A 72,089-nucleotide genomic window follows, 5' to 3' on the forward strand; every position below is an offset into this window, starting at 1 on the left:
TATAAAGGCAATCTTGCATCACCCAAAAATATTTTATTTTCAACCTTTTTGATTTTAATAAGGACTAGTAAACAGGGTGATTACTATTTATGGGAACTTGCTATTTTTAGTAAATTTGTCATATGAGCTTGGAATGTTCTCATTTTCTATAGGAAGGTTTATTTTAGAGATATAAGCCTACCATAAAAATCTCATTGATCTAGCTTAAGTATCAGAGAGGTTATTGCAGATTTTTGTTGGAAAAATTTGTAGAAAAATCTTCAGGCTGACCGTTGGAGGCCTTAGAGTGCCCAGATAAGGTCCAAAAACTTGACAGAAGGGCACTAGTGCTATTTCAAGCTTTTAGATCAGAAGTTGGCATTTTCGAAAAGTGGTTATGATAGCCAATTAGAGCAACTATTTGTGAGTTATGACCTGTGGAAGTTGGGCTATCAAAATTTCTAAAATAATTTGTCAAAGATGTATTTGGCCTACTCTATGTGTATTGTTAGGGTTTGTCAGCCATAGGTATTAAGTTTGAGCATCTAGAACCTTCCCAAGCATCATAAAACTGCCTATTTAAGAAAGGCCCAAACATTGTCTAGCACAACTCTAGATGATAGTTTGTAGCACTGTCTTGTAGATTACTGTAATGAAGGCACCCATTTGGGTTAGTTTATTGTAATTGAGAATTCTATAATTTCGCATTTGCAATGATAATAAGAAGTCCATATTTTGTTTCTCACATTTCCTGTTGTTTCTTTGTTTTTGTTATGAGTTTATGGTATTAAGAGGAGTTCCCTACATTAAGTGGTATTAGAGCTAGAGTTCTTGAGCACATGGATAGATTGTTGACTATGAGGCAGTTCACACCAGGACCATGGTTTGGATGTGTAGAAAGATCATCGATTGTGAGGCAGTTTGTATTAGGGTTTTAGTTGAAGTGCAAAAATGCCTCCACAAAGAGAGTGTGGCGGAAGAGCTACAAGTGTTACACCTTAGGGTTTTTGAGCCCTCCAAAGACAAAATTAAGCATTCAAAGAACAAATACAGAGAGGAATGAATCTTCCCATAAGAGATGAAAGTGAGGATGGGGATGAAGTAGAAGAAAATGTTGAAGTAGAGGCAATTCTAAACCTAGAGGAAAAGAGGCCTTTTAGGGCCATCTCCAAGATTGGAAAAAGACCTAAGTTTGAGGTTCCTGCATTTTCATGAAATCTTAACGTAGAACAGTTAATTGATTGGATCAATGAGCTAGAGGAGTACTTTGAGTATGAAGATATTGAGAATTCGAATAGGGTCAAGTTTGCGAAGGCAAAACTGAAGGGACATGCAAAGATCTAGTGGCAAAAGGTTCAATTGGAAAGAAATAGAAAGGGAAAGGAAAAAATCACTAGATGGGATTAGATGATACTAAAATGAAGTGAGAATTCATTCCTATGGATTATGAGCTTGATCTGTTGAAGAAGATGCAAGGAATGAAGTAAGAAAGAAAATCGGTTCAAGAGTATACTAAGGAGTTCTACCGAGTTCTCATTGTTGAAAATATGATTAAAAAGGTCATTGTTGAAGATCAAAAAGGGATATTGTTGCAAAGAAGGAAGATTTTTTTTAAAAGGATGTTTTCAATCATTGTTTTGTCATTGATGTCAAACCTGCTATTTGTAGGGATGATATTTGCTTAGAAGATCCAAGTACTATCACTTAGTTGATTGATGAAGAGGATTTGATCAACAAGATGTAACAAGATAACCTAAGGGAAAGGTTGAGTTATGATGTTGTAATGAAGTGCAAGGATTAGTTAAGTCAATGGTTAAATGATGTATTGATAACATACTTAAAGATACAGAGGTTGGTCACACTTAGAAACATTGGAGGAAGAAGTTGTAACAAGGTTGACTATAAAGCTTAAACCAAGATCATTAGTTGAAGCTGAGAAAAATCTTAGTAGGAGTTGAGTAACAGTAAATTCCACTGTGTGCCGAGTGATCTTCAAGTGTCGAGTGAAGTTTAGGTGCCAAGCATCAAGAAAAACACAATTGTACCGGGCACTAGTATTTCAATAGTGTCGAGCTGCTACATTATTTCAAATGACGAAGATTCACCAAATCTGAGCCAACATAGTGGTTACTTTGAATTTTGTGAACAAGTTGGAAGATAAGGATGATGAGTTGGTGGCACATAGTTCTATGTAAACCATTTTTGAGAAAATTCAAGAGGATTATTTAAGAAGTTTCTAGAGGAAACAAAATATGGGTTAGATGTAATGAACCCTATCTAATCCATGCGAATTGAAATTAAAGAATGGTAGAATCAAGTAGGAAAATGAACTCCAAGACTTCTATTTAAAGAGTCATAAACAAAGAAGTAGAGAGCTACTAATACTGTTGCTGCCAAAGTGCCAAATCTATGAAGTGGTTAGAAAGGTATCAAGAAGGAGACATCTAGGAGAAGGAAGAGCACAAAGGCTCTACTTCTATAAGTGGTCGTGAAGAGATGATTGCACTGGTACATTAAGCAAGGTGACTCAAGAAGTCTAAGCTTAAAAGGAGGGAAAGATATCAATAGTTGTAGAGATTGAAGGCTAGGCAAGGGTATGAGCTGAGAAGTGATCTAAGATCTGCAAGTTAAGTTGCATGTTATAGTCAGGTCAAAGATTTTCTAATACTCTCTAACAATTGTATTAGATATGAAAATCCTATGGACTTAGGTTCGCCTAACAGCCATTTGTAAATCCTTTAACAGGGTGGCATTCCAAGTGAATGTTCTAAAGTCCTTTAACCAGGCTCACTTCTAATAGGGTGGTTAAATCCTCTAACAAGGTCAAATTTAACAGTGTGTTGTAAACCATTAATAGGGTAGGCCTTTCATAGGGCATCACTTCAGAAGAGTGAGAATGGAGTAGCATGTTACTAGTGGTTTTTCCCAAATTAGGTTTCCACATAAATCGTTGTGTTATGTGTTGATCTCTTATATGTTATGCTTGCATGTTGATTTACAGTAACTTGCTAATTGGAAAAGTTAAAGCTTGGATGAATGAATGGTTGAATGGGCTCACTATACTCTATTCACTCCCCCCTCTTAGTTATTCTAAAGCAATTCTAACAATTGGTATCAGAGCCATCTGCTGATTTAGTTTCAAGGTACTAGAAGCAGGAAGATCAAGATGTCCAAGAGAGAAATTCCCAAGCTTAACAAAAACAACTTTTCTACATGGAAAAGTCTGATGAAATTGAACCTTGGATCAATAAGTGACTATGCACAAACCTCAATTAGAACAGAACATGTAAATCCAATAGGACCTCTTACTGTAGATGATTTGAACAAAAAGAAGAAGCACAACCAAGAAATGCTAGAGAATGCCTCTGCACTCAATTATGTAGAATATGATGACATCAAAGATTGTGACACTACATTCAAGATGTGGAAAGCCTTATCAAATATCTATGGAGACAAGAATGTTCAGAGAGCTAAGAGAGAAAGTCTAAGAGGAAAGTTTGATGACATGAAAATGGAGGAAGGTGAAAATGTTGCTCAATATGTTACAAGAATGAAAGAAGTGGTAAGTACAATAAGAAGTCTAGGTGATCAATTAGAAGAAGAAACTATCATCAAAAAATACTTAAGAACTCTACTCCCTATCTATGCTATTAGAGTTTCAGCCATCCAAGAGCTAAGGTGTGTACAAGGAAACACACTAACCTTTAAAGGAATAGTGGGAAGACTTACTACATTTGAGCTATCCAATTTTGACAACTACAGACTTGAGAACCTTGAATCTACTTTCAAGGCTAAGATGAAAATAAAAGACACCAAGGAGGAGACATCAAGAAAAAAGAGAAAAAAAGGAAAACATGCATCTAGTGATAGCAGTGCAGATGAGGAAGATGTGGAACAATTAGAAGCACTACTGGCTAGGAGATTTCATGGAGGCAAAGACAAATTCAAAGGTAAAATCCCTATCATATGTTTCAATCGCAATGAAGTATGTCATATTGCTGCAAGATGTACACAAAAGAAGAACTACAAAGAAGGAAGTAAGTACAGGAGCAAAAGAGAAGATGATAGCAAAGACATCAAGGAAAAAGGAAAGAGATGCTACATTGTTGAAGAAGATTCTAATGAGAATGATGATGAAGTAGTCTATGTGGCCATGAAAGATGAATCAGATGAAGATGAAGCAACAACATTGGTTACCTGTGTGAATAAGAATGACAAGTGTATCATAGACATTGGATGCTCACATCACATGACAGGAGATAAAAGTAAGTTCATTACCTTTATTCAATATGATGGAAATAGTATTAGATTTGGTAATGATGCCCCATGTCAAATCAAAGGAAAAGGTTCTATTAAACTCACAAAGAAAATTTCATGTGATAATGCATACTATGTTGAAGGATTGAACTACAACCTGTTGAGTGTATCACAGTTAGGTAATGTAGGTTGCAAAGTTGAATTTGGAAACAAAATTGCCAAGATCTATGACACTAATGAAAATCTAATAGGAAAATGTGAAAAAACTAAGATTAATCTATTTTACCTAGATATTGAAGATGCAACATGCCTTGTTGTTAGATTTGATGATGTGTGGTTGTGGCATAAAAGGTTGTGTCATGTTAACTTTGATAATTTGATTAGCATCAACAAGAAAAAGAAGGTCAAAGGGTTGCCCAAGTTGAAGAAACCTGAAAACACAATGTGCAAACAATGTCAACTAGGGAAGGTGACTAAGTCCAGTTTCAAAACCAAATCATACACTTCCAAGGAAGTACTAGAGTTAGTCCACATAGACTTATGTGGTCCAATAGAAGTGCAAAGCTACCTAGGAGACAGATACATAATGCTATTTGTAGATGATTATTCCAAGATGATGACTACTATGTTTTTAAAGAAAAAATATGATGCATTTCAAATGTTTAAGTGGTATTTGGCTAGAGTTGAGAAGGAAATATCAAAGAACTTGAAATGCCTAAGATCAGATGGAGGAGGTGAGTTCACATCAAAAAAGTTTGAAATATTCTATAATGACAAAGGCATCAAAAGGAAAACATTAGCACCAAGAACTCCACCATAGAATGGTATTATTGAAAGAAGGAATAGGTTAGTGATTGACTATGCTAGAACCTTGATGATGGAGAAAAACATTGCACTAAAATACTAGAGAGAAGTTGTAAGTACTGTAGTCTACACACTGAATAGATTTCAAGTCAAGAAAGGCACAAATGCAACACCTTTTGAATTGTTGTATGGTCACTCACCTAATGTTAAATATTTCAAAGTATTTGGTTATAAATGCTACATTCTTAAAGATATCAGAAATAGAAAGTTTGATGCAAAAAGTGATGAAGGCATATTCTTTGGATACTCCACTAGAAGAAAAGCATATAAGTGTTTGAACACTAACACTAACAAAATTGTGGATAGTGCAAATGTAAATTTTGATGAGCATTTAGAAGTCCAAGTTGATGAGTCCAAGAAACTAGAGGATTATAGATCCTTTGTATACTTCTATGAAGGAATGATTGTTGATGACAATGCTGCAAAGAAAGTTAGGAATTAGTAAAAATTTTTAGTATCTATTGAGTCTCAGCTTGTGAATGCCGAGTTACATTTAGAAGCTGAGCTGCCGAATGTAGAAAATGCATATTTTGATTCTAAAAACAATATACATGAAAGGAATGATGGAATACCAGATGAAGAAGAACAAAATGATTTTGAAGCTAAAGGATCAAACATGGAAATAAGGATAGAACCAAGATTAGCCAAGTATGTGAGAAGATATCACCCTATAGATCAAATCATTGGTGACAGGATGCTAGACTAATGACAAGGAATAGACTGAGGAATGAATGATGTCTATTAAGTAAGGTTGAACCTAAAATAGTGAAAGATGTACTACAAGATGATGACTAGTATAAAGCCATGGAAGATGAGGTAGATCAGATTGAGAAGAACAAAACATGGACACTAGTTTCCAGACTAGCTAATAAGAATGTGATTGGTACAAAGTGGTTGTTTAGAAACAAACTATATGAGAATGGTGAGATAACAAGAAACAAAGCCAAACTAGTTTGCAAAGGCTACGCACAAAAAGAAGGACTGGATTATGGAGAAACATTTGCCTCTGTTGCAAGAATGGAAGGATTAAGAATATTACTTGCATATGCTGCATACAAAGGTTTCAAAGTGTACCAAATGGATGTGAAGTCTACTTTTCTAAATGGTATACTAGAAGAGGAAGTCCACATAGAACAACTAGAGGGATTTGTAAATGAGAAGAACAAGGACATGGTCTACAAACTGCACAAAGTACTTTATGAATTGAAGCAAGCACCTAGAGCATGGTATTACAAACTACACAAATATTTTGTGAAGATAGGATTTGAGAGAATAGATGACAATAACAACCTGTACATCAAAGTTGAAAAAGGTAAAGACATTTTGATATTAGAAATCTTTGTTGATGATATAATATTTGGAGGAAAAAATGTTCTTTGCAAAGATTTTATTGATAAAATGAAATATGAAATTGAGATGTAAATGTTTGAAGAAATCAAATTCTTTGTTGAATTACAAGAACATCAATTTAAGCATAGCATATTTGTGACCCAATCCAAATACATCAAAGAGATACTCAAAACATTTGGATCAGAAGAGTCAAAACTAGTTAGCACACCAATGGCAACTAGACATAAGCTATCTAAGAATGATGAATAAGATAAAGTGAATAAGATATTATATAGGTCAATGATTGGAAAGTTGCAATATGTTGTACATAGTAGACTAGATATTGCATTAGCTGTTGGAATAGTGGCAAGATTTTTTTTAGATCTAAGAGAAAATCACCTAATGGTAGTAAAGAGAATACTAAGGTACCTGAAAGCAATTGATGACTTTGGTTTGTACAACAAAAGTAGTGAAAAATTTGAACTAAGAGCCTACACTGATGCAGATTGGGGAGGTAACATTGATGATAGAAAAAGCACTAGTGTAGGAGCACTTTTCTTTGGAAAAAAGTTGATTACATGGACTAGCAAAAAGCAAAGCTGCACCTCATAGTCCACTGCTGAAGCTGAATATGTTGCAGTTGCTATAAATTGCACCAATATTGTATGGATCAAACATTTGTTACAAGGTATAAAAAAATAGGTAATTGAGCCTATGATACTTTATTATGATAATACAAATGCTATCAACATATCAAAGAATCCTGTAATGCATGCTAAAACCAAGCACATTGCAATCAAGTATCACTATGTAAGAGAGTTGGTGGAAGACAAACAAGTGACGATGAAATATGTTAGCTCAAAGAAAAAAATTTCTGACATCTTCACAAAAGCACTACCTAAAAATGCTTTTGAATATCTTAGAGGTAAGTTAGGGGTGATACCATTAGCTAAGGTGGCTTGAGGCAAAAGCAAGACTGCCTTGCATCAAATGAGTTGATTGTTGAAGATCTTACACATTGATGCAGAGGATGTTTACTTTACGATTCATGCCTAAAGTAGTAGATGTGCTAAAGTTTAGAATTAGTCACAAGTAAGGTGATAGAGGGAGAAATTGAATGAACCTGCATAAGCTACATTTGGATACTAAGATGCTAATGTGTCTTTAGCATTGTTGTCAAAGAGGGAGAAATTGTGAGAAGCTGATCAATAGGAGAGGTTGATTAGAATAGTAGAAGATGAGAAATACAGAGGGAGAAAGACAAAGAATAAGGATATAGCAGCAAAGAGGGAGAAGCAAAAATGAAGCAATAAGAATAGAAGAGAAAGATGTGAAGACACAATTACTTTTTGGAATTTGACTTACTTAGCCTGTGGTTAAATAGTTTACTCTGATGGTTGATCAATTTGATTTGCCATCAATGCCAAAGAGGGAGATTGTTCGAAATTTGATTGAAAAGCTCATTGTTGAAGATCAAAGACGGAGATTGTTTCAAAGAAGGAAGATTGTTGTTAAAAGAATGTTTTCAATCATTGTTTTGTCATTGATGTCAAACCTTCTATTTGTAGGGATGATATTTGCTTAGAAGATCCAAGTACTATCACTTAGTTGATTGATGAAGATGATTTGATCAAAAAGATGTAACAAGAGAACCTAAGGGAAAGGTTGAGTTATGATGTTGCAATGAAGTGCAAGGATTAGTTAAGTCAATGGTTAAATGATGTATTGATAACATACTCAAAGATACATAGGTTGGTCATACTTAGAAACATTGGAGGAAGAAGTTGTAACAATGTTGACTGTAAAGCTTAAACCAAGATCATTAGTTGAAGCCGAGAAATTTTTTAGTAGGAGCCAAGTAATAGTAAATTCTAGTGTGTGTCGAGTGATCTTTAGGTGCCGAGTGAAGTTCAGGTGCTGAGCATCAAGAAAAACATAGTTGATGCCGAGTAACACAGTATGTGCCGGGCATCAGTATTTCAATAGCGTTGAGCTGTTGCATTATTTCAAATGACGAAGATTCACCAAATCTGAGCTGACCTAGTGGTTACCTTGAATTTTGTGAACAAGTTGGAAGATAAGGATGATGAGCTAGTTGCACATAGTTCTATGTAAACCATTTTTGAGTGAATTCAAGAGGATTATTCAAGAAGTTTCTAGAGGAAACAAAATATGGGTTAGATGCAATGAATCCTATCTAATCTATGCAAATTGAAATTAAAGAATGGTAGAATAAAGCAGGAAAAGGAACTCCAAGACTTATATTTAAGGAGTCATAGACCAAGAAGTAGAGAGTTGCTAATACTATTGCTGCCAAAGTGCCAAATCTACGAATTGGTTAGAAAGGTATCAAGGAGGAGACATCTAGGAGAAGGAAGAGCACAGAGGCTCTGCTTCTATAAGTGGTCATGAAGAGATGATTGCACTGGTACATTGAGTAGGGAAACTCAAGAAGACTAAGCTTTAAAAGAAGCCAAGCTATCAAGAGTTGTAGAGATTGAAGGCCAGGCAAAGGTATGAGCTGAGAAGTGATTTGAGATCTGCAAGTTAAGTCACATGTTGTAGTCAGGTCAAATATTTTTTAATACTCTCTAGCAATTGTATTAGATATGAAAATCCTATGGACTTAGGCTTGCCTAACAGCCATTTGTAAATCCTTTAACAGGGTGGCATTCCAAGTGAATGTTCTAAAGTCCTTTAACCGGGCTCACTTCTAATAGGGTGGTCAAATCCTCTAACAAGGTCACATTTAACAGTGTGTTGTAAACCTTTAATAGAGTAGGCCTTTCACAGGGCATCACTTTAGAAGAGTGAGAATGGAGTAGCATGTTCTTGGTGGTTTTTCCCAAATTGGGTTTCCTCATAAATCACTGTGTTATGTGTTGATCTCTTATGTGTTATACTTGCATGTTTATTTACAGTAACTTGTTGATTAGAAAAGTTAAAGCTTGGATGAATGAATGGTTGAATGGGCTCACTATACTTAGTGAAAATTTTGAATAGGACATTTGGACCCTGAATAAATGATTCACCCCCCCTCTTAGTTATTCTAAAGCAATTATACCACTCATTAGAACCGACCATGCAAAAGTTGATAAGGAGAAAGTCGCCCATTATCTTAATGAGTTAAGGCCCAAAATTTAGGATGAGCTAAGTCTGGTTTGAATGAATAGTACTGAGGAGATATACCAATTTTCCCTAAGAGTTGAGGAGAAACTGAGTAAGAAGTTTAACAATAAGAATAGTGGAAGAGGTCGTGGTGGAAGATTTGCAGCCGATCTTATGGAGGCTACAATGATGATCAGAAGAACAAGGATGAGGTTGGAAGTAGAAACTAGAACCAAAGGGGAAATGATTCCAATAATTTCCATGATTAGAACAATAGAGATTAGAGAGGAGGAGGCAGAGGACAAGGATCTAGAAGAGGAGGCTTCCATGAAAAATGTTTTCACTATGGGGAAGAAGGGTATAGAGCATTTGAATGTACCCAGTGCCAAGGAAGGATAGATCGAAGAACAAAAGGTCAAGCGAGAGTTGTACATGTTGATAAAGATGCTAGATCCTCACTTTTTGAAGAGGCTAAAAGAGGAGAAGTCCTAGTTAATAGAAGAGTCCTGCTGAGTGGTGAGAATTAACCTAATCAAAGAAGGATTTTGTTTCAAACAAGTTGCAGATATGAAGATAAGTTTTGTGATGTGATCATTGATGGTGCTAGTAATAACAATCTAGTTTTAGAAATGATGGTCACTAAGTTGAAGCTGAAGAGATAGAAACACCTACATCCAAACCGTATTGCTTGGGTGCAAGATGACCACAAGGTTACGGTCAATGAGTAGTGTTTAATGAAGTTTAAGATTGGGAGCTACTAGGATTAGGTACTTTATGATATCATACCTATGGACACATGTCATATGTTGTTGCGTAGGCCGTGACAGTTTGATAGGCATGCTATACATGATAGGTGAGAAAATACCTACACTGTAACTAAGGATAGAGTGAAACATAAGTTTAAGCCATTGAAGGATAAAGAAGAAAAGGTATGTAGTGCTACCAAAATATGTTTTGTTGATGGAAAAGAGTTTCTTAAAGGTATGAAACATGAGCATATGTGTTTTTATATAATTCCTAAAGATAGTAAAGAAGAAGTAGAGGAGGTACTTGCAAAAGTTATAGGTATGTTGGAAGAGTTTTCTAATATTGTGTCAAATAGTGTACTTGATGGATTTCCCCCAATGAGGAAGATCAATCACCAGATGGATTTGGTTCCAGGAGCCAGTTTTCCAAACAAGGCAACACTCAAAGTGACACCAGTGGAAAGTGAAGAGTTGAATAGGCAAGTTGATGAGTTGTTGTAGAAGGGGTTGATTCGAGAGAGTCTGAGTCCATGTGCTATACCAACAGTGTTAGTACCAAAGAAGAATGGAGAATGGATAATGTGCATAGATTCTTGTGCTATCAACAAGATCACCATCAAGTATAGATTTCCTTTGCTAGGGATGGATGATATTATGGATTGTTTGAGTGGAGCTCAGTATTTCACAAAGATAGATTTGAAGAGTGGGTACCATTAGATTCTTATTAGAGAAGGTGATGAGTGGAAGATTGCTTTCAAGACAAGGGAAGGATTGTATGATTTGTTAGTCATGCCTTTTGGGCTAACCAATGTACTAAGCACTTTCATGAGGCTCATGAATGAGGTAGTGAAGGAGTTTCTAGGTAAGTTTGTCATTATTTACCTAGATGATATATTGATCTTTAGTAAGACATTTGAGGAGAATCTGATCCATATTCGCAAGGTGTTTGAAAAGTTAAGGGAAGTAAAGTTGTTGATAGACCTGAAGAAGTGTAGTTTTGTAAAGAAGGAGTTGGTGTACTTGGGATTTGTAGTCTCAGGAGAAGGTCTAAAAATGGACTTAGAGAAAGTGAAGGCTATCCTTGAATGGCCTACTCCAATGAGTGTGATAGAGATAAGATCTTTCATGGATTGGCTACATTTTATAGAAAGTTCATAAGAAGTTTTAGTAGTATTTGTGAACCCTTGACTAAAACAATGAGAGGAGATAGGAAAGAGTTTAAGTGGACTATAGGAGCAGATAAGAGTTTCAATCTATTGAAAATGAAAGTTACTAAGTAGCTTGTTTTAGCACTTCTTGATTTTAACAAGGTGTTTCAAGTAGACTGTGATGCTGGTGGTACTACAATAGGAGCTATTTTGAGCTAGGAAGGTAGACCAATTGCTTATTTCAGTGAGAAGTTGAATGATGTAAAAAGAAAATATTCTATTTATGATCAGGAATTTTATGCTGTAGTTCAAGCATTAAAGAAGTGGAGACACTATCTTCTTCCCAAGGTGTTTATTTTTTATACTGATCATCAAGCTTTGCAATATTTGAATAGTCAAAGAAAATTGAACCAAAAGCATTTAAAGTGGGTTGAGTTTTGTAGAGTTATACATTTGTTTTGAAACATAGAAGTGGGAAGTCTAACAAAGTTGTAGATGCTCTTAGTAAAGACAAATTTTGTAGATATAAATGTAGATGGAGGTGGTTGGGTTCAACTAACTTAGTACATTGTATCCAGGTGATCTTGATTTTGGTGAAGCCTAAAAGACTTGTACAGAACCTGTTACACTTGATAGGACAAAATGGTTGGATTTTATGATCTAAGATAATATGTTGTTCAAAGGAAGCTAGTTGTGCATTCCAAGAAGTTCAATGAGAGAGAACCTCATCAAGGAGAAGCATAGTGGAGGATTGGCTAGACATTTTGCAGAGATAAAACTATAGCTTTGGTTGCTAAAAATTATTATTGGCCACAATTACAACAATATGTGATGAAGTTTGTACAAAGTTGTCGAGTATGTCAGATGGTGAAAAGAGTGAAGCATAATACAAGGTTGTATCAACCATTACCTGTACCAAAGAAGCCGTGGGAGGATGTGAACATGGATTACCAAGGACACAACATAGGCATGATTTTATTTTTTTGGTTGTTGACAAGTTTTCAAAGATGGCACATTTTATTCCTTGCAAGAAGACTAGTGATGCTGTTCATGTAGTAGTGTTGTTTTTCAGAGAAGTGGTGAGATTACATGGTTTGCCAAAGAGTATAGTTTCATATCAAGATACCAAATTTGTTGGGTATTTCTAGCATACATTGTGGAAGAAGTTAAAGATAGATTTGAAGTTGAGTTCATCACATCATCCACAGACTGATGGACAGACAGAAGCTATGAATCACAGTTTGGAAAACTTGCTGAGATGCCTGGTTAGAGATAAACTAAAAGGATGGGATATGATTTTACCATAGGTAGAATTTGCATATAATAATTCTATCAATAGGAGTACTGGTAAATCACCATTCCAGAATGTATATGGGAGTAATCCTAGAAATGTTTTTGAATTGAGAAAGTTGGATAAGGGAGAGATAAGTAGTGCTGAAGCAAAAGATTTTGCTGAACATTTGAAGAACATCCTTGAGGCGGTGAGGAAGCACATCATAAAGATGAATACACAATATAAGACTAAGACAGATATGAAAAGGAGATATAAGGAATTTTAGATTGGAGATGAAGTCATGGTTCATTTGAGAAATGAGCATTTTCCAGTAGGTACATATAATAAGTTGAAGATGAAGAAATTTGGACCATGTAAAATAGTGAAGAGGCATGATTCTTGAAATGTGTATGAAGTGGAGTTGCTTATTGAATTGAATATTTCACCAGTATTTAATATTTCAGATTTGACAGAGTATTATGAAGGAGGTGATGGAGATGACATTGCAGAAGCACAATGGAGCATTCCAGTAGCTAGTTCGGCTACCAAGGAGATTTTGGAGATACTAGACAATCATATCGGAAAAAGTACTAGAAATAGAACTTATGAGGAATATTTGGTCAAATGGAAAGGGAGATCAGTTGAGGATTCATCATGGCTAGTAAATGAGGAGGTTAACCATCTTGGTTTTCCTCTGACCACATATGTGATGGGGTCACTTCTCAAATTACCCTGAGTATCTGATGCAGGAGCATCTTGGATGTAAGGGAAATCTTGCATCACTCAAAAATATTTTTTTTAGCCTTTTCTATTTTAATAAGGACTAGTAGACAGGGTGGTTACTATTTATGAGAACTTGCTATTTTTATTAAGTTTGTCATACAAGCTTAGAATGTTCTCATTTTCTACAGGAAGGTTCATTTTATAGATATAAGCCTACCATAAAAATCTCATTGCTCCAGCTTAAGTATTAGAGAAGTTATTGTGGATTTTCGGTGGAAAAATTTGTCGAAAAATCTTTAGGCTCACCATTGGAGCCCTTAGAGTTCTTGTATGAGGTCCAAAAACTTGATGGAAGGGCACTAGCACCATTCTGGGCCTATAAATTAGGAGCTGGCATTTTCAAAAAGTGGTTATAATAGCCAATCAGAGCAATGATTCATGAGTTATGGCCTTCAAAAGTTGGGCTATTGAAATTTCTAAAATAATTTGTCAAAGATGTATTTGGCTGACTCTGTGTATTGTTAGGGTCTGTTGGGCCTAGGTATTAAGTTTGAGCATCTAGCACCTTCCTGAGCATCATAAAACTGCCTATTTAAGAAAGGCCTGAACATTGTCTAGGATAACTTTGGGTGATAGTTTGCAACATTGTCTTGCAGATTACTATAATGAAGGTGCCCATTTAGGTTAGCTTATTGTAATTGAGAATTTTGTAATTTCACATTTGTGGTGAAAATAAAAAGTCCATATTTTGTTTCTCGCATTTGCTATTTTTTCTTTATTAAGGGGAGTTCCCTACATTAAATAAATAGGTCAAGATTTTGTAGCAAACACTTATGGGAGTAACTGAAAAATTGTAGGGAGTCATGACTATGAAGTCACTTGATCCAAACCCTAAGGACAAAGCCAAAGATGTGATTCAAGCATTTGATGCTAAATTCTCAAGTTTTTCAGAGGTTGTAGCAACATAGTTCAAACCAAGAATGATGGTAAGATGTTTGACACTATCTATTAGAACATCAAAAATGATTTATCAACTCTTGAAACATGCATCGAGGCATTAAGGAAGTGCTAACTTGAAGGAAAAGATCTATATGCAAAATGTTCAATGTATTTTATCTTTACAAAATATATTGACAATAAGCTTAAAGGAAAGTGCGCAAAAGTAGAATCATTGGCAAATCAATTAAGTCAACCTAGTGTGTAGATTGAACCAATTGAAGCATAGTTTAGTAAGACTTATGATGAGATAAGTTTGCTGGAAGACAGGAAGACTAGGATAAAAAAGTGGTTCTCACTTCTGAGGGAACATCTATCTGTGAAATTAAGCATAATTAAATGTTAGTTGGAGGAATGTTTGTTAGTCAAGACATCCTTTGACAATTTTGTTTACTTATATTTGAATGCAGTGGAGATTGCATCTTGTGGGCTATGCATTCTTCTTAGCATTTCAAAAGGAGTAAAGGACTCATGGGAGAAGACCATAAAGAGTCTTGTAGTCAACTTTGTTGACATATTTCTAGCTTGATAGCTTAAGAAGAGGTAATGAATTACAATTTTGACATGTAAATAAGTTTTTGACACCTTTGTGATTGATGTCAAAGGGGGAGAAGTATACAAGGAAAATTGTATAAAGTAACAATATGTATAGAAAGAAAATAGTTATATACTAAGGGGGAGAAATATTATTTAGTATTATATTGTATAATGAGATATAAGGAAATATGGTTATAAATGCAATGATTCACAAATTTTTGTAATTTTGAAAATTTTTAAAGTTTTGACAGCCAATTTTGAAAAGTTTTTGTATAACATTTTTGGGACTTAGCCAATTTCCCCATATGTTTCTATCAATGCCAAAGGGGGATATTGTTGGAAATATGGCTAGATAGGATGAGTTAGGGTTATCATTCATGGCAGCATATATCTTAGAGTGAGATGGCAGAATATATAGTTGGAGATTCTATAGTGAGAGATAAAAAATTGTCTAAGTGTTAGACAATTTCACTGGCAGTACAGAGATAGTTTTTGGTATTGCGAAGGCTACAAAGATATTTGACATGTATAGTTAAGAATAAGTAGAGAAGAGTTTCATGATGATGTACCTAAGTGCATAGATTAGTACAAATATTACAAACAAAGTTACAAGTAAAATACCAGTAATGACAATATACATAGCAGAACAAAGCACAATAGAAACATAGGAATAAAGTGTTAAGGAATTATTTTGGTCATGAAAAAATTACTTAATTGTGTAGGGACAACATCCTAGATGTTTAACCTAAGTTAGAATAATGTGTGAATGCATCAAGCTAAATGCACAAGATTTTTTGTGAAAGAAAAGAGTCTAAGTAAAGGGTCACTGCTTGTGAAGTGTGTGGATGTGAAGGAATATGATTATGAAGTATATTATGCATATGTGAACTAAGTATGTGATATGAAAAATTGTCTAGGAGGTCTATGATGAAAATTCTAATATTATAAGATAAGAGCTATGCGAAGGACACCAATCATTAATAAAGATGTTTTGTATCTATCTCATTTTTGTATAAAGGCACTATATTGTATAATTGCATGTTATGGCAGTGGGATCTTCTTGCATACAGTTGTAATTGTACTACCAACTCCTAATAGGGTTTAGGATTTTAATAGGGCCTAGTCCTCTAACAAGGACCGAGACACTATATATAATTCATAAACTCCTAACAGGGTCAATATCCTTAGTAAGATTATTTTGTTTAGTGGATTATTTTGTGGGTGTCATCCCCATCAGGGGTTTCCCTTGGCTAGGGTTTTCCTCGTTAATAAAATATGGTGTCATAAGTTCTCTTTGTGTATGGTTTTATTTACTATTCAAAATTATTGGTTTACTTTCATATGTATGTTGTAAAGTAATTAATAGTATCTAGTTGTGGGCAAAAGTTCATAGAATACCGACTCACCACCCCCCCTCCCCCCCCCCCCACACACACACACACACACACACATACACACCCACTCTCTATTATGTATTTCTACCATTTCCCCCAACCTTAGGTCCACTTGGTGAAGCCTCAAGATCTCCTTGAATCACAACATTCATTGTTTATTCTCACCAGAGTATCAACACTCAAATGATCTATTATCTTCTTTGACATATATAAAACAATTACCATGAAAACCATCTCTAGAGTAAGAATTACCTCTTCCTCGATAAGAACAAGTACCTCCTTGGTAAGAATTACCACCTTTCCATTTGATCTTGCCTTTTTTTAATCATTTTTCCACTAAGACTTTCCCTTATACTGCATATAACTTTTAGATCTACCAGCTTCTCCTTAAGATCTACCTTTGCCTCTCTAAAATATACCACCTCTACCTCTTTGTCTTTGTTCATGATTCTTTGTCAAGATCTCCTAAAATTTCAAGGCATATTGATATGCTTCTTCTGTAGGAGTTGAGAATTTGACTTCAAAAATGCGCCAAGATCACCTGCAATGCAAATAGCTTGCTAAAGAGAAACCTAGGGAGCAAAGAGCTTGAAGCAAATACCACACAAGAGAATATTTCACAATAGGAAATTAGAATTGCTATGTGAATGGAATGAATTTACAATGAATGAGAGAACAAATAAAAAGGCCTCATGGAAGCTTGTAGAACAAGCTAGAATGAGGTAGGAGATAAGGTTGACAACTAAGCATACATCTACAAGAGGTGGAAAAGATAAGTATGCTAAAGGGAACAAACTCCCGTGTTGTCAACAACTAACCTCAACTACATGCATTAACCTAAGTAAGCTTAAGTAAATAGAATAAATAATTAACAATTAATTAATTATTTACTCTAACACCCCCCCTTAAGTGCAACTTAGGGGAATGCCTTAAGCTCACAAAACAAAGGAAAAAATACAAAAAATGGTCCCGACAACAAGGCCATTTTAGGTACCCAAGTACAATACAACTAAATGCAACCTCTGTAAAATGGGGAAAGAGAGAAAACCACATGGGAAAAACTCTCCCCCAAAAAGAGGTAAAAAAAATCATGCTGAAAACAAACATGAAGTGAAGGAAGGATGGCCTCAACCAATCCCCCTAAGGATAACTTCCATAACCCCAAGCATTGAACGTAGCTAAAGAAAGCGAGGCAATGCAAAAAGCTTAGTGAAGATGTTTGCAACCTAATCGACAGTAGGAATGTACTCCAATGCAATAACACCATCCTAGATCAACTGATGGATGAAATGTATATGCAACTCAATGTGCTTGGTACGCTGATGTTCCACCGGGTTGGAGAAATGTGGATGGCCCTTTGATTATCACACCACAAAATAGTGGGACAATTGAGAGGAAAACCAAACTCAGTCATCAACTGATGAAGCCATAAAGCCTCCTAACTAGCAAGAACTGCGGCCCTATACTTAGCTTCTGTAGATGAAAATGCTCGATCATGCTGCTTCTTGCACGACCATGTGATGGGACTGAAGCATACTTCTGCTGATACACAAAAATGCCAATGGGAGACTGATGAATCTAAAGACCAAGAAAGTAGTGCAACAAACCAAGATCAGTCATCTCAAACTGGTCCATCAGTGCATGCTTAACATCCTGGAGCATGGATGATGAACTACCTATAAGGATAAGATCATCAACATACAAAACAAGAATCAAAATATCATCACCAAGACACTGAATGCACACTGTGGGATTCGAATGGTAGCGAGCAAAGCTTGTAGATAGTAGAAATGAGTCCATCTTCTCATACCAAGCCCTAGGGGCTTGCTTGAGACCATACAATGAATGTCGAAGCCTGCAAACCAAGGTGGGGTCCTGCACAAAACCTAGAGGCTACTCTATATAAATCTCCTCTATGATATCAATGTGCAGGAAGGCACTTTTCACATCCATCTGATAAATTGACCATCCTTGTGAAGCTACAAGGGATAAGACAAGGTGAATAGAATTTGTCTTGGTGACAGGGGAAAATGTCTCAGAATAATCAACACCCTCAACCTACAAAAAACCCTTTGCAACAAGACGAGCCTTATACTTATCAATAGAACCATCAATAGCATACTTAGTGTGGTAAATCCACTTACAACAAACTAGTTTTCTCCCCTTGGGAAGAGAACAAAGATCCCATGTGTGGTTCTTCATCAGAGAAGAATATTCCTCCTCCATTGCACTGTCCCATTCTAAATGTCCTATCACCTCTACAAATGTCTGAGGATCAGTACTAACAACATGACTGAGTAGACTAGAACCCATAGTGTGAGAATGAGTGCGATGGGATGTGGATGGGTCACTAGTTAGAGATCTTACAGCTTCAACAGTAGCTCGAGCCCATTTAGGCATCTGGGGAGGATCCTGTGGTGGAGGTATATTGGGATCAGCATGATCATCATCCTCGTCATCCATGAAACAAAGTGGAGATGAAGAGGGAGTAATGGGAGCTAGAGGAGTCACTGGAGGTGAGGAATGCACTACAGGAGGGCTCTCATCAAATTGGACATCCCATCAAAATAGGACCTCTCTAGAATCAGGATCAAATAACCTATAAGCCTTTACATCTTCACAGTAGCCAACAAAAATTAGTGGTCAAATCTTTAGTTCCATTTCTTTCCTTTGAGCATCAGGTACAAATGCATATGCCATGCTCCCAAAAACTCTGAATGACAAAAAATTAGGCTTGACATGGGACCAAGCCTCCTCAGGAGTCATATGTCGAAGTGCCTTATGAGGCATCTGATTCTGAATATAATTGGCACAATTGATTGCCTCTACCCAAAAATATGAATCCATGGACCTAGACTGAATCATGCAATTTTCCATCTCCTGAAGGGTTTTGTTCTTTCTCTTGGCCACACCATTCTATTGAGGAGTGTAGGGCATTGAAAGTTGATGCTAAAGACCATGCTCAGAATAGAAATCTTTGAAAGCCTGGTTCACATACTCCCCCCCATTATCCATGCATATCCACCGAACAAAAAGTCTAGACTGCTTCTCTACAAATGCCTTGAAAACTCGAAATTAGTTGAAGGCATCAGACTTTTACTTAAAAAATTACACCCACATGTGTCTGGAGAAGTCATCAATGAATGTAAGCACATATCTAGCACCAAAAAAAGGAGTAGGAAATAACATGAGGTCACTATGAATCAACTCCAAAGGTGCTAAAGCACGAGTGGCTCATCCATGTGGAAAGAATCCCTATGTTTCTTGCTAAGTGCACATCCCTGACAAACACCATCTGGATAGGAAATCTGGGGAAGCCCAAGAACAAGTGCTTATGTGCTCATCTGCTGAAGATATCTGTAATTGAAATGCCAAAAACTTTCATGCCAAAGTCTACTTACAGAATCTACATGTGTAACTAAACATGAACCTGTGTCATCATAAGACTCAAATCCATCAAATCTATAGAGGCGAGATGCAAAGTCAACACTCCTAGTGGCCACAATCATCTATGGAACATGCAAGTCCTGAATAACCACATCATGTGGTAAGAACTCAACTATCTTCCTAGAGCCAAAGTGGCAAATTTGATAGATAGATAGAAGGTTCATTGAAATATCAGGAACACAAAGTACATCTTATAGAGAGCCCCTGACCAAAGTAACAATGCCAAAACTTGAAACTGAAAGCTGTGAAGAGTTCCCAACTACAATTTGTGTGGTGGAACAAGGAGCAAGTGAAGTAAGCAACTGAGGAGTGTTTGTTAAGTGGTGAGAAGCCCCAAAATCAAGAATCCATAAAGGTGCTAAAGTTGTAGCTCATGCAGAAAGAGCATGACCTTTCCTTGCAAGTGGAGATGAAGACTAAGGAGTTGAAATGTGATGCTCCTTCATGGCTTCCTCTAAAGCCTCCAATCATTTCCAACACTTGGAAACTGAATGTCCATCTTTCCCACAAAAACCGTAGTTCTCACTCGATTTCTTCTTGGTCTTGGAGGTAGACTCACTCAACTTTGAAGAATCTTTACCCTTGGGAGGGTTTTCTAGAGGATTAGCTGGAGGCTTAGGATCAAATTTTGAGTGTCTTTCTTTGATTTTCCTTTCTTCTCTGATTTCCCCTTAGAATTATGAGCAACCAAAGCTTGGATGGAAGAGCCAGAGCCATCCACCTATTGGATCTTTGCCTGTTCCCTAGTCAACCTATCACAAAATGTCTCAAATGTAGGCATCCTATGTTTGTCTCCAAGGGCATCCATAGTGGAGTAGAAAGTAGAAGAAAAAACCTGATACTACCCCTTCAGCTTTGAGAGTATCAAAAATATGCACTCATCATCTGTTTTGTTCTTCCCACATCCCTGTAAAATTGCACGTAGGGATTTGAACTTCATCAGAAAGTCCTCGATGGTGGGAAAGTTGCTTGGTGACAAAGAAGTCAATTTTGCATCCAACTAAAGTGCTCAAAACTTATTCACCTATCCAAACAAAGTCTGAAATTTTTGCCAATAAGTCCGTGGAGTAGTCAAACCATCCAAGTGAAATAGCAGACTGTCTGAAATGTTGAGTGCAATCAATCCCATGGCTTCATCCATTTTATTCCTGTGTTGTAGAAATTCAAAAGGTTGCATAAGAATAGGCTGATTCTCATCCTAACAAGACCATAGACCTCTTGACATGAGAAGCCTAGTCATTTGTGCCTTCCAGGTGTGGTAGTTGTGTGGTGTGAGACGGGTCACAAATGGATCTTCCATTGAGAGAAAGAAGAAGATAGATGTAGAAGGGTCTTAACTGAAGTAAATTATAGAAGAGAAAGACACCCCCCCCACAAATGTACAATAATATCCCTCAAATACCACAAAAACAATTATAAAAAGCAAAAAATTGGAAAAAAACCTGGATTTGTTGATGTAGAATAGGAGGAAACACAAGCCTCTACTTTGACACCAAAAATGGGAGCTCAAAAAAACTTAGAATCTTACAAAACTAGCACCAATGTCTTCGTCTCTAAGTCAGCTTTTTGACGCTTCTTTCAGATCAAAAAAAGACCTTCGTATGCTCAAGTTATGGCCAAAAAATTGACTGCTGCTCCAAAATTGCACCTTGCTGAAAAATTATAGACACTGTGTTAAATTTGACGCCCGTATGGACATCACAAAGATTTTCACTGGAATGATGACATCAATAGCCAAAATGATGATGTTAGTAGATGGAAAGATGATGCCAGCAGATGAAAAGATGACATCAGCAGGGTTTTCAAAAAAGTGACGTAAGCAGTCGATAAGATGATGTCAGCTCACCAAAAAATGACATCACATAGTTAGGAAGTGGTGTTAGCGATTCTACACAGGTGTCCACGTGTCAGTCAGAGGTGAATCCATGTGTTAGAGTGGAGGATGACTGGTGGCGGTGACGCCCAGGAGGAAAACTCAGTGGCGTGCTGGCGGTGAATTCCTCTGGTGGTGCTGTGACTGGGATTTGCCGGTTGAGCAGGGAGGTGGTGGCCGACAGGTGGCCGTGTGGTGGTGCGTCGGCGTGGATTTTTTTATTTTTTTTATTTTTATTTTTTCTCTATGTTTGTATGACAGCAACCTGAGAGGCTAAATTTTTTTCAAAAAAATGCCTGTAGCCAAAAATGAAAAGTTTTATATGAAACTTAGTTGTAAACAACCTTCTAGATCTAATGGCAATGTCCATTTGACCCCAAAGTGCTCCAAAAAATTGCTCTACCCCCAATTTGAAGAAAAATGCACAAACAAACTGGGTTTGTGACTCCAAATTATGGCTTCAAAAATCCTTCGAACAAGAAGCAGTAGGGAGGCTCTGATACCATGTAGGAGTTGAGAATCTGACTCTGAAAATGTGCCAAGATCACCTGCAATGCAAATAGCTTGCTGAAGAGAAACCTAGGGAGCAAAGAGCTTGAAGAAAATACCACACAAGAGAATATTTCACAATAGGAAATTAGAATTGCTATGTGAATAGAATGAATTTACAATGAATGAGAGACCAAATAAAAAGGCCTCAAGGAAGCTTGTAGAACAAGTTGGAATGAGGTAGGAGATAAGGTTGACAACTAAGCACACATCCACAAGAGGTGGAAAAGATAAGTATGCCAAGGGGAACAAACTCCCATGTTGTCAACAACTAACCTCAACTACATGCATTAACCTAAGTAAGCTTAAGTAAATAGAATAAATAATTAACAATTAATTAATTATTTACTCTAACATCTTCCATACTTTCCAATTTCACAAAACTTATCTCATCTTGAATTTGAGATCTTAACCTACTTAGATACCTTGCAAATTTCTCAAGCTCATATTCTACATGTCGAGATATGATGTCTAGTCTATAGAATTCCTCAATATATTCTTCACAGTCATGTCCTTTTGTCTCAAATTTGGCATCTTTCTCAACAAGATAACTTGGTAATCAATAGGAAGGAACTTCTTCTTCACCTTGTTCACCATTTTCAGCTAGGTCTTGATGTTCTCTTTTTCTCTTCTTTGTCTATTAGTTTGCAAATGCTCCCACCATAGTGAGGCATGACCTTTCAACCTAGTGACTACAATCTTCACCTTCCTATTATTAGGAGTGCCTTCAAACTCAAAGAACTTCTCCATATCAGAGATCCAATCCAACAAAACATTGGTGCCCAATTTTCCATCATAAGGAACAACTTCCATAGCAAGCTTTGAATGTGCCCTAGACAATACTCTTAGAAGTATTTCCTCATCCCAATCTTCCTTAGGTTTTAGATTAGGGTTTGGTGCCATTGCTTCATCATCACTCACATCATCTAGATGCGTTCCTCTCCTCTAGGCTATCTTCACAAAATTTAATCTAGTTACAACTTGTCTCAACATGTCCATAATAGTAGTGCTAGTAATGCCTCTACCTCAAACCATCTATACAAATAGGTTCTTACAAGATCCTAACCTCTGTAAGTTATAGGGAAAATTCATAGATCTGTCACCCTACAACCAAATTCAATTTAGGATTCTACACGATCTAATCTCCACAAGGAAGAACCTCAAGCTCTAATACCATTTGATGCAAAGAGGGATGTAAATAGCTAGGGCTAGAGGCTTGCCTAACTATTAAACCACCTTGTTGAGTAAATACAACAGAAGAAAACATAGAAAGAAAACAACACTAGGGAGAGAAGGAACAATAAACACTTTATTGATTCATCAAATTATCAATATACATTCCCAATTGTAAGGCCTTCTGGGTTATGTCCAATACAAATTACAACTTCAAAATCCGTGATCCAACTTCAAAGTTTTTACTCCAAGAACAACTATTCTTAACTCTCTAAGCCCTCTAAGTCCTTTTTTAAACCTAAACCTAAAATCCCCTATTTATACTTGCCATTTAATGGATTATAGAAGATTCTAGATGATTATGTAATAGAAAGGTCGACCTTAAAATGGTATGCACAATCCCACGACAAGATCCTAACATTAAATTCATGATCCAAATTAAATACATAAGTCAACTCAAACTAAGAAAAAATCATAGACAAACTCAGTCAAAGAAGGAACTGAGGATCAAAAAATATTAGGTTCACTTGACAAATGAAGGAATAGTCAGCCAACACTGGACAACTCAACCAACACTAGATAGCTTAGCTAAAAATAGATAGCTCAACCAAGACTGGATAACTCAGCCAATATTGGACAACTCAGGAGTAATTGGAACTCAATTTTAATTGGAAGAATGAACAAAATGAGCAAGATTACAAGGCAACCTAGGATGTTCCTACATCAATTATACTATTTCGGTTCAAGAGAAGAAGAATTTTGTTACCATTGGTAGAAAATCCTGATGAGAACCATTGTACCACAATAAGAGTATGTTTGGTTGAAGAAAAATAGTTTTCTAAAGATATAAAGGAAAAAAATGTTTATTTTTCTTTGATTCCTAGAAAGACTAAGAAATAAGACAGACTAGAATATGCACCTAATATTGAATCTTTGTTGGAAAATTTTCAAGAAATTATTTTTGATAATGTACCTAATAGTTTACCTCATATGAGAAGTATTAGTCACTATATGCACTTGAAACCCGGAGCTAGTTTTCCTAATAAAGAACCACATAGATTGAAACCTATTTAAAATGTTGAGTTGAATATATAAGTGCAAGAATTAATCTAAAATGGTGTGTTTAGAAAAGGTTTGGTTTCTTGTGTAGTACTAGTTGTATTAGCACCTAAGAAGAATGGGAAATGGAGAATGTGCACTGATTTTAGATCTATATATAAAATTATAGTAAAGTATAGGTTTTCCTTGCCTAGGATGGATGACATTATGGATTGTTTGAGTAAAGAAAAGTATTTTACAAAGATTTATTTGAAAAATATCTATCATCAGATCAAAATTAGAGAAGGGGACGTATATAAAACTGCTTTTAAGACTAATGAAGGGTTGGTTATGCCTTTTTGTTTAACTAATGCACTTTTGACAAGTATTGTAGGGATTGAAGGAAGAAAAGTAGAAATGTTCATTCATGAAGGAGGAGATTGTGTATCTTGGTTTTTTCATTTCAGCCGATGGTTTAAAGATGGATCCTAAAAAAGGTAAAATTTATTCTCTATTGGACTACACCTAAGAATGTTGAAAAAGTTAGACCATTTCATGGATTGGTAAGTTTCTATAGAAAGTTTATAAGGAATTTTAGTTCAATATGTAATGCCATGACATAAATAATGAGAGGTGACAAAAGGGATTTCAAGTGGACACTATTGGACATATAAGAGGAGTAATTGAGAGGGGAGGGGTGAATTAGTTACAACTAAAATAAATTCTAGATCTCTTAAATGTTAGTACAAAATAAACTGTAATAATTGAACTCTGCTAACGTTCGACAAACACATAGAAAAATGCTATAACTCGATAAACACTAAAAATGATTAGCAAATACTTAGCATGAAAAAATTTAAGATATTATTTGAGATTTAATGTTACTTTAACTTAGTTACAAATATATAATAGCATGAACACATTTGACACCAAGATTTAAAGTGGAAACCCAATTTGGGAAAAACCACCAACTGCAACTAGTGACTGATTTTGACTCTTGTAAAGTAAGCCCTGTTAGGAGCCAACCCTGTTCAAGGTTATAAAACACACTATTAGGTGTGACCCTATTAGAGGATTTAATCAGCCTATTAGGAGTGGTCTTGTTAGAGGTCTTAGGAAAATTCAATAGAAATGCCACCTTGTTAGAGGATTGACAAATATCCATTAAGCCAACTCTATTAAGAGATTTAGATCATTGCTACAATGGTTAGAGAGTGATAATAAGATAACCTGATTCCTGATGCAACTGAATTGTTGATTACATATCTCAATTTTGGCTTGTATACTTGATCCTTCTTGATCAAATGTATATTTTCAGCTTCACAAGGATATTCTACTTATCCTTTTGATTTACTTCCTCTTAGCATCATTAAATCTTCATTTATCTTCCATGCATACATCTTTCTAATTCTCAACTTGACCTTGTATTTATATCTTTAATATTATCAAGTTAGCTAGAATATAACTTAGAATAATTAATATTTATCTCCTCAGTTGGCTAGAAACAATAGACAATTCAATTAAACTCAATATGCCAAAGCAAGAAAATTCTTTTTTAGTCAACCCTGCTCTGTAGACAATAACTCAAAAACAATTTTTTCATGTTAACCAAATGAACTTAGTTAACACTGCACATACACAAAGTTCCTTTGGTAACTGAGTGAGCTTGGTTAAAACTGGTTCCATCCAACATTTCCTTCATTAACTGAGTGAGCTAAGTTAACACTCAACTTTCACAAACTTTCCTTTGATGCCCAAGTGAATTCAGTAGATACTATCTTTTGAACTAGGAAAACTCTAGAATGCTCAGTAGACATAGAAAATTGCCTTCAATGCCTGAGTGAGCTCAGCATACATTGACTAGTAATGATATGACATTTTATGTAACATCAATGATAATACACAATTAATCAATTGTATTCAACAATCTCCCTCTTTGGTATTGATGGAAACACAACATGTCATAGTGCAATGAAATCTTAGAGCAAGAATAAAGTAAGGACCATATACTTGGTTTCATTCAGATTCTCATCCATAAGAACTCCCTTTATCAATGTGAACTCTTTTTGGCTTCAGTTTTCCCCCTGTCAAAAAACTTCTATCTGCTAAAACTTCTTTTGATAACAAAACTTTGACTTTGATATTAGACCAAGTTCGTTCTCCCTTTTTAATATCTCTTTCTCTTTCTATTTAAAAAATTTTATGAGATATGACAACAAAATTCTCCCTCTTTGACATCTCATGCCAAAGACAATAATTGATGAATATCAATGTACCTCAAGTACTAATTCACTTGCAATATTCCCTTGTTAATGCTATACCAATTGATTGATCTTCAACATGCTCTAGTTGATGTATCACTAAATTTCATTTAGTGAGCTTCAAATAGAGGCATGACCCCTAGCTTACCTCTTAGATACAAAAATGCATCCTTATGTAATGGCTTGGTGAATATGTTTGCAATTTATTCTTTAGTATTTATGTATTCCAATCTAACTTCTTTATTTTATACCAATTCTCTCAAGAAATGATATTTTATAACAATGGGTTTAGTTTTTGTATGCATCACTAGATTTTTTGATATATTGATTGCACTGATGTTATCATAGTATATGAATATTGGATCCTTGATCTCTATCTTCATACCTGCCAACATTTGTTTGAACCAAACAATATTAGAACAATTGACTGCTGCTACCACATATTCTGCCTCTGTAATGGAGTGAGAGATACAGTTTTGTTTCTTGCTTATCCAAGACACTAGTCTTTTACTAAGAAAGAATGCTCCACCACTAGTGCTTTTTCTGTCATCAATACTTCCTTCCCAATCAACATCTATGAATACTTGTAAGTCCAAATTGCCTCCTATTTTGTACCATAAACCATAGTCTTTTGTACCTTTTAGATAATTCATTATTCTTTTAATTACCATCATGTGATTTTCTTTGGGATTTGTTGAGAATCTTGCCACCATACTGACTGCTAATATAATATCAAGCCTTGTATGCACTACATACTGCAATTTTCCAATCATTGATCTAAATGTGGTCTAATGCACCTCTTTGGAATCATCATTTTTGGAAAGCTTATGTCTAGTAGACATAGGGGTTCTAGCTAGTCTTAAGTCTTCCATTCCAAATTTCTTTAGTATCTCCTTGATATATTTAGAATGACTAATGTAGATAACATCTTTCTTTTGTTGGATCTACAACCCAACAAAGAATTTTATCTCTCCAAACATTGACATCTCAAATTATTTACTCATTTCTTTTGAAAATGCCTTGCACAACTCATCATTTCATGTGAATAAAGTGTCATCCATGAATATTTCTGCCAACACAATCTTCTTATCTAGTCCTTCTTTGATATATAGGTTACTGTTATCATTTGTTCTTTGAAAACCAATCTGTATCAAGTAGTTATGAAGTCTTCCATATAAGCTTTGGGAGCTTTCTTTAGACCATATAATTATTTGTGTAATTTTTAGACCATATCTCTTTTTCTAGGATCTACAAAACCTCCAGGTTGTTCTATGTAAACTTCCTCATCAAGAATTGTATTCAAGAATGCAGATTTTACATCCATTTGATAAACTTTAAATCTTTTATGTGCTGCATATGCTAGTAAAGTTCTAATACCTTCTAATTTTGCAAGAGGAGAAAAAGTTTCACCATAATCAATACCTTCTTGAGAATAACCTTTGCATACTAACCTTTCTTTATTTCTAGAAACTTTTTTATCTTCATTTAGCTTATTTATGAATACCCACTTTGTGCCAATTACATTTTTATCCTTGGGTTTAGGAACAAGAGTCCAAGTTTTGTTATTCTCTATTTGTTCTATTTCTTCATTCATTGCTTTATTCCAACTTTCATTATCCAGAGCATCTTTAACATTTCAAGGTTCAAATTTAGCAAGTAAACATGTACCTTTCAATTTGTTTCTTATCATTATTCCATATAATTTGTCTCCAATGATCTAGTTAGGTGCATGATGCCTTCTGACATATCTTGCTAGTACATGTTCTTTGGATTTGGAGTTTGTTTCACTGATTTTATCATGACTTTTAGTATTAAGCTCAGGTCCCACTTATTGTGACTCAGGTCCATCAAACTCAATTTTCTCTTGTAGTAGCTAGATAGCTTTTGACTGTGACTCATGTCCTTTAGGCTATGACTCAAGTTGTACTATCTACAACTCAATAGCTGTTGGAGATTTTGGGGACTCAGGTGGAGAAGCCTCCTTTGTTTTAGATAGATTTGGTAGGGTATCATGTTCATAGTAAACAAATCTTCTATAATCCTTAGGCTCTTTGTTGCCTTCTTCTTCACTCCTTTCTACAAACTCATCAATTCTCACATGTGCACTTTTTTATGATTTTATGAGTAGACAAATTCTAACATTTGTATACTTTACTTCTGTAGGAGTATCCTAGGAATATGCCTTTATCACCTTTGACATCAAATTTACATTTCCTAGATTCCTTCATGATATAACATTTGCTACCAAATACTTTCAAGTAACTTAGATTAGGTTTGTAGCCATACCATAGTTCATAAGGAGTTTGATTTGAGTCTTTCTTCAACTATACTCTATTCAAGGTATGTACTGCAGTGCTGATTGCTTCCTTCCAATATTTAATTGCAACATTCTTTTCTATCATCAATATTCTTGCACAATCCATGATGGATCTATTCCTTCTTTTTGTTATGCCATTCTGCTAAGGTGTACTAGGGGTTGATACTTGTCTTTTAATTCCTTTTTCAATGCAGAATTCATTGGAGATGAATTCACCACCTTTATTTGATCTCAAATATTTCAACTTCTTTCTAGTTTCTTTTTTAACTCTTGCCAGATACCACTTGAATTTTTGAAAAGCTTTAGATTTTTCTTTTAGATACATTATAGTCATCATACTAGAATAGTCATCAACAAAAAGAATGAAGAGTCAATCTCCACTATAACTCTCTATTTCAATAGGTCCACGTAAGTTTGTATGGACAAGCTCTAAGACTTCTTCTAAATGATAGTTCTTTCTTTTGAAACTAGTCTTTCCCATTTTACCAATTAGACAATTTTTGTATATACCCATATCAGGTTTCCTCAAGCTAGGAATACCTCTTACTCTTCTATTTTTGCTTATTTTAAATAGATTATCAAAGTTCACATGACATAATCTTTTGTGCCATAACCAAATTTCTTCTACTTGAGCAATAAAACATGAAAATTCTCTAAGATCTAGATATAATAGGCTACCTTTTGTTTTTTTTCCATATCCAACTAGATTTCCTTTTCCATCCAATAGTTTGGCCTTCCCATTCATAAAGTTTACCTTGAATTCAATGTTGTTCAACTGTGCCACACTTAGTAGATTATGCTTTATTCCTTCAACCCAATAAACAATGTTACATCTAAGCTCATTGGTTAATGAGATACATCCTTTTCCCTCTATGCAATAAGGTTCATTGTTTCCAAATCTCATACTACCACCATCATAATATTCCATGGGCTCAAACTTTGTTTTTTCTCCAGTCATATGATGTGAGAAACCACTATCAATAATCCATGTGTCATTTTTGCTAACATGAGAGATAAGTGCCATTTTATCTCCTTCATCATTAAATTAATCTTTTACAATAATATATACCATTTCATCTTCACTCTTATCAGAATCTTTAGCCATAAAATAAGATTTCTTAGCTTTGTCCTTGTAGTCCTTTTAGTTTTTGAATTCCTTCTTGCCTTTGTACTTATTGTTTTTCTTTTCATCCTTTTTTACTTTGTTTGGGCACCTTGCAACAATGTAACCAACTTCTTCACAAGAAAAGTAGATTAGAGGAATCTTACCTTTGTACATTCCTCTTCCTTTGGGATATTTCCTTGCAAGTAGGGCTTCAACAACTTCAAGATCATTGTCTAAAATTTCTTCTTCTTCATCACTTTTAGATTGACTGACCTTTGATTTCTTACACTTTTTCTTGAGTGAAAGCTTGGCTTCAAAAGTAGACTCAATACCTTTAGAACTAGGGACATAGTTATCATAGTTATCTAACTGAAATGCTATCGATCTTCCAACCAAAGAAAGTTATTTTTCTATATGGATCACATCTCATCTCTTAAATAGAAGACACTCTAATTGCATATATAGGAAGAAGGGTTCTAAGTACCTTTCTTAAAATTATTTTTTCATCAATGTCTCCTCCAAATGCTCCAATTGTGTTCACACTTGCTTTGATTCTCTCAACATATTTGGCTATGTTTTCATCTTCTCTAGTCTTCATCTGATCAAATTTCCCTTCGATAATTTTAGCTTTAGCTATTCTTACATTATCATCTCCTCCATAGATATCTTTTAGTTTTATCCACATATCATAAGCTGTAGTACAACTTTTGACTTCATCAAATTCAACATAATTAAGAGAAGAAGCAATGTCAATCATCATGAAGTTATGATTTTGCTTTTTAGTAATATCTTCAACTAATAATATACTAGTAGGAGTCTTGTATTCATAATTAAGATAATTAAACCCTAAATCAATGGTAGTTGCTAGATGTGCCATGCTGCAAAGTTGTCTTGGTTCAACCTGGGAATCTCTCTTCTGTAAGACATCCTAATCTTTAGCTTAGGTCCTTGAAACCTTCTCTGCAAGCACCAAAAGCTTTGATACCAATTGTTGGAAATATAAGAGGAGAAACTAAGAGGGGAGGGGTGAATCAGTTATGTTGAGCTGTCATTTTGCATGATGCCTAATGATAAGAATCCTTTCAAATTCCTCTCTTGAAAAGTTAATTTGGGATCAACTCCAAGGTTTCAGGTGATCTTGCAACCTATTGGAATCTGCTCAGTTGAAGGTAAATGTATTTGTTCATAGAGAGGCCTTTGTTGATTCTAAAAAATTTGAATAAGATTTTGAATTTTCTTACTATCTCAAAAGAATAACCACACAAAATAAATAAATAATTTTTTGTATTTTTCTACTTTTATGATGAATGCAATCTAACAATGCAACTATATGAACTCCTAATTTAACGAAGGGTTTAGTAAAGAAAATAATGAAGATAGGTTAACAAGAAGTTTAAACAAATAACATGAAAAGTAAAATCCTAACAGACATAAGCCACAGAAACAACACATTTGTGAGTTTCTTAAAAGATTGGTAGGTAACCAATGAAAATAGTAGCAATGCTTCCTTAATTCTACTAATGCAATCATTGATGGAAATTCAGTAACTATAAGATGTTTCACTTTTTATCAAATTACAAGGCCACAAAAAGTGTGCTCATGAAAGACAAAAAACTATGTAGGAACAATATGGTGATCTCTTCTCGAACTAGTTACATTAGTGAAATTTGTAAAACCATAGCAAACACAAAAATTAAAAGATTGACAACCAGAATAATGCAATAAAACTATTGGGTCAATTACACTTCATGAACATACATTCACAAAATATAACAAACTTAGGAAAGAATCACTACACTCCAAATGTGAGTACCAATAACATATATTATTGCATCAAAATAATGGGGGCTTGGAATACATATTACGTTCCCAAATTTATAAGAAATATCCTCCTCAATTTGTGTTGAGAGTGAGAGATATCTTTATGCAAACATATGCTTATAAACTAGTAAATTGATGCATGAGCCTTTACATGTGTTAAAACAAAGAAATGGATCCATATTTATATTATTAAGTGGATGCATGAGTCTGTACATGTCTTAAAACACAAAAAGCATGAGAAAATAAGACAAAGAAAGCTCTTAGATGATGTAGGAGTATCTAGAAGTGCCAAAAATAGAAGTTCCATGTTCACTAGGTGCCTATATGAGTTAAGCTATTGTCAAAATGTATTTCCAATGCATGGAAAGCTCTAAATTTAGAACTATTAGTTAACTGTCAATGCATCTCTAAATTATTCAAAACATTAGGCACACCTTTGAAAAAAGTGCACCTATGCTATTGGAATTTACAAGTGGGAAAAATATTTATGAGGGGGGGGGGGGGGGTGTGAATCAGAAGTACCAAACTTTAAGCTATAAATTTTTTTAACTAAAATCAATACATCCATGAAACATTTCTAATTAATATGAAAGTAAAGACATGCATGAAAATAGACAACAATATTTGATCACCCAGAAATTGTCCAAAATGAGAAGGTAAAACTGGGGTGGGGATGACACCCACAACTTATTGTGCCATAGCAATATGTAACTTGTTAAGGTTACAAAGTTTGACCATAATCAATGGTCTACCCTATTAAAGGCTCCAACACCTTGTTAAAAGTGACCTGTCTAAAGGATTTACAAACATTCACTTGGAATGTCACCCTGTTAAAGGATTTACAAAATGACTGTTAAACCAACCTATCTTCATAGGATTTTCATTCTCCTAATATAATGGCTAGAAATTATAGTAGAATGTGTTGACTTGATAACTTACAATCCTCAATTGTTGATTTTAGATTGATGTTCAATCCATTCTGATCTAATCCTTCTTGATCTAATATGATTCTGTTCGAAGTGCTGATACTCTGTTCTAATAATTGATACTGCAATGTTGTCCTTCTAAGTATTTTCACCCCTTTAACTTCCTTCAAACTTTGCTAGTATTCTCTCATGCATTCCCATACAATATTGAATTATGGGGTTTTAACCTCCTTAAACAGGTTTCATGACTTGGGGTTAGGTATGAATCTACGATTAAGATTCATCCATATTTCCTGCTCAATTATCTCTATTATTCTGATTGATTGCATGTTGATTTCATAGGGAATTAAAAAGATTTGATCTTATTAGGAGATTCATCTTGTGTCAGCTCAAAAATGGTTTACATCTTAGTTTGTGAGGGCACAAACTCTTATGCTGATTTTGTGTTACTCGACACTTATTGATTGTTGATGCTCGACACATATAGAAATTCTGTCTTGCTTAGCACATAAAGTTTACTTGGAACATATAATAGCTCATCATCTATTAGTCACTTGATAGTTGAAACTTGCTTGGTACTATCTATCTTCTTGACATCTGAATGACTTGGCGCCTGTTGAATTTTTGGCTTGGCACATACTGTAACTCGGCAACTATATTATACTCGGCATCAACTAAGAAAATTTCTTAAGTTTATTGACACTCAATTGTTAAAACTAATTTGAGACCAAAAATCTCCCCCTTTGACATGAGTGTCAAAAGCACTTACTATACATGTTGAATCTAATCTTTTGAGTATAATATATATCTGTTCAACATATATACAAAACTTCAAACATTGTTCAAATTTTTTGTGAAGATACCTCAAAATTTGTAATTCCCCCTGAGTTGATGTGCCTTTGCTGTATCCACAACTTCTCATGCTGATTTTGATACTCTTTATCTTTTCCTTGCCATTATTTCTCTATTTGCTCTATTCTATCTACCTTGCTATGGTTTTAATCCCCCTTTCACACATCTTCCCTTGTAGTTATATTTTCCTTTTGGCTTATCTATTTCTTTTCCTCAAAATTTATCTTCTTATCTCGCCATAGTTTTATCTCCCCCTTTTTATTATAATTATCTCCCCCTTTTTTGATACTTATGTCAAAGGGTTCTATACAATAACTGAATACTTAGCCAAAAAGGATTTATTTACCTCCATAACTATCCTCAGAGAAAAATTCTAGTTTTCTAATGCAATTTCTAGTGATTTAAGCTGGATGGCTATCTCTGTTGCAAGGTGAATTAGGCCTTCCAATGTAGAAAAATTGGGGTCTTTTTTTAACACATTTTTAGCATAGGCCAATGCTTTCTACAAAATTTCCATGTGTGGGGTTATGACAGATTGAGTTTATATTTATTTGGCCTTGGTATTTACCTCATCTAATGTTAGCACAACTAGTTCCTTCTGAGTGTGAAGCATAGTTTGAAAATGCTTCTCACTCTAAGTTGGATCCTTAGGTAGTTTCATGCTCAATATCTTTAGGTTCCTCTCCAAGCTCATTATTTGCTGGCTGGTTTCTTGTGTGAAAATTGGTGAGTCACAAAATTTTGAATACAATGAGAATATATTCTCAAGTACTGCCTTTACCTTTTCAACCTTCTTGGCCAGCTCAACTTGTGAAAGTGCTATTTCACTTGATATTCTTTTATTCACCTTTATTTGAAATTTCTTTTCAGACCATTCTAATAGTATTACATTTGTATCAAGTCTTCATTCTATACCTAGTCCACTATATTGGATAGTTGTTCCATAATAAGCTTGGTTTCATTAGGTACCTACAAGCTAAATGCATCTAGAAAGGTGTCTTTAGTCTCAATCAACGCTTGCCTTTGTTTATACTCATTTCTGAGTATCTTTTATTTCTTTTTCTTTTCCAGAGCCTCTTGTACTTCATTTATCTGATCAATGTTCATATTTTCATACTCATATTTGGGAATGACTATGTCCTCATCTAGTGCAAGGTCTCCATAGTGAATTATGCTTGCTACTCTTGTACAGTCAATCTTGGTGCTAAAATTTGAAGTGGTATTACTTTAGTGCTCAACTTTTGTGATGTTCCAGTTGGAGTCCCTGTTGCAGGAAAATTTATCAATGTTTGTATTAACTCTTGCTCCTTCTCCTTAGGACTTTCCTTATCAGTTTTTGATCTTTCCTTGTCAATTATTGTGATTTGTGGGGGTGCATCTTGTTCTTGTGCTATAGAGACATAGATATCCAACTATCTTGTTTGATCCTTTACTGACTCCTTGGTAGTTGTAGTGACTGGAACTATGGAGTCAACCTTTATAGGTGTATCTTGTGTAGCTTGCTCTTGGGGTTGTCCACTTGTAGCTATTGGGATATGAGAAGGTGGTTCTTGTGGATTCACCTTATCCCTTGTTAAGTCAACTAAAAATTTTTGTAGTTCTTCCAGACTCACCAAGACTAGATTTGTATATAATTGAGCTTGTAGTGTAGTTTGGTGAAGGATCTTTTTGAGATCCTCTGTAGTCAATGGATTGATGTTCTGACCAGAATTGTCAAGAACATCTTGTATAGTTACTATATTTGTAGGTGTGGGAGTTACATGTGGAGGGCCCTATGGTGGTAGTTGTGTATCTTGCACACTCTGTTCATGTTTCTGCTCCTCAGCAGTTGCCATATCATCTTTTTGCATCTCCTTCTCCACTTTTTCATCTTCCTTTTCTTTCTCACCTTCTTCCTCCTTATCATTTTCCTCTTATTCTTCATTGTTTCTTCCCTCAAAGGGATCTAATTCTCCTTCTTTCATAGTTGTCAAGCCATAAATTAATTTCCACATTTGTGTGGACTTTTTGACAACATCCTCAATTTTATTTTGCAGTATAGTAAAGGCTTTGTACTTGGGTGCAAATTTGCTCCCATGCATCTTATTTACCTTAGTAATTTTCCCTTTAGTAAGTTCAGGCATTACTCGAGCCAATGTTGACTCTCTTATTTGTTTCTCCATATTGAGGCAATAATACCATTTATTTTCTACAATTGAATATAACTCCTTAGGCATTGAATTGTCAAGCTCAAGTAGAGTGTTCTTGAACTTTTCCATCATAGTATAGATTGACTCTTCAACCATGTTCTGTTCCTCTCTATTCAACTTATTAAAATCAATACTTTTTAAACCTGAAAAGTTTGCACTATCCCTAATGTTATCACATATGTTTTCTAAATTAGACTTAGTGGTGTGACTTACCACTCTAAATTGGCTATTGTCATCAGATTCTGTTCTTTCTTCATCTGATTTAGGAGGTGCAACATACTATCTTTTCTGCTTTTTCTTGGCTAAACCCTCCTATTTATTGACCTTCTTCTATTCTTGCTCCTTAGCCTTCTTTGATGTGGGTCTTGTACTGGCCCTTGTGGTAGGCTTTGCTAGGCTATGCTTAGCAACTTTCTTGGGCTTTGCAGATAGTTTGGTGGAGGCTTTTCTTTTCTTTGCCTCTGGATTGGTAGGTGCTTCCTTGGTTTCCTCTTCCTCCTTGACACCTTTTACCTGCTCTACATCTTCTCCCATGCCTTGGTTCAATCCAAGTGGCCCTTGATCTTGTTCTTCTTCATCCTCATCTTCCTCTTCATCATCCTCCTCACCTTTTGTAGTGCCTTCACCAAATCTAGCCTTTAGCTTCTTTACCAGTCTATCTTTCTTTTTGAAAACTAAATATGTTTTTAGTTCCATGTCCACCTTGGATCTGAAAACATCATAAGTGCCAAAGGGTTGAGCACTTTTATCAATATCTTCTACTAGTAGTGTTGTAATGCTACAACTACCTCATCAATATTGATTTCATATCCAAGTGGCCTTAGCCATCTCACTGTTAGTACTGCTACTTGGATGTATGTGAAATCAATGTCCATTAAGAAATGAATGTCATTAATATGTTTCTCAACAAGAGAGACAGGTATCCTTAGTCTATATTTTATTGACTTCTTAAAGTCTTTGAAGTGGCTGGTCATTATAGTTTCAAAATTTTACCCCATCTGTTCTATGTATTCATTCACCTAGACTACTATTGACCTATTTACTTTCCAACTTACCTTTCCAAAAGAGGGAAATTCATTCTGAACATAAAAGAATATGCATATCAAAATTGCTCCAAATTTGCATTGGGCTCCCTTGGACCTCCTTATGGCTCCCAAATTCTCCATAATATGTTGTAGTTGCTATTTTGCTAAATCATAAGTATGATCCTTCTTAACAATTTTGTATAATGGTCATCCCTCTCTTGTTCCACTTTGCCCCAATGTTCTTCTCTATGGCTTCTTTAGAATCATTCCTTAGGGTTTTTGGCTGTTCTAGGGTTGGATACTCGGTTACTCTATGTATAGTTCTTTTAGATAGTTTAATGGGTCCATCTTCCAACCATAGGCATCCATCATGGATTCTACTCAACATAATTCTTATCCATTTAGTCTTAAAAATTGTAGGGAAATGTAGGGCACGGGTTAAGCCCTTCCTTTCAACAATCTAAAATTCTTCTTTCAAAACCTCATTCTCACAAAGTTTATCATATGCTTCCTGAATCTCCATGTCACTAATTACACCTATCTTACAGTTATAACACCTTCTAATAGCTTGCACCATCACAACTTTAGGTGGAATAACGGATAAAGCTTTGACAGGGTTGTTCTTATCAGCAACTTTAGGAATTGGTCTAAAAATTGGTTTTTTAACTTTATTACTATCTAATTAAACCTCAAAAAACTCCTTTTCTTAGGATTTCCTAGAGCTAGATGCCATTTCTTCAAACTAGGGTTTCAAGACATAAAAATTGCTTAACTGTGTAGCTTGACACTATTGTAAATACCTTAAATTAATGAAATGATGCTGAATCTTGATTGAGATCTTCGTAAAAACTTTAATCACTACTCAAAAACCATTTTTGCACTCTTCTTTCTCTTTCTCTATGTTCACGATGATGAAAAATGATTGAAAACTTGACCTTATACCCTTCATTTCATAGCATTTAATACTTAGTACATGTACAACTATCCACTTGGCTCCTTATGAAATTATATTTCAGTAAGCTTCCATTTATTTTCCAACACTTGACATACACTGGAGTTTCTCTTACTCAGCTTTAATAGGATTTTCCCTTCACTCAACATCCACTACTAACTTTGGCAAACAACTTGGCATCTGAAGGAAACTTTCCTTACTCAGCAACAATGTGAAAATTTTGAAGATTTAACTTTGCATCTTTATTCATGCTGATCTATCCTTTTCAGTGCTGATTTAGTCTTGGAGCTAATGTACGATAAAACATTTAGATATCAGTCACACATACCTTCTTTTTCTTAGTTGAATGAAGTGTGACCACTTGAACTTTTAGGTGAAGTGATCCCTCCATTGGATGTGCTGCTTCTATCTTTTCTTCTCCATGTTCTATTCATTTCTTCTTTGATGTGTTCAATATCAACTTTTCCTTTTCCTTTCTTGAACTCAGAGTTGGGTACATTTGACCTAGTTGGGCAATACTTGCTAATGTGTCCAATCTTTAGGTAGTTGAAACAAGTGGTTTGACTCAACCACCTATTATAGTTTCCACTAAAGTGTGTTCTTATGCAGTTCTCTAGAATGTGTCCATATTCTTGATAGTAGTGACAACTTTGCCTAGTGTTGTAGTCCCAATTATAGTCATGTCCATGAATATTTGTCTTTTCTGGTTGATTTTCTGTCCATAGGCTTTTATTTGCCTTCAAAGGCTCTATGTCTATACTTCTTGCAATTGTAGCAATGACCTTCAAATCTTGGTGTCCTGATGGTTCTAGTCCTATAGTTATGTGTATGATGTCCTTGCTTGTTACACTTGTGATAGTGACCCCATTTTTTTAGGTTTGTCATGTTGATTGGTGTTCTTACTCTTGAATACATTAGAGGTATCTCCCTTTTAACTGCACAAATGACAAGTGGGATTTGTGTTTTGACCTTTACCTTTGCCACTTCTTTCTTCTGTAGTCTTTGCTGACTCTCCTTTTTCAGTGCTAGTGTATCCTAGTCTTGAAGTGTCATTACTGGATCTTGGTGATTTCAGTAGCTATTCAAAGTACTTGATGGCTTTATTAGGTTTGTTGAAGCTTTTTGCAATTTCTTTTTCTCTTCTCAAGTCATTTTGTAGTTGTTCATTCTACATCTTTAGCGTGGAGATCTCAATGTCCTTGACATTCAACTCATGATGGGCATTCATCATTTGGCTTAGGGTGTGTAGCTACATGTTGGAAATTCTTGTAAGCTCAATTGAATTTTTCTCTAGTTTATTGGTGAGGTTTCTTTTGTCATCTTCTATTAGAGCTTTGTCTTCAACAACTCTCTTCTTCTATTCAATCACTTCACAAAGCATCATGGCCTGTGATTCTTGTTCAATCTTGACAGTTTTGATCTCTTTTGCTTGAGCTTTTTTCTTCTCCATTAGGTCTACAATTGCTACATCAAATTGCTTAGAATCTCCATTGGAAAACACTTTTGAGGTGTCAATCTCCTTGTACTATGTATCATTTTCATCTATGGCAATTTCTTTTCTTCTCTTTAGGGATTTCCTCAATTCTTCCTTAGCTTCTTCCAGACAATGTAGAATGAGATGTATTTCAATCTCCTAATTCTCTATATCTTCCAAAGCTTGTATACCTCCATTTCTAGATTTTTTCTTCAAGCTATAAGACTTCTCCTTGAAAGAACTAGGCTCTGATATGAATTGTTGGAATTTACAAGTGGGAAGAATACTTCTAGGGGGGTGAATTAGAAGTACCAAAATTTAAGCTATAAAACCTTTTAACTGAAATCAATACATCCATGAAACATTTCTAATTAACATGAAAGTAAATACATACATGAAAAATAGACAACAAAATATTTGATCACCCATAAACCATCCAAAATGAGAAGGTAAAATTGGGGTGGGGATGACACCCACAACTTATCGCTATAGCAATATGTAACTTATTAAGGTTACAAAGTTTGACCATCATCAATAATCTGCCTTGTGAAAGGCCTACCCTTTTAAAGGCTCCAACACCTTGTTAAAAGTGACCTGTCTAAAGGATTTAAAAACATTCTCTTGGAATGTCACCTTGTTAAAGGATTTACAAAATAGCTGTTAAACCAACCTATCTTCATAGGATTTTCATTCTCCTAGTACAATGGCTAGAAAGTATAGTAGAATGTGTTGACCTGATAACTTACAATCCTCAATTACCAATTTCAAATTGATGTTCAATCCATTCTAAGATGATCTTTCTTGATTTGATATGATTTTTTTTGAAGTGCTGATACTTTATTATGATAATTGATACTGTAATGTTGTCCTTCTTCTAAGTCTTTTCACGCCTTTAACTTTCTTCAAACTTTTCTAGTATTCTCTCATGCATTCCCATAAAATATTAAATTATTGGGTTTCAAGCTCCTTAAAAAGGTTTCATGACTTAGGGTTAGGTATGAATCTTTGATTGAGATTCATCCATGTTTCCTACTCAATTCTTTCCATTTTTTTGATTGGTTGCATGTTGATATCATAGGGAATTAAAAATATTTAATCTTATCTTTAAATCCTTCGAGATTCATCTTGTGTCAGCTCAAAAATGGTTTACATCTTAGTTTGTGAGGGCACAAACTCTTATGCTGATTATGTGTTACTCAACACTTACTGATTGCTAATGCTCGACACATATATAAATTCTATCTTGCTCGACACCTATAGTTTACTTGGCACATATAGTGGCTTGGCATCCATTAGTCACTTAGTAGTTGAAACTTACTTGATGCTGTTTATCTGCTCGACATCTGAATGGCTCGACACCTATTGAATTTATGGCTCGACACATACTATAACTCGACAACTATATTATACTTGGCATCAACTAAGAAATTTTATTAAGTGTGTTAACAATCAATTGTCAAAACCAATCTGAGACCAACATACGTAGTTGGTGCAGATGTACAGCTTGGAAGTAGGTTCAAAAAATGCAAAATTTCACCAAGTGTCAAAATTGAAATTCTAGCTTCTGGGTTTTGTTCCCCCTTATACCAAAGCAATGTCTAGGTACTTTCTCTTGAATTTATCAATAATCTGAATGACTTGAGCTGCATCTAGAAAATTTAAGGCTTCATACTTGTCCTTCACTTTCTACCTATAGTTACCCACCTTGATGCAAGTCTCCACAAGATCTCCAAGTTTCTCGTCAAGTCTAATAATGCTTCTTCCATTTTGATTGCTTGTCTAATATCATCATGATTAGAAACATCTTCAAAATTCTTCTAAATTTTTTTAACTACTACCTCTACCTTTATCAATTTATCCATTGCATCATCTTCAAAAATATCTAAACATGCATCACTATAATGTTTCTCTACCTCCAAAATTTTCTCTTGGGTTTGGTCCTTGAGCTTGCGAATCTCTACATGTAATGTTTCCATTACTTTATTACCATCCACAATCTTCTCTGTCCAATCTTCAATCTTATCTAACTCTTCTACTATATATACCTCCATTAACATCTGATGTCTTTGGCATTTGATTAATCATAGTGCTTATAAGTCCTTACCCTAGGTATGTACTTCGTCCATCAAACCAAAATCTTGATTCAAAATGGCCACTAGCCTATCTACATTATCTTCCATATGGTGTAGTAGTTTGAGATTTCCTTGTATAATCTATACACCTTTCTCTTCAAAACTCTCTCACCATTGTTGAAAAGCTTTCAAAAATGGTTCTAACTGCACTATCTCCTTATCCCTTTTCTCCAATGTTTTTGATTAAGAAAAACAAGTTTTATAGGGACCTAAAACTTGAAAGTTTTACAGCATAAAAGTTAAGACATTAAAGTCTAGAAAAACAAAAAACAACAACCAATAGCCAAAGAGAAACAAAAGGCCAAAGGCTAGGAGGCAAAAGCCAACCACTAGATTGTCAAGGAAAACCAAAGCTAATGGTTCTCCTTATCAAGATCCTATAGAGTTTCTGTAGCTTCATTATCCTTCTGGTTGTCTGCTCCTTCCTGGTTAATGTTCTGGGCTTCCTCCTAGTCCAAATGATCCACCTGGTCCCTACCAGCATTTAGATCAGCCTCTTCCTTGCTAATGTTCTAGCTAGTCAGCTTCCCTATGTTCCCCTCGATGCCAACTCTCACAAGAGTATCCCCTAGGTTGACAATGTTCTCATTCAATGTGTGTAGAGTGTCCATAATTTGATTAGTTAGAATCAACATGATTTTGTCTAACCTCTAGACTTTCTATTCAACCAAGGAAAATCTATCCTCTTGATCATTTCTAGAGTCCTAGACACTGTAGTGCTTCTGGTTGTCATCCTTATCATTCATCCTTCCAGTGTTCTCCTAGACTCTATGGGGGCTCTGGCTGCTATCCTGGATAATATTTTCCTTAAGAGCCTCGATTTCTTGAAACAACCATTTGATAGATTAGAAGTTATCTATTAAGCCATTCTTTGCATTGTTTATAAGGTCAAAGTCAAATTTTTGCATGTTATCAGACAAGACCAGAAGAGCAAGGTCAATAAGCTCATCATAATGGGTTCTGCCATTGAGGTCTTCCATCACCTGGATGTTCATTGGCTCTTTGAAAATTCCTAATCTAGTAGTATCCATGTTAAAATTCCTCCAAGCCCTCCTCCTGTCCTTTCTTATCACCTCCCCACTTTTTTCCATAGTCTTCTCCTCAGGCAGGGAAGAGGGTGAGATAGGACCAGGGCTGTTAGAGGTTAGGGTGATGGGGTCTTCCTAAAGTAGGGCTTGGTCCACTTTTCTTTTTTTGGGGTTATCTGGGGGAGCATCAAGGGTATCGAGGGTTACTTCCTCCTTGTCTCTCTCCCACCCCTTTTCCTCATCCTTCACAGTGTCCTTCCCCTTCACCTTGTCCTCATCCTCAGACTCAGTTTAGTCTCCTCTTCTTTTTCTTCACTATCTTCTTTCTCCTCCTAGGGCTTAGGCTTGAGAAGAATGGGGGGGAGACCTCTAGGGCTCTTTCTATTGGGAAAGTGGGGGTTGTGGGCAGTAGAGATGGATTTGGTGGAATAATCCCCATCCTTAGATTTAATAACTTGAACATCCTCAGAGTCCAAACTGGCAGTGTCCTCCAAAGCATTACCTAGGTCACTGAGGGATTTTCCCCTGGTTTGAGCTTTCAGAAACTCATAAACTAAGAAGAGAAGCCCTTTGTGGAGGGTAGGATTAGTGATGGGTTTTCTCTTGAAACCCTTAATATTCTTAGACATGGAGGTGAAAAGAAAGAAAGGAAAGGAAATTTTAACAGCATGCCTAAAGTGGTTAGCAACACAAAATGGTGCATTCTTATCCTGTCAAATCTAGAATCAAGAGTGATATACTCAATGAGAATCCTGAGAACATACCTCCATAATTTTTTGATGGATTCCATCTCATAGTAAGTGTCAATCTTGATAAGTTTGTTCCTCTCAGCATTGTCCTTAACAAATTCACTAACAACATTGGCTGACATCTTTTTATCCCTGAAGAAGTTTATGCCAACCTAAAGGATTTCCATTACCTTCACTATCAAGCCCTTAGTGATTTGGTGGGTGACACCATCTATTTTGACTTTCCTATTGTTCCATGATTCCACCATCCCCTTGGTAACCCTAGAGTTGAAGCCATGAAGCTTCTCCATGAACCTGGTTATGCCCCCTTTTTCAAGCTTCTGCCAAACCTTCTCCTTCCCCTTCCACTTCTCTGATTCCCCCCAAGGATCTCTTCTATTACTTTCCCCTACCATGGTGGACTTCAGCTCTATAATCCCTATTCCTCTAGTAGAAATGCTGAGCTTGGTTTTCCTTGCGATGCTGAAAACAAAAATGTAATTACAATTTTTGGTGGTTCTATTCACGCCAACCCTCAAAGCATGCCATCTGTATGTGTGATTATGACTTGAAAAGAGCTCTGCATGACTTCTAATTACACCCCTTTCGATGTGCGCTATGGCATATCTTTCTATAATTAAAAAGGGGTGATATTAGTACCTTGGATTTGATTATGCCAGAGTAACTCAATTGCCGCTGCCGGGATTTCATCTTTGTTCATCCATGTCATCACCGAGTTTTTAGTAATGGCATGATTGGAAATCTAGTCAGCAACTGAGTTGGCTTCTTGGTAAGTGTGGCTAATGAAAGTCCTTTTGAACTTTCCCAATTCAGATCTAAGGTCCTCAATGATGTTAGCAATTGTCCATGAGGGTAGGGCATGTCCTTTGATACAATTGATAATGTTTAGGGAGTCGCCCTCAATCCATAGGCTCTCAATCCCGAAATCCAGGGCAAGCTTAATAATCTATCTAGCCACACTGGCTTCAACAAAGTGATTGGTCGGTGACCAAGAGGGAAAGAAACAACTACAATTCCTCCTCTTGAACAATTTCTAATGATGCCACCACTACTAGCCAGTCCGAGATTCCCCTTAGTTGCCCCATCAAAGTTGGCTTTGTGCCAGTCCTTAGGGGGAAAGGACCATCTTGCTTCTTGTCTTCTCTTGTCCCTATCTTTCTTCTTGGCTTTACTGTTCCCTCCTTCCTTGATGTTTCCTCCCTTTGTAATGGAAAAGTTCTCCATAGTTAGACCTTCAATTTTCTCTGCAATTATGAACTCAAGAGCCTCTCTGTCTTTGAAGATTCAGTTGTTGCGCTCTTTCCAGATTCCCCAAAAAAAGTGTGGGAGAATCTAGGAGCTGAAAAGCTGAGTATCCAAAATGGAGTGGTGGCTTCTCCATTGGTAGAAGAAGTCTTGGATGTTGGCAAGGGGGCACCAGCTGAAACCAAGATCCCTAGTCAAAAGATTCCACACCTTAGAGGAATAGGGGCAGAGGATGAATAGGTGATTTATCGATTCCAGGTTAAGCTTGCAAAGGTTGCACCTATTGGGGATGAATTGGCCTTTCTTGGCTAAATTTTCCAGGGTAAGAATTTTGTCTTGCAGTAGTAGCCAGAAAAAAATATTAATTTTGGCAGGGAGGCCAGAAATCCAAGCATTGGCCCACAATGGCTTCTCCATTCTAGCCCATAAAAAGAAATAGCTAGAGGCAAGAGAGAAAATCCCATTCGAGTTATCACCCCAAATGATAGAGTCCCTATCGTTGTTGATGGGGGTGGCATTCAGCAAAATCATCAGAGGGATAAGGTCCAGGGATAGCTCAGAGAGGTCGTGCCAGCCTTGACTAGTTCTGTAATCACTAATTTGCATACCATAACTTTCAATGCACTATTCTGCCCATCTTCCATAAATGGGGTGGTTGATAAGAGGTCCCTGACTAGTCCAATTGTCCTACTAGAATAAGATATTATCCCCTTTTCCAAATTTCCATTTGGTCTTTGACTTGGTAGGGGTCTAGGCTTTGAGATCCCATTCTAGATATAGGACCCTTGGGGAATCTCACTCTCTTTTATTAGGAAGTTAAAGGATTATCTTATTAGATATTTCTCCATCAGGATATCCCTCCAAACACCTATGCTTTGAAAGATATGCCATAATTGTTTGGCCAAAAGGGTGTTGTTGAGGTGTTTAATCTTTCTAATGCCTAGACCTCCATAGCATTTTGGGAGACAAACGAGGTCCCAGGTGACAAGGTGATATCTCTTATGGTCATCAACCCCTAACCAAAGGAAGTCACTCTGAATCATCTCCATTCTATCCGCATGTTTGGCAGGGATTCCAAAGAGGCTTAAAGCATAAGTGTGGAGGTTTTGGAAAATGGATTTCACCAGGGTACACTTGCCAGCTTGGCTAAGGGTGGCCCCTTTCCATCCAACAAGTTTCTTATTGAATCTATCAATGATGCTATTCTAGAAGTAGTCTGAGGGTTTGGAGCCGAAGGGTAGGCCAAGATAGTTGGCTGATAGGGATCCAATGCTGCTTCCCAAAATTCGAGCAATTTTCCTCTGTCTCTCCAAAGGGGTGTTGATGAAGAAAATTGAGCTCTTCTCCCAGTTAATAACTTGGCCTAAACCCTTGGTGTAGGTGTTCAAAATTCCCTTGAAAGGTCTATTTTCACGGATAGTAGCTTCTCCCCCCAAGATGGTGTCATCCATGAATTTTTGGTGAGAGAAGGTTGAGGGGCCCGAAGAGGGCTTGAGACCCTGCAGACTCCTGTCTTGATGTTTCTTCTAGATGAGTCTTCTCAGGCATTCAACCAGAATGATAAAGAGAATAGGGGAGATGGGGTCACCTTGCCTTAGTCCTCTTAAGGGGAAGAAGAAATGAGAGGGGGAGCCATTAACCAAAATAGATAAAGACGAAGAGGAGACAAGTTGAGAGATAATATTGCATACCTGAGCATCAAAACCAAACGCTTGAAGTACCACCATGAGAAAATTCCAACCCAACCTATCATAGGCTTTAGACATATCCAACTTAAGTAGAAAGCCTTCCTTCTTGCCAACTTCTAGAGAGTGGTTGACCTCATGAACCGTGACAATAGAGTCGAGAATCTACTGCTAGGGACAAAACTAGTTTGTTGAGGGGAGATGATCAAGGGGAGAATGCTGAGGAGTCTAGTGGTAAAAACCTTATAGATTATGTTGTAAAAGGAATTGCATAGATTAATAGGCCTGAACTTGTCCAGCGTATCAGCCCCCAGAATCTTAGGAATGAGAACCAGGAAAGTGGCATTGAGCTCTTTCAAAAATTTTTGGCCCCAGAGAATTCTTGGATAGCCTTAGTAATGTCCCTTTTGACCACCTCACAGTAGGTCTAAAAAAAGAAAGTTGGGAAACCATCCGAGCCAGGAGCTTTGTCCCTCAAAAGAGATTTGAGAGCTTGAAAGATTTCCTCCTAGGAGGGGATAACTTTCAACATAGAATTGTGATGTAGTTGTAGCAAGGAAGGGATTGCCAACAGAATGTTAGCTTGATCAATCATCGACAGAGAGGGATCCTTGGAAAGGAGGGATGAGAAGAATTGAACAACTTCATCCACAATCTCATCTTCCTTGGATAGAAGGTCTTGGCCTTTCTTAATGCTTGCGATCCTATTGTTTGTGCAATGTTTGAGTGTGGTCAAATGGAAGAAATGAGAGTTCTAGTCACCTTCTTTCAGCCACCTGACTCTAGATCTTTGTTTTCAATAATGTTCTTCCTTAGATATTATGTTGTGGAGGTTAGAGAGGATGACCCGTTCTTCCTACCTGTTCTTGTCATTATATCCATTGTGCTAAATTTCTTCTTGAATGATACAGAGCTAGTCTGTCTTTTTGTCTTTATCCTAGAAAATGTGACCAAAGTCAGACTTATTCCAAACTTTAATGTTTCTTTTCACATTGTTCAGTTTTTGGGAAACCCTAAACATTGCAGTGCCTTCTACCTCAATATTCCACTAGGAAGTTATCTTAGATTCCAGATCCAGGTGGGAAATCCACATTTTCTCAAAATGGAAGGGGAAAGTCCTTTTGACAGCTAGGGGGCTAACAAAGAGAGAAATAGGAGAGTGGTCAAAGCCAACTCTAGGGAGAAGGGAGAGTCTACAAGAGTGAGTCTGTAGCCACCCAGGAGAGATGATATCTTTGTCAAGACAGACCTGGATGCATTCCCCAACAACTCTTCTGTTAGACAAAGTAAATCTTCCCCCCAAGAGGTCCAGATCCATGAAAGTCAGGTTGAGGATGAAGTTGGAGAGGTCGAGCTTACTCTCTTGATCCGGGAAAAGACCTCCGCTTTTTTTGGCATCTTTGAGAGGAGAATTAAAATCTCTCATAATTATCCCTTTGTTAATTTTGTAGTTGGCAAAGAACACTGAGATCTTGTCCCAGAAAAATTTCCTTTCCCTTTTTGTATTAGGGGCATACATGTTTAAAATGAACCAAGAGTCATCACTATGGACATGGGACACCTTGCAAAGGAGAGCATTCTCTGCAACAAAAATGGGGGACATTTTGAACGACCTAAGGCTATTATAAAGAATCATCACCCCTCTTGAGGCTTCTTCCAAATCTGTGGCTTCACTGTTCATGAATTTACTAAAAGAAATCTTATTTACCAAATCCATTTTCATCTTAGTTTCCTAGATTAACAAAAAATTGGGTCTTTTATCTCTGATCAAATTTTTGATAAGTTCTTGTTTATGAGCCCCATTGAGGCCCCTAATGTTCCAAGAAATGTCCTTCATTTCTTACTTCCTGAGAATTCCTTGATGGTTCTCTGGCTCCCGTCTGCCAAGTTTCTTTTGGTTTCTTCTTGCAATAGCTGGTTGGATTTCTTCCTACCAGGTTGCTTGGGAGTTATCCCAACATCAACCTTTACCTTACTCCTAGTTGTTGCTAGGGAAAAAGGGGGGAGGTTATGAGGTTGGTGCTTCTTATGATTTTTTTTTTCATACACCAACCATCTAGATGGTCCAGAGAGTGGTTGTCTATCCACTCTTCCCAATGAGCAACCTGGTCAGGGGAAGAGCTATTGATAAGTTGAAGGAGCTTTGCCTCCAAGCCTTTAAGAGCTAGCATAGTCTCCACCTGATCAAAACTTGGACTCGAAGGTTGGGTCATGGAGACCTTGGGCCTTTGGGAGATCTTCTTAGGAGAGTCCACCTACCGTTTGAACAAGGGGACTCAGTCCTCTGACCATTGTTCTCTTTAGAGCAGGGTGTCTCCTGCCTATGGCCATTTTGCTATAGCCCTACCACCTCAGGACCTTCCTCTACATTAGGGGATTCCACAAAAAGATCAACATTGAGGGATTCAATGTGGGCTTGATCCTCCAAAATGGTATCAATCTTCCTGGGGGTATTCTGCTTAACTTCCTTGCTTATTCGCGTCTCTAAAGACCTAGAGGGTTTACACCTCCAGATCAGTTTCTTCTTCCCCTTGGCTATTGGGAAAGGGGGAGGAGGAAGCTTCTTAGAATTGTCTAAGGTATTAGGTACCATCATCTTCTACTTGACCACCTTAGGGCACTGGTTGGCCTTGTGACCTATCTTCAGGTAGAGAAAGCAAGTGAAAGGAATAGTTTCATAAATCAGTTTTTGAATGTGCACTCCAAATTTAGAATGAAAGGCCATAGATGTAGGCATGTCTGTGCCTTCCTTGACTCCTATATAGATGTGAGCATAGTTGAGGTATCACTTTGAGGCAATGATCAGATCTATAGATAGGAGTTCACCAAAAGTCCTCGCAAGCCCCATAATAGCATCTTCATTCCAAAATTCTAAAGGTAACTCTGGTAATCTAACCTAGATAGGGGCTTGGAAAAAAAAAGAGTCATTCAAGTTCAGATTGGAGGTCCACTTCTAGAGCACGACGGTGGAGCAACCAATAGCCCACTGTCCCTCACAGAGGATGCTAGACAAATCTTCCATGCATGAAAAAGAAAAAGACAAGAAACCCTTCGCCATTGTCGTGACTAAGACTTGACCTTTCAGAGTCCATTTCTTCTTGATGAAGGACCTTACATCATCTATGTTAGGTCTCAGCCCTAGAAATTTTCCAACTAGAGTAGAGGCCATGGATCAAATGCTATGATCCACAATTTCATCTGGGATGACGATAGCACAGGTACCTTTCTTAGATTCAGGAAGAGTATTAATAGGTGGGAAAGATGACTTACCTGAAGGTTTGACCTCGAATAGAGAAGACCATTTTGTTGGTAGGTTTTCTTTGGAAAGTCGAGGAATCTTGACCACCTCCTTGGGGGGGATAATTGGGTCCCCATCCACGATCTCTGATTGGTCCCCAGTGCCAGAAGATGCTTGATCGTCCCTTGCTTCCAGCCCATGTTCTAGACTAGGGATCCGATCCTAACATTCTTATAGAATCCTTTCCTTACCTAAATTCAAATTTTGAAAAACACTGCTCCCTCTGCTCTCACTCACTCTCCAATGTTGCGCTCAAAGTTTCTTTAGGATTTGCAAGATCTAGGGGACCAACAACTTTTCTCAGATATCCTTTTAGGATCTCATTCTATCTCCAAAGTGTTATCAAAATTTCCCCATCCTATTCTAAGTACCTAAACACTTATTTAATTCTTACTGTCACCATCAACTTAGCTGTATCCAATGTAGGTTTCTCAAGCATGACCTCCTTGATCTAGTAATCTCTTGGAGTTAATTTTTCAACATTTGTATGTAGAGGAGGGATAGCCACATGAGCAATAAGTGTTAGTTATGATCACTCATAATGAAGGCTAATGCCTATGCATCCTTTAGTGGTATCTCAAGTTTCATTAGAACTTTGATCAATTTCATCCTATCCTCTTCCTCAATAGTAAATAGCTACCTTTTATTTCTAATCACTTCTTTCCTTATCCATCTTGGAAGATGTTCTATCAGAGATTTTCATTTTGAGGATGAAGGAGTTTTCTCTACCATGCTTTTCCCCTTATCACTCCTCTCCAGAGTCTTCTCCTTCTATGAGAGATCCACACTAGGAGTCTCTATATTTGTAGAGTCCATAGTTCCACCTCTATCTCTTGGGAAGTTTGCTAGGGATACTCACTTATTTGTCCTTCCTCCAACACTTCATTGGTGGATACTTGTTGGGACTCTTCCGAATGCTCTTCTTGAACTTGTTCTTCTTCATTGTTTGGAGGGAGAGGAGTGGCTGATCCTTTATCTACACAAAATGTAACTTGATTTGGTGATGGTGGAGCTATTTTAGGTCCTTAAATCTGAGGTGGCAACTGATTCCAATCCTTTAGTTGAGGTTGGTTAGTTGGAGTATCTCTTATTTTTTCTCACACTAATTTAGTGCTAATGGGCATAAAATAAAAATCTAACATGTTGAAGACATCAGTCCCCTCAACATCCTACTCATCTATCTATTGCTACAATTCATCCTCAGAGGTTGTAGACTAAATAGGTTTCTTAGGAATGGATGGCGATGTAGTTGTGAAGCTTCTTCACCATTCTAATTTTGTGGCTCTAGAAAGATGGGTCCTTCAATTCAAAGGAAGGTTATCCTCTTCATCCTCATCATCCTCTTTTTCTTCCTCTTCTAGAATAAATTTTGGGACTGATGGGAAAGGAATCACTCTCCTAATTACCTTTCATCTCCTCTTGACTAGAGTCTTGATCTTTCTTTTCTTAGGAGTAGATGGGGAGGCTTGTACCTCTTGTTGCAGTGGAGGTATTTCTTGTACTTCTATTTTTGCTTCTGCTTGCCCTTGTTTAGTTGGTGGCACTTGAGGATTGTCTTGGGTCTATGTAACTTCAACATTCTCTAACCCTTGTACATTTTATGCCTTAGGCTATGGTGGCACATCAGTGACTCCCACTTCTAGCTCAACTTGTTTGGGAGAAGTCCTCTTCCTCTTACCTTTACCCTTTTAAGGCCTATAATATCCAACTTCTTTGTCAAGTTGGTGCACTATTTTTGGCCTCACTAGGGACTAAGCTATAAATGTAGGCATTATAACCTTAGCTCCTTGACCTCTCACTGGGAAGGCTTAAGCATGAAAGACCATTGCCTAAGGAATTGGATTCAACTTGAAAGATCTTTTGATCTAATCCTTTGTCAATTTGATGACATGTCTAGCTCGGTGATTAATGTGAGACTTTTATTCCTTATCAACCTTAGCATTCATAATAGGTTGATCACCAATCTTGTCCCTATTGAACAATGGATCAAGGACATCTTTATTATCTTGTTGTATAACCTTTAAAGGAACCTTAATCTTCAAAGCATTGGTTGCTAGATAGAGAGTCATCCTACAATAATCCCTTATAAAAATATCATAGTTGTCTACTACTTTCATCCAATGGTCTTCAATTGCATCTTCATGCTAAAATATCTTACCAGCTAAGTATTGCACTCTTTCAATGTTATCAAAAAAGGGCTGAGAGAATTATATTCATCCAAAGGATATTGATCCCACTCAGACTCAAAAGATGGAATATCCTATTTCTAAACCACACTAAATATAGTAATGAGCCACACCTAGGTTATTTCATGTTGCTTTCTAACTCTATCGTAGGTAGGAAAGAGTTGTTGAGCGATATCCAGTAGTATAAGTCTATCACTTGGATGCCTAGGGAGCTTCTTGGGATTGATAGTTGTACCCACTACCCTCAAATAGGTGATTGTTTGATACTGGATGTTTTAGGCTCCAACTCTTGATATCTTTGCACCTGCCTCTTCTGACATCCTCTTTGCAGAATCCCCTTTAATGAACTAGATTATTGCGAATGTAAAAGCATCATTCACTATCCTATATTCCTTGTTGTGCTCAGGAAGCATTTTCTTCTCCAACTGAGGATATACTATATAGGGCCATGCATTTGCATCTTGCATATTTCCCTTCTTGAACAATCCCAGATAATCCATCACCCTTGCAACTAACAAGTATACCAAATACGATGTCATATAGAACTTTCAGTTATTCTTGACTACCACTAGCTGCTCACCCAAGTTCTCACTAAGAATGGAAGCCCAATCAATTGACATCTCCGATGTTTTGATAGGCTCAATAAAATGCACCATCCATATATTCAAGTGTCCTGATGATGGAAACCCCATGAATCTACTCAAGAGTATGATAGAATATCCAATATTTTTCTTCATGTAGCCTCTTGTCATGTACACTTTGCCTACTTTATACCCTAGAGGAGTCTTCTCAATGAGGTATGAAGACTGGATGATTTTAGAGGCTTCCTCTACATGTTCCCTATACCATCTCTCTGCTTGGTGATAGGTCAATCTAATGAACTGATCTACCCTCAGAAGATGGAACACCTTTTTTATGTTCTTAGGTTAGAGATGCAAGATGATCTCTCTAGTTATGCTCTTCACAACCCTTTCTTCAGAAACATAATTCTCAGTGAGTGTCATAATCAACTCTAAGGAATGTACTAATGTTAGGTGTGATGCTGCACTGACAACTCTTTGATCGGATCAGAGTGGATTCATCAAGGATCTTTCAACGGGTTTCTTGCACAATACCAAGAATGTGCTCATATCTATATGACCTAATTTGGTGTCCTAGATCTCTAAATAATCATATTGAAAGTAAGACTTGGTCAGAACACCTTAAAACTTGAACACCATGAGTTTTGGGACTATCCTTTCAACAAGGGATTAGAATGAAGAAGCCTTTGAATTTGCACAAAAATAATGTTTATTAGTCTAGAGTTGAAGAAAAAATGGTTAATTCAAACCCTAATACAAACAAAAGCAAACGTCAAAAAACCTAAATGATAGAAACAACTAAAAAATAGAATTTAACCCTAGAATGCAAAAAAATGCGCACTTGGCACACCTCTGAGGTGTGCTAGGTGCACTTTTATCTTGGAAAACTTTTTTACATATGAGGCTGTACACTAGTGCACCTAATGGGGTGTGCTTGGTGTGCACCCTTATACTACTTTGATGCAAAAAGGAGGAACTTGTACTAAAGGTGCGCTGCTATGCACCTTTAATAGGTGTTTTATTATTATTTTTAGTTGAGTTTTTAAAAATTTTAACAAAGAAAAAAGGTGTGTAGTTGCACGCCTTTTAGGTTTCCTTAGAGATGATTGTTGTTAGTGTGTAGGTGATGGTGAGGAATGAAGATGCACACCTAAGTAGGTGCACTACTGCGAGGTTCAAAGTAGAGAGGAAATAATGAAGTGAAGGGGATGGGGGGTCCAAGGTTTTATAGACCCAAGGACCCAGTGCACCCCTTGGTGCTATGTAGCTCTATTGCACCAAGGGGTGATGCCTCTTTTAAAGTGGTTTGGCACACTAGCACACTTGGGTAGGCATGCTAGTGCACCATTATTTTTCAAAAAAAATACTTCTCCCCCTAGAATTTCAATTTTTGGAATCAAGGTTTTCTAGTTGGGACCCAAACTTGATCTAAGACACTAGGAAAAACCCTAAAAAAGACTCAAACCTCAGACTAGGGATCTGGAAAGAGAAAAAAAAAGTAGGAGGTTGCCATTTCTAGGAAAAATGGGGCATGCATTGTGAAACCACCAGTTACTACTAAAATAAATCTCAGATCCCTTATATGTCAATACAAAATAAACTCTAATAATTGAACTCTGCTGATGATTAGCAAACACATAGAAAAAATGTTGTAACTTAGTAAACACTGAAAATGCTTAGCAAATACTTAACATGGAAAACTTTAAGATATTATCTTAGATTTAATGTTACTTTAACTTGATTGCAAATGTATAAGAGAAATAACATGAATACATTTGACACGAAGATTTAATGTGGAAACCCAATTTGGGAAAAACCACCAATTGCAACTAGTGACTAATTTTGACTCTTCCGAAGTGAGCCTTGTTAAGAGCCAACCCTGTTAAAGATTACAAAACACATTGTTAGGTGTAATCCTATTAGAGGATTTAATCACCCTATTAGGAGTGGCCTTGTCAGAGGTCTTAGGAAAATTCAATAGAAATTCCACCTTGTTAGAAGATTTACAAATAGTTGTTAAGCCAACTTTGTGAAGATATTTAGATCATTGCTATAATGGTTAGAGATTGATAATGAGATGACCTGATTCCTGATGCAACTGAATTGCTAATTATAGATCTCAATTTTGGCTTGTATACTTGTTCCTTCTTGATTGAATATATCTTTTCAACTTCACAAGGATATTCTACTTATCCTTCTGATTTTCTTCCTTTTAGCATTGTTAAATCTTCAATTATATTCCATGCATACATCTTTCTAATTCTCAACTTGACCTTGTATTTATATCTTTTATATTGTCAAATTGGCTAGAATATAACTTAGAATAATTAATATTCATCTCCTCAATTGGCTAGAACCAACAAAAAATTTAATTAAACTCAATATGCCAAAGTAAGAAAATCCTTTGTTAGCCGACCCTGCTCAGTAGACACACTCATAAAAAATTTTCCTATGTTAACCAAGTGAACTTTATTAACACCACATATACACAAAATTCCTTTGTTAACCAAGTGAGCTCAGTTAACACTAGTTCCATCCAACATTTCCTTCATTAACTGAGTGAGCTCGGTTAACAATCAATTTTTGCAAACATTCCTTTGATGCTTGAGTGAACTTGGTAGGTACTGTCTTCTGAACTAGGCATACTTTGAAATGCTTGGTAAACATAGAAAACTATCTTCAATGCTCGAGTGAGCTCGACATACACTAACTAGCAATGATATGACATATTGTGTAACATCAAAGATAATACACAATTAACTGATTGTATTCAACAGACACGTGGAGCATATAAAAGTTTTAAAATAATGAAACAAAGAATATCATAATTTCCTACTCTTACTTTGCTTAAATTAAGAAAAGGTTTTCAAGTTGATTGCGATTCTTGTGGAAGTGTCATTGGAGCTATTTTGAGTCAAGAAAGAAGACATGTAGCTTTCTATAGTGAGAAGTTGAATGATGCTAAGAAAATATATTCAATTTATGATTAGGAATTATATGTTATTGTTTAAGCTTTGAAGAAGAAGAGACATTATTTGAAGAAGTAGAGACATTATTGTTCATTGACCATAAATCTTTGCAGTATTTGGGAATTTAGAAGAAATTGAATCAAAGACATATGAAGTGGGTTGAGTACTTACATGATTTTTAATTTGTGTTGAAACATAAAAGTGAACAGTCAAATAAGATTGTTAATTCTTTATGAAAAAGGAGAAATTTAATGACAAAAATGAGAGTTAATGTACTTGATTTTGATAATTTGAAATATTTTTATGAAACTGATCTTGATTTTGTAGAATCTTGGAAAGCTTGTAAAAATAAGTTGATAAGTGAGCATAATAAGTGGACTGATTATTTCATTTAGCAAGACTTGTTATTTAAAGGAACTCAATTATGCATACCTAGAGAATCTATGGGAGATAATATCATGAAGGATAAATATAGTGGATGACTTGCTAGATATTTTGGGATTAATAAAATAATAAAGTGTATTTATGATAGGTAATTTTGGCCTCAAATTTATAAGCATGTACCAAGGATGGTTAGAAGTTGCAAAATTTTGGATTGTATTCACCATTTCATGTACCTAGTAAACCTTGGGAAGATATTAGTATGGAATTTTTTCTTAGTTTACCTAAAATTCTAAGAGGTAATGACTCTATTCTAGTAGTAGTAGAAAAAGTTTAAAAAATTGATCATTTCATACCTTGTAAGAAGACATATTATGTAGTACATGTGGCTGCATTATTCTTCAAGGAGATAGTAAGATTGCATGGTTTTCCTAAAACTATTATTTCATATAGAGATACCAAGTTTACTAGTCATTTTTGGAGAAAACTTTGGAGGAAAAAAAACACAGAGTTGAAGTTCACTTCTACATTTCACCTACAGACAAATGGAAAAACTAAGGTTGTAAATAGAAGCTTGGGTAACTTGTTGAGATGTTTGGTTAGAAATATACTTGGTAATTAGGATTTGATTCTAGCACAAGAAGAGCTCACATATAATAATTTTGTAAACAAATGCATCAAGAAGACACCTTTTGAGATTGTTGATGGATTAAATCCTAAAGGAACTACTAAGTTAATGGATTTAACTACTGAGGTAAAAACAAGTGCTGAAGCACAGGGATTTGCAGATTTTATGAAGACTTTTTATGATGAAGTAAGAAAGAATTTGGAGGATAGTAACATTGGATATAAAGAGAGGGAAGAGAAAGGAAGAAGAAAAATATTTTGAGGTTGGTGATAAAGTGATGGTTCATATGAAGAACATATTTCTAGTTGGTACTTATAGTAAGCTAAAGAGAAATAAGTTTGGTCCTTATAAAATTATGAGAAAGTGTGACAATCAAAATGCTTTTCGAGTTGAATTACGTGGAAACATAGATATTTCACCTATATTCAATATTGCAAAAATATTTCAATACTTTTAAGAAGCTAAGGAATTAAAAGATAACTTCAATTATCCTAAGAATAAGGTTGAAATTGTTGAGAAGGTCTTTAATAATAGAATAAGAAAGAGTACTAGAGGAAAATACTACACAGAATACCTTGTTTAGTGGAAAAATAAACTAGATAAAGATAGTTCATGGATAACACAAGCTAAGTTGTATCTTTATGATTTAGGTTAGATCATGAGGTATGCCTAATGTGGAAATTGTTCTTTACTTAACCCCAGGTATCTAATGTAGGAGCATCTTGGTTCAATGAGAAATCTTGCATCACCCCAAAAAAATTCTTATTTTTTGTCCTTGTTCACTATTCATGGTGTAGTTGTTGCTACCTTGAGTTTTGTGCTATACATAGTTAACATGTTGTTGAGTACCTATTTCTAATCCTTACCCTAAGAGTATAAAGGTTGAAGTGTCATATTCCTTGAGTTCTATGTTGTTCTTTTTGGTCTCTTATGAGGCATGTTATTTCTTTTGGCATAATTTCCTATGATGAAATGCTATCTTGGGTAGTTGGGAGATGACTCCTAACATGTCTTTGACCTATTCTCAAGAGTACATGAAAAATTTATGCCCTTTTCTTGGTTTATGGTTTACATCTCTAAGACTAGACCGATATTTTAATTAAAATCATGAGTGGCCAACTTGTGGCTTAGCTAGTTATATAGTCACTTGGATATTTGATGTAGGAATTTAAGTAGAATAATAGCATGAAAGTATCATGAATAGTAGAAGGAAGATAGAGAGTGTGCATTTGGAATCTAATTTTTTAATTCTTTGTATAAGGCCATAACTTAGAAAGCCTCATAGAAGGCATGTTGGTTGTTGTTTATCTTGTGTAATCAATCAATAAATCTATGAGCTCTTTGGTCTCTTTTCTATAATTCTATGTTTGGCTTCCATGTGTACTCTATGAAGTGTGCTAGTAGGTTTAAGTTAAGTTTATTCCACTTGTGCCTCCTAGCATCCCCTACATTAGCTAAGATTAGTATAATTAAGAATTCTTATCAATATACCCTAAAGGAAGAAGATAAGTTTAAAAAAATTACAACTTACCCCTAGGGTTAGGGATAAACTGATTTTTGATAAAGGCAAAGATAAGCTTGTGATTAAAGAAGAACATAATCAAAAGATTCAAAGAAGGATTAGAAGTAATGGATAATTCAAAGGTGGAAATGTTAGACATAGATCTTTCCAATGTTTAGTTAGTTCAAGGATATTCAAAACCTAGTAAGACATGGAGAATAAGTAGAGAAGCATGAAGTAGTTGAAAGAGAAGCTAGACCTAAGATGGGAGAGTCTCTAATGTTCATAAATGTTAATTTTGTTCCTAGTCCTATGTAGAGGAGGCAATTGTTCTAAACTATTTGCAATTATAATAGAAAATGTGACCAAGTGATGATGGATTTTGGAAGTACAAATAACAATGTATTGAAAAAATGATACAAAATTTAGGACTGAGAAGATTAAAACATCATTATCCTTATAGAATAAGTTGGTTTTAAGATGATCATATAGTAGAAATGAAAGAACAATTTTGCATTAGTTTCAATATTGGAACTTATTAGGATGAAATAATATGTGATTTAGTTAACATGAGTGATTTCCCTTTTTTTTTGGGTAGACCTTGACAATATGATGTTGGTATTACTCATCATGGCTAAAAGAAAATGGTTTCTATCATCAAATATGGTAGAAGAATTATTTTAATTCCTTCAAAGGGTGAAGGAATAAAAGATAATAACCTAAATATGATGAATAATTACACCTTAGGATATTAGATTGATTTAGATTAGAAGGTGATGGATCTATCATCTTCCATAGGTGGTTGAAAAGATTCTCGAGGTTGTACAATTACTAAAATATTTGATGGATGAATGTAACTTGGTAAACTTTAAGGCTAGCAAAAATCAGATGTTGTTGTAGTTAGTTACCAGAGGAACAATGGTATTATATGAACAATATAATCTTTTGAATGTATTTAAGGATGATGTACTAGATGTCAGAGTTAGAGTCAAATAGTACAAGACAAATAAGACACTAGTTTCTAGTTGTAGTGAAGGTAGATGTATGAAAAATAGACTAGTAAATTTGAACAAATTAGTGGTAGTAGAAGTAGTATCAATGAGATGATTTATGATGGAAGTTATTTTATTGTAGTTTTGATAAATACTTGCATCAACAATAATAGGTGTGTCCATGCACAAAATCAAAATAATTATTGTTGTTTGGATAGAAAAGACAAGTGGGCAAAGAGTGAACACTAAATCTATATTCTACATCCTGTCAAATGTACATAAATTTCTTTGATGTAGCATCTTCTATTTAGTTGGGGTGTTTGATGCAAAATCATCCTTGGGTTGTTGACCATCTTGCATCACCCAAAAATATTTTCTTTTAGTTTATTTATTTACTCTTCATTTAGATAGTTTTCCTATTGTTTTGGCTTGTGATCAATCCAATTAGCTCATTTTATTATTTGATCCTTATGGCATATTCTAGGCATCATGAACATCCTATGTAAATATTTTCACGGTGTTCTAATTTTTCTAGATGAATTTATCTTAAGATTAGTCAAGTCCTTTACTGGCTTTCTTATTCTAAGGGTTAGGATACTCCGTTGTGGCTCCTAATTAAGAATAATGACATGTGATGTTGCAACACATTTTATCAATTTTATTCTATGTTCCCACATCACAATATATTCATATGAGATTATTGTTATGATTTGGGTTCTGGCATATCTATTTGTAATATGTTTCCTTTGTCTTGGAATTTAATGAACAGATAAGTGAACCTATGGTTAGTAATCTTGTATTTATGTAGGGTATTGTTTCTAGTTTAGAAAGTCCTAAAAGTTGCAAGAGCTCTACATGACTATGAGGTAGAATAAATTTAGAGAACTAATTGGGATAATTTTGGCCTATTTGAGGTTTCAAAATTTTAAGGGATGATTAGCTGTGAGAATACAGTAGAAATAGTATATTGACAATGATGATGCAATATCTACATTTTCATGCCAACTTGATGAGAATACAATGGTGTTTCTTCCAATTGTGTTAAATAATTGTTATTTTATTGGGGAAAGTCCATTGTTGCAAGGTTGGAAATCTCCTTTGGGGATTCTTTATTCTTGAGTGCATCTTTTATTATTTTGTGTTTGACATTTTTCAATTTTTTCAATTTTTGATTTATTCAATGCAAAAATGAACATATATAGAAGTCTTTTTTATTTTATTTTTACCTATGTGAGAAGAGGTTGTAGTGGACCAAGTTATTTCTTTAGGGTATGGGTATCTAGTCTTCCCATAATTTGAAAAAACAAGTTGTCAGAGTTTTAACAACTAATAGAAATGGAAGAGTAGATAAAGAGTGTAGAATAATTAAAAGGGTTCATAGAATTATTATTTTTAAGTCTTTTTTAAGATGTTAAATATCACATTTTTAATCTCAAAAATTCAATTAAGTCATATGGTTCAATCATGTAAATTGGAAGTTTAAGATGAAAACTTTGATGGAAGGGTTCAATGTGTGGAACAATGTAAATAGCACTAAAGCCTAACCTATAGCACCATGAGTTGTTGTACATGATTGGAAGACTAGAGAGTTCAAAGATAAGAGTTTGTATGAGAGTAAAAATAAAACCCTATTTTTTGGTAATAAAACAAATTACTTTCAATATAGGAAGTTTATAAAAGTATTTGAGATTATTTATCCAAAGTTGGGGAATTAAAAGATAAATTGGCTGATATTGGTCAATAAGTCCATATTAATGGTCATATAATAGTTAAATTTTGAATAGAATTTTAAGTGATTATCATTTTATCATTAATAGTTTGGAAATAAGAGAAAATACATCTTCTAAGAATTTGGTAGGCATCCTTCCATAAAAGGAAAGGAAGAGGCATATATGGAAACTAATTTAGTGTACAAGTTTAGATTTGATGGTTAAAGAATAGAGACAATCCAAAGAAAAGAATTAGTCAAAGAACATAGAGTAAATCAATACTATAAGGGACAATGATGAAAAATAGTATTAGGATGAGCATCATCAAAATAAATTGTAAATAAAAATAGAGAATATAATTGTTGTAGAGAATTTGGGCATTATGATTATGAATTTTTGAAAAGAAGTATAATCAGCCCTATTGGTGTTTTTTAGACTACTAGGTTGCCCTAAACCGAATACCAGGATGCTAAAGATGAAAACAAGCCTAAGGACTAGCTAGGATGAGTTAATAAATGAACTCTACTTTTGATTGACAAGTCACTAAATTGAGACCATAAATACCTTGTTAGGGGATTGATATAAGGAAATCCTAAAAAGGAAAATTTATATATAAATGTGTATTAATGATTTTAATCAAGGAATCACGTAATGTGAATATTGTGTGGTTGCATCATGTTTGCTTTGTGTCTTCATTTGCATCGTGTTTGCTTTTTGTCTTCATTTGTCTACATTGTGTTTGATTTATGTTTTCATTCATTAAGATGTATATTTCATAAATATTTTAGGACTTTTGTATGCAAATTTATTTTGTATCTATGAAAGAGTTTGTGTATGAATGCTTTTTCTTGAGGACAAGAAAATTTGAGAGGGGAGGACTATGATATCCCCATTTTGGCATATAAATTAACTAATAAATAAGTATTAGACTTAAAGAGTAAAATATTAATAATTGATAATTTATATAAAATATTATAATTATACTAAGATACAAATATAAATTATTATATATTACATAATTATAATGTCCTGAAATGAGACATTACAAGTGGTATCATAGTAGGTTTTCCTACCAACCTGTGAAACTTTATCAAAGATAGTTTTATCAAAAGGGTTTTATTAGAGAGATTTTCAAAAAAAAAGTATTGACAAGCCTAAAGCTAATAGGTTGCCTAAATATTTTATCTTGGCCTCAATAATTGTATTGAGTGGAAGTCTTTTTTAATAAACAAACAAGTTTTTTTTTTAAATTAAAAGATATAGCTATTGTTTAAGAGGCGAAGACATATATTTACATCTGTGGTCTCGACAAATTTTATACTTAAAATTGAGCATTCAATATACCTTATAACATCAAGAGTAATAAGACTTTATGTTAATAATATTTAGGCTAGATGGCGATTTGTCAAGGAATGTTTAGTTGTTATTGTGGGGTATATTGAAAAACACAATTTTGCAGTTCGAAGGGATTTTTTTTTAATTCAGTGACAAGATAATAGGAATTTATCATCCATTGAGTTGAAATTATTTGGAATGCAAAATATTTTGATTGCACTATATTGCCAATGAAGACTAGATTTGTGAGTAATTTGCGTGGCTGATTGCAACATCGCTTCAAATTGTCATTTGTGTATTTATACAACGTAATGATTCTCAATGAATATTGAACTAGTATGGAAGATCTAGTGTTTCTTATAGAACTTTGATGATTGTAATGGAAGACAATCCTTGTACTAGAAAATATTACAGAGACATATGTGCACTAGGAGCTATATCAACTTGTAATTCTCATCACACTGGCATTGCACGAATCCACAACTTTCAAGCATTCAGTTTGGTTGTCATTTCAATATTGTTGTTGCATGTGTGGGAAGTAGTGTTGTTCAAAGAAACTATAAAAAAGGGGGGGGGGGAGAGAGAGAGAGAGAGAGAGAGAGAGAGAGAGAGAGAGAGAGAGAGAGAGAGAGAGAGAGAGAGAGAGAGAGAGATTATTGCTGTATCTGTGAGTCAGGATTGTTGATTTTCATTTCATGTGGTAAGGCAAAAGTGTAATTTTGGGAATAATAATCATCTACTTGTGTAGTATAATCTATTTGACTTGGCTTGGCAACCACCAGTCTCAACACTATTGAGATTTCTTAAACATATTAGTATTCATGCGAGGGAAATTTATGCGAGTGATTCAAATCCTATAAAAGAAAACAAAAAAAAAAATATTGCAAAGATCAAAATCAGATTAAGGTAAGGCAAATAAACATATAAAATAGAAAGAAATGAAGAGTATTTGTTAGCCTAAACTACATATATATTGTCTGCCTAAACAACATATACACTGTTAGCCCAAATAGTTAATACAACCAATAATTGGAAACAACAACACAAAGCTACCAAAATAGAGACCAATAAACGTAGTCACTTGCATTTGTTATAACTAGGTATTGATAACACCAATAGAGAAGGATAAACACTCTATTAATAACACAAGACTTATGTAGCTCTAATGGATATAATACTAGAAAAGCCTATATGAATATAACCAATAGGTTATCACAATATGGGTGAGGGTTAACGTCCCCAAAAATGCCTTGAGGACATATCTAGGATGGGTTTAAGGGATTGGATCCACAAAAACCTTGAGAGATATAGTTGATCTTGGTATCGAAATGCCAATATTAATATCGAATCTTACCATGTGTGGCCAACTTGATGGTATGGCATATCATGGGAAATTCTCCTAGAAGAGGAGTGATATAGATGTGCAAAGGTGGTAATGAAGGGGCTTAATTATAAAATAAATATAGGTATTGAGTCTACAAAAGTTTTGAATTATTAGTAATCTACAAGTGGAAAGTAATCATTTCCTTGAAGGGTTATTCCACGTAGCTACTATTTAAAAGGTAGGCATTGAAATAAAAGAGATTGAACATAAAAAATGGAAGCATTAATAAGATAGATGGAAGATATATCGAGTGTATAGAATATAAGTGTTACAACCCTTTCATGGACTACGAGTGTAAGTAAACCAAGTTAATGATGAGGTAAGGAAATATTTTATTATTATGTTTAAAAAAAAAACTAATATGGATTATGAAAATTGATTATTATATCTCCATAATGAATATAGAGATTTAGATTTGAAATGGTTAATTAAAAGATAAGTAAATTTCTCCTCCATACTTGAATAATATAGGCCAAAGGTTTAATAAATTATAATGTTGGTCATATCTTTCAAGATAAGATAAGGCCTATGGTGGAATGGGTTGGGTGATACCACTCAGAGGTACTAGGTAAGGCCTACAGTGAGATGTGCATTGGGTTGCATCATCCAAGGGTACTAGGTAAGGCCTACAATGGAGCGAATACCCTGGGGTACATCATACAAAGGCACTATCTTGGAGATGATAATCATAGAGAGATAACAATAATGAGGGAGAACGGTGAGGCCCATGATTGGGTAATAGGGTACCATATTATAGTTTCTCCTGTTGTACTCAAAAAATGATGAGTTAATAAATGAACTATACTTTTGATTGACAAGTCACTAAATTGAGACCATAAATACCTTGTCAGGGAATTGATATAAGAAAATCCTAAAAAGGAAAATTTATATATAAATGTATACTAATGATTTTTAGTGGTTGCATATTCACAATCAAGAAATCACATAACATGTATATTGTGTGGTTGTGCATTATGTTTGCGTTGTGTCTTCATCTGTCTGCATCATATTTGCTTTGTGTCTTCATCTATCTACACCATGTTTGCTTCGTGTTTTCATCTGTCTGCACCATGTTTGTTTTGTGTTTTCATTCATTAAGATGTATATTTCATAAATCTTTTAGGACTTATGTATGCAAATATGTTTTGTATCTATGAAAGATTTTGTGTATGAATGATTTTTCTTGAGGACAAGAAAATTCGAGAGGGGAGGACTGTGATATCCCCATTTTGGCATATAAATTAACTAATAAATAAGTATTAGACTTAAAGAGTAAAATATTAATAATTGATAATTTATATAAAATATTATAATTATACTAAGATACAAATATAAATTGTTATATATTATATAATTATAAATATTAATTATACATATATATATGAATATTATTATATATTTATATGCCATAGATAATTAATATATACTTGTATGACATTAGCATATGGTATTATATCTTTGTTATATAGTAAAATAATATTGTTATAACTAATTAAAATGATTCATATATAATATATAATCATATATAATTAATATAATAAAATATAATATAACTATCTTATTATATATAATTAATATTAATGAAAAGACACATCTCTATGTAATACTATATATATATTTAGAATATCTAGCATTGAAGAGCAGATCATATGAATTATTATCAAATTTATACAATTCAAAAGGGAAATATCTAATGCCCTGAAATGGGACATTACACTCAACATGATTAATCTCTACTCTAGATCAACTTCAATAGAGTATAAAAGACTCTCTACATTTTAGGTTCTATAGGGCCAAGGTGGGTGCACCTTAGGGATTTTAATATGATTGGTTATTTTGATATATTCTTCAGATACATACTTACTAATACTTCTTCTTTCAGATTTATCCCCTATAGAAGATAATGGTCAATATTCTTCTTAGATTTGCAATAAACTCCTTGATGTTATAACCAATAATTTTTGACCAACAATATTACAAATAAGTGTTGACCAACAATTTTAGTTCTTCATTACATAAATGGCAAACTGATTCTTGATTGATATATGCATTGTGCAACTATATGAACATATCATCTTGCAATTGAATTAATTGATTAGTTCCTTATCCATTGTTATACAAAGTCAAAACTAGTAACTCTAGACCTATTTAATTGACTTGCAATTAAATTTGTCAACAGTTAGCTCTAATTTTCATTCTTATGATATCCCTCCCATATACATGAAATCCTATCAATTCTTGAAAGAACTTACTTAACTTTTTGAATTAAAAGCAATCAATAAAAAATATACAACTCATCCAAGCTGCATTAAAATGAAAGAATTTTGTTCATCTCAATCCCAAGATTAGAGATATATAAGAATGGAGACAAAACTTAGAGACAAAAAATATGCAAGACGTCCTTTTTGTATTAATTTCCTTTGAAAACAAATACACTATTGATATAAACTCAAAATATAACTCAAAACTTGACAATCTTAATCACTCAACATTTACTGTATTCTCAGATTTGTAAGACTGAATATATTCATAAAATTGACAAAAATTGGACCAACTGTGAATAACATAAAACACTAAAAATTCTATAGACTTCAAATCTCTACTCCACATCTTTGAAATCCTTATATAGAAGGATTGCAACAAGATTCAAATGGGAGGACACATGTCAAAACCTAATGGAAAAAAAATAAGACATGCCCAGAAAGTTACAATTAAAGCATTCTTCTGCATTCAAACCAAAAATAAGGAGGTAGTTGCACAATCAACATGTGACATTTACTATAGGCATTTTTACTTTAATCCCATTTTTCTTCTACTATATCTAACCTCCTTAAAGATTAATAAGTTTAATAAATGGATCTATGAGAGATTTACTTTATTAATGGGCCTCTCAACATATCTGATTTTATCCAAATCTCTCCCTACCTTTAATCACATAATTTTTTAACTACTCCCTGTTGGAAGAGCATTAATCTTTCCAACTACCTTCCATACATATATTTCTCTTTTCATGGGCCTTTCGATTGTCCTAACTTCCTCTAATTCCTTTGTTTCCTTATTCCACCTGGCATCAATTATGACTCTTGATTCTGTTGAAAACTTGTTTGAATCAATTTCACCATTAAATAAAGAATCAATAAGGTTATTAAAAGGGATATGGCTTTTATATTCAAAAATTGATGTTGCTCCTACTTGAGTAAGAACTGAATCAAAAGAATCTAACCACTCCTAGAAATCTTTCAATTTACTATCAGCATCCAAAATAGGTGGAATGCAGGGTTAAATTCCATGTGATGAGACTTTCATATTTCAATATATACTTTGTAACTTGCTAGTAAAGAAGCCTATTAATTCTTTTACTACTTCCAAGCCCTCCTTTGCTGTGATAATTTTATCAGGAAAATCTGGCTTCTTAGCCATCAACATAATTAACCTCTCCAAAAATTGAGTGTATGGCCCCCACAGATTAAAAGTGGGTGATAGCTATGCAAGTGCTTCATTGAAAACATGCTCAACATCTTGTAAAGAAATGTACAATGCATGGGCCTGTTGGGATATAGTTTTTAGAGTTTGCACTTTATGGCCTATCATGTTCTTAAAGACACTTGTCTTTACCTCACCACCCTGTTGTGGAGATAGAGCATCAATGCTCATCCTTGTAGGTTTTGTATCCTCTACCTCTAGCTCCTTTGTTTGACTAGTAGTTTTCACTGTAATCTTAGTTGGTTATTCCTGGACATTCTGCTCCTTGCTCTATTTTGCACTAGCACGTTGTTATTCATTAGATAGTTGCTCTCTCAAAGATGTAGCTTTAGCTTCTAGCCCTTGAACTTTGGCCTCCAACTCTTCTATTTTTTTCTTATAGACATGGCTCTTTTTGAGTTCATCTTCATATAAGTTCCTAACATCTATATAGTCATGAAATTCTTTAGCCAATCTTGTTTCTAGTTCCTCCACCTTAGCCTCATTTATGCATGAGAAGTGTTTCATGCTATCACATTTCCCTATGCTAGTCTTGTTTCTATTTCCTCCACCTTAGCCTCATTTATGAATGAGAAGTGTTTCATTTATTTTTCTATTTCCTCCACCTAGCCCTTGTAGATTTCTATACCTAAGGCACCCTATAAAGTCCATGCTATCACATTTCCTTGATCTGTGCTCTAAACATCCATCAACTTAGGCTTATTTGTTGTACGAGGCTATGAGATTTGGAATCAATCTTAAAACTTGACCCCCTTTATAGGCCACTGACACAATATTCCTCATATGATATCACATTCTCTTGTCTTTCTATCTGGTCAAGCATAAATTCTTGTTCCAAATCCTAGCTAGGCACTAGAAGCATTGCACTCATTTGCACTAAATATTTAGCTTCCTCAAGAGTCATCACTTCACTTTTAGGATCATAAGCATGCAACTTGTCAATCAATTCTTGCTTCTCCTCATCTGACTCTCCTGGCTTTATCTTTAGTACCAATTCACTCTTTTTGATCTTTTAGAAGAAGCTTTTGAACTTAGTAGATTTGATGAATTAATCATCTTCAATAAATTGCTGATCTTGGATGAACTTGTCATCCAATCTTGCTGCTGCTAGCTCCAAATCAGTTAGAAAATTCTCTGGTGTATTAAATCTATCATGTATGTAGCTTTGTCTCAGATCAATGAAATACTAATTCCTACTAGGCATTAGTTTTAGTGTCCTCTACTTCACCCTTTCAGGTATGTGGACTATCTTTTGCCTTTTGTTACCCTTGGTAACCCATGATGCCTTAATAGGATCATCCTCTTCAATTTCTAAGATTACATCAAGTTTTGGGCTATTAGGATTTACCCTTTCCTCCTCTCCTATTGGCCCCTATGGCATCTGTGCCATGATTTTAGCATCGTTAATAACCATCTTCTTTATACTTTATGGATAAGGGTATCCATATAAAATCTTTTGAAATTTGGATCTACCCTCTTTAACTCCCTCTCCACCATCTAAACATCATCAAATTTTTCCAATTTGTTAGTAGCCTCCCCCTTATCAAAAATGTTGGGAATGAGGTCCTCATGAGGCATTGCTTATAGTTCTCCATAACCCCATCAAGTTATGAAAAAATAGAAGCAATGAGAGTGAGATAGATAGATTGAGAGGGGGTCACAGAGATGTAAGGGATGAGAGAGAGAGAGAGAGAGAGAGAGAGAGAGAGAGAGAGAGAGAGAGAGAGAGAGAGAGAGAGAGAGAGAGAGAGAGAGAGAGAGAGAGAGAGAGAGAATGTAGATAGACCATGGAAAATTATTCATTAAGTATATGGGTATTGTCTCTTATTCATGAGTAATTGGTTAATAGTTTTATTCTTAACAAAATTCATAACCAGATTCTCCATAGCCATTTTTCTTCTTGATTGCTGTAATGTTTTCTCCTCCATTGAACATTTTGTAATAAGTTGGTATAAAATAACCATTTTCTATTGGCCATTCCTTTAGGCATGTGATTGAGCAAGTAGATTCACAAAAGGGTTGGTAGAAGAATAGTATTACATCCACTTAGGGCATAATTGGTGGCTATAATTTGTCAAAAGGAGCCATAAGGAGTCCTAGAACTTCTTGAAAGTGACATTAGCTCATCCCATATTACCCCATATGACCCATTAGAACACATTAAAACCATAAAGTGTTTCTTAAGGGGTACTATTCTTCTACTAGATCTCTAGATTTCAACCTTTTATGGATCTATAGGCTCAATCACATACCTAAGGATTACCCAAGAGAAAACTATGATTGTATAACAACTAATTACAAAATTTTTAGTTGAGGAGAAAATGTTGCAGTGGTTCATAAGAAAAATGGCTATGGAAAATTTGGTTATGAATTTGATTAAGAATGAAACTATTAACCAATTAATCAAGATTAAGATATAATATCCTCATAGTTAATGGAAAAGAGTGGGAAGAGCTTCTTGGACCCATGACCAAAGTTATAGGTAAGGATCTAAAGAGCTAAAAAGGGGACAATAGCAAAGGAAAGAGGTAAGATATGCATGTGAACCTATGTTAGTAGATGAACTAAGAGGTAGGGGGAGTGAATCAGTTATCCAATTATTATCACAATTATCAACCTTATTAATCATTAACCATATGAGCAATATAATTAGCAACCATAATAAGATACTCATATACAATAACACCAGATATGTTAACTAGCAAAACCCTTGATCAAAGGGAAAAACCCAGTGGAGATGATACCCACAATATGATCTACTAATATAAATATTCCTTATTAGAGGATAGACCCTATTAGGAGTCTATGAAACACATTTAGTACATATCAGCCCTTGTTAGGAGACTTTGAAGCCTTGTTAGGAGATTCCAACCCTATTAGGGGTTGTGCCAACCCTGTTTGGGAGTTGTAGAAGGAAGATGGACCCATTGTCTAAACAACTTCAGGGGAAAGAAAAATGAACCCACTTTCCAAATGCTCTTTGTATTATTCCTTGCAGAATAATAGAAGTGATTTGTACTTTGTTTCCTCTTCCTCTATCCCATCAACCAGAATTCTTCTCCTTATGATCTTGATACCAGATCAGCAACTTTGCATCCAATAATCCCTTGGATTGCTTACTCACATTTACCAAACACTCTGTTCTTATTCATACACACTTTGTACTCAACACACTACTCAAACAAGAAAACCATATTTCTTTTATACCATATCCTCAAAACAATTCCTTTAGTCATCCTTGAGGATTTTCCAATTAATTATAATAGGGCCACATTAAGATAATTAATTATTTTTCTATCTCACAACATTGTCGGCTCACATTCTATATGACTTATCATACATGCAACTCCAGACCTTGAGCACTCACTGATGTCATCATCAAATTGTCCTTTGTAACTATATAACTTGGCATATCTCAATTCTATCTCACTTAGGAGATACAATCCAATAATTGTAAATTTCTTCTCAAGTACTTTGTCTCTATACTTCTTTCTATAAATCTCACATATCTTCAACTTAATCAATGTGCACTTAACCTCATCATCCAAACATAGTGTAGAATATGTCCTTATCCACACTACACCTAAACATCAAATCTATGTTTGTATGACTATGATCTCTGTCTGTTACTTTTCTTGTCTTCATAAAAAGCATACTATGTTATCATCAATGACAAAAATAGTCATGAATGCAACATGCTCTCCAATTCTTAGGACACTCCCCCAAGGTAATACCATCAATATTCATGCTAAAAATCTCCCCCTTTGGCATTGATGGAAACACAGATGAAAAAAATCTAAGTTCCAACAACACAAAACAATACTCTATTGCAACTGATGTTGTACTCATCTTTTCAAAACTCTTCATCAATCAAATCTGGAAACCTCTAGAACATTGCACTGTTACAAAACTCTTTCTTTAGGATCAACATCAATTTTTTACACTACATAACTCACCACTTTTCCCTAATAGGAGATATCAATCTCTCCCCCATACATACTTTGAATATGCTTTTCCCTACATACTTCTATTCTCCCTCATTTATACTTCAGAGATGTTTTTCCATGCATACTTCTACTCTCCTCCATTCATACTTAGGAGAATTTTTTCATGCATATTTCTCTCCCACATTGACATCAATGACAAAGGCTTCATTATGTCAATCAACTACTCCAAATCTTTAACCAACTCAAGTGTCCAAAGACACTATTCAAAACCAATTACCAAGAGTCCTAGATGACTCTGTTGAACTTAGATATGCCCCATACAAGAACCATCAACATTCAATCAAGTCAAAAAATAGTTCTTTATACCACTGAAATGATGCAATACCTCTCAAGTACTCAAATGTATCTTTAGGCAAGGACCTTCTAAAAATATTTGCAATTTGATCTTTAGTACTGACATACTCTAATATGATCTCTTTCTTTGCAACCTTCTCTCTCAAAACATTATACTTAATAGATATATGTTTAGTCTTAGAATGCAATACATGATTCCTAGACATACATATTGTACTTGTGTTATCACAATATATGATAATAGATTTTGAAAGTTCTATCCCAATATCCTTCAACATCTTCTTCATCCACATGACTTGATTACAATTGTTTGTTGCTACTACATACTCTGCTTTAGTTGTACTTTGTGAAATACAATCATGTTTCTTTCTTAGCCAAGAAATCAATCTTCCTCTAAGAAAAAATGCTCCACCATTGGTGTTTTTTCTATCATCCATACTGCCTCCTTAATCTGCATCACTATAAGCATATAAAGTGAAATCAGTTGATCTGTCATACCATAACCCATAACTAGATGTTTCCTTCAAATATCTGAATATCATCTTTCATACTACATAGTGATACTCCTTAGGGTCATCTTAAAATCTAGCTACAATCCCAACTCCATTTGCTATATCTGGTCTAGTGTGAGTCAAATAATACAAACCTCCAATCATGGGTTTTCACTTCTACTCAACTTGGTGTCTCATCTTTGCTAGATAACTTATGACCAATTATCATTGGTGCACCAAAAGGCTTACAACTTTCCAAGACAAATCTATTCAATAAGTCTTTTAGATATTTAGTTTGTGAAATGAAAATACCATCATTGTTTTGCACAATTTGCAAACCTAGAAAGAACTTCATCTCACCAATCATGCTCATCTCAAACTCATTTTTTATTTCTACATAAAACCTATCACTTGCCTCATCATTGCCTCAAAAGATTATGTCATAAACTAATATCACAATGATTAAAAAACCATTCTCAACTTCTTGCAAATATAAGTTAGCATCTATCGTACCTGTGGCAAACCAAAGTTTTGCCAAATACTTGTCCAACCTTGCATACTAGGTTCTAGGTGCTTGCTTTAGACCATACAATTCTTTGTTCAGTCTAAATACCATATATCAAAAGAAATTCTTTAGGCTTCTCAATATAAACCT

The sequence above is a fragment of the Cupressus sempervirens genome, chromosome 4, assembly GCF_028749045.1.
Source record: "Cupressus sempervirens isolate cs-2001-9-10 chromosome 4, ASM2874904v1, whole genome shotgun sequence".
NCBI lineage: Eukaryota > Viridiplantae > Streptophyta > Pinopsida > Cupressales > Cupressaceae > Cupressus > Cupressus sempervirens.